The following is a 60,948-nucleotide window of genomic DNA, read 5'->3' as shown; positions in this document are numbered from 1 at the left end:
AGTGAATTTTAACACTTGGTAAAGCAAATCTCACTTCAATATTTTTCACTTTCATAATCTTCTTGGTTATTCTCCAACATATGAACTTAAAAGAAAATAATCTTGTCCAGTACTACTCACCCACCCAAGGCAGGGGGGAGGGTAAAACCAACTACACTGGGATTCTAATTATAATTGCCATATTCATTTTGGATGAAGTGATATTTTTCTGATATTCTTTCTATCCACAAACATGGACTCTTTTTTATATAGGTTTTGATTTATGTCCTTTAATAAAAATTTATAATTTTGTTCTCTAGATCCTGTGTCTTTCTCCCTAGGATTTAAAAAATACTTTTGTTTATTGCTGTGAAGAGAATATTTTTTTCCATCTCCATTCTAACTAGACATTTCCTAGACAGAGAAAAGTTATAGATTAAGTTCTGTACTGTTATTCAGCCACTAAATTCTCTAGTTAATTTTAGTAGCTGCTCCTTTCTGTATTTTTCTAGAAATACCACCTATCTCCAAAAAAAATGAAGGTAAGTTTTTCCTGTTTATACTGGGAAGCTCTTTTTAGCTATTTGACTGTGTTACGCTGCTATCCTCTGTAGCTATTCTCCCGCAGCACTCAACTGTTGCTACTGCTTGCTACCCATGGCTGCTCTAATGTGGCCTACATTGAATGAGACAGAAGCTTTTTATGAAAATATGCTGATTGCTTTGTTCAGGTATGGAGGGTAACAACACAATACAGTGTGGTTCTTGGTTTCTTCAATTCAAAGTCATCTATACTCATTTCTTGAGCTCACTGCTTTAATCATACCAGTCAAGTTCCCATTTGGTCTCTTGCAACAGGAGACAGGCCCAGCAGGGAATCCTGTCTGGGCATACTTATTCTGATATTACCCTTGTACTTTGAAAGATATACTCAGAGAGGACTTCCCTGACCACCCTAATGGGTTTGTCTCAGATGTTATCACACTATCAGTTTTATTTTCTTTGTAACACCAACCATATTGGCAGGTGAATTATTAATTTATTTGTCTGCCCCAACATAAACTAGACTATAAGCCCAAAAAGATCAGAGAATTTCCATGTCTTATTCTTATCTCTTTAGTATCTAGAATTGAAAACACCTAGTAGGCCTTCAGTGTTTGTTGAATAAATGAATGTTGAGTTTTGGGGAGAAATATACCATATTTAAGTAATCCCTCCATTTCCATTGTTCTTAATGTTATTAGGAATGTTTGAGAGTGATCTGGACTTTTCATTTTAAGGGACATATCATTTAAAGTAAATCCGTTTCTGAAACAACATAAAAAATCAGAAAGAGTTGAGGGACTATAACATTAAGGGAAAAACTCTCCAGGTAGGAAAAGAAATCGATCCATCTACCTCAATGCTCAAAACCTACATTTGCTACAGATGAACTACGGCATATTTTTGTCTATTTTTCATTTCTTATAAAGTTTTATCTGAGTTTCATTTCAAATGCTGTAGAGATACGTTTGCCACTTTTTATCTTACCGGGACTATGTGGGAAATGAAGAAAAAAAGTTGCAGATCACCCAAAAATAGGGCATTCAAGGCAGGTTTCACCTTACCTACTATCTGTTATTTTGTTTTGGAGGGCCCACCAGTCAAAAACGGTTTGATCTTAGTGCTGTGATTTCGCCATGTGGTTCTTTTTTTTTTTTTTTTTTTAATTCCACTGTCCTATTTTACAGCCTTCAATTTATTAAATCAGACACGTGTCTGGTGCAACTCTCAAAGTTGGCGTCAAAATCTCTGAGGCATTTGTTAATGGTTACCTTGAAAGGCACATTCAGTGGTTCAAGGTAAGATGGTAGATAGGTTCACATAGAGTCAGCGGAGGCAGTTTGTTTCGATAGCTGTCAAACCTCTCATACCTCGCCGTTTAACTTCTATCCCCATAGTTTCAAAGAGCGCTAAGCCAATTCTGTCGTTCCTCCCACCGCTCCAGGACCAAGAGGGCACAGAAAGACAAGAAGAAACTGCCCCCGCATCCTTGCTTCCTGCTGCACTTCATCGCATTCCCACAGTAACGCGCTTGTCCGGTGCATTGTGGGAACTGTAGTCTGGCCGGAATCTGTCCGTGACTACAAGTCCCATGACGGGGTACTCCTCCGCCATGTAGGCCCTCCTCCTCTGCGGACTCAGCTGGCCCTCCCAGACTCTGAGCACAGCGTTCTGGCGAGTCAGCTGTCTCTTCCCTGGGCACGCAAGACGGAAGCCGGAGGGGTAGAGGGCGGAGTCGCGTACTGGGTGAACGCCCTCCCTACGTGCTCGCTCGCTCAGCGACCGCTGCGCGCGAGCCTGGTGTCCCCAGGGCGGCCAGCAGCAGCGGCGGGGTTGGTGGAACGCGGCGGGGGCCGAGGTAGCCCACGGCGGCGGCTGCAACTGAGAAATGGCGGAGACAGTGGCGGACACCCGGCGGCTGATCACCAAACCGCAGAACCTGAACGACGCCTACGGGCCGCCCAGCAACTTCCTTGAGATTGATGTGAGCAACCCTCAGACGGTGGGAGTCGGCCGGGGCCGCTTCACCACCTATGAAATCAGAGTCAAGGTGAGGCTCTCTTCCCCCCATAGCAGTGAGACCCCGTCCTGCTGTCCTAGGTCGCCCCTAGCTGACCCAGAAGCGGACTCAGGTAGCGAAAGCAGCCCAGGCCAGGATCCCCCGGTTGACTCGGTCGGGCAGCGGCATGGGCCAGGGTCCCCTTTTGGGTAGGACTTGGATGGGGGCTGCAGAGTGAGCTGAGCGCAGCGCTGGCGCGGGGAGAAGGTGCTCGAAGACCAGGGCGTGGGTTGGGCACCACTTGTCCCTCCAGCAGCGGATCTGAGAATGACATTTGAGTTGGAAAGGGGTAGATCCTTCGAGAACACAGAACACAGCCCTTCAGGAAGGGAGGTAAATGTGACTGAGATGGGAAGTTTGCGCAGAGTTGGAGCCTTCCCAGTTTTCTTTTCCTGGACACTTATCCAGAGGTGGCCGAGCCAAGCTGGTGGCTTCTGGCTCTTCTCAAGCCACCAGACTAACCTCAGTTGTACACTTACTTTTCTGAGCAGGACCTAATGGAAGTTCACAGAAGTCTGACACCTTTGGTAGGGCTGAGCCAGCCGAAACGGGGGTTGGAAGTGATGGACCTCAGCGTTCTGGGCCACCATCTGAGGTGTGGGGAGTGTCGCCTACCTCACAATCCGAACCTACAGCGCTTTCACAAAAGCCTATTCAGCTAGGGATCCTGGTCGATTAATTTCGAGATTTGCACTTCACTGAATGAATGAATCAACTGAAGTAGAAACACACTTATAATTTTATAACCAGTGTTTGTTGGCAATAAGTAATTGAGATGATTTGAAAGATGCTAATTGAAAATAGTGCTTCACTTTCAGTCTGTAGTTCATGCTCATGTGTGGAAGTATCTTTAAAAATTGATTACATAAAATGAATCCAGCTGTTAAAGATGACAACAATAAATTATTTTATTAAAAATTAAGCATAATAAGAATTTAGCTTTAGGGTAATCAAAATTTACATAACAAGTTACTATTAACATTTCAGTGGAGTAATTTCTCATTAACTTATGTACTTTGTGTGTTAAAAATCCATGAAATTTACCATCTTAACCATTTTTAAGTACAGTTCAGTAGTGTTAAGTATATTCATATTGTTTTGAAACTTATGTACTTTTTAAAAATGATTTACTTGTGTAGTGTTGCTAAAAAATTAACTGGCAAACTTTAGTTTAAGGTATGAAACTTAACAGTTGAATGATACAGTTGTCTAAAATGTGACCCATAAGCAGTCTAGTTAAAGCAGGACTGCAAGTCCACACTCCAGTGTATCTAGGGAAGTACATTACCACCTAAGCCTAGTGAAAAACTGAGCCTTTTTAAAAACTTTTGCAATGACTTTGGATTGTCTTAATTATATGGCATATTGTTCACTAAAAAGAACTTCCTCTTTTACCCTTATTCACCTTCCTGTCTTTCTTTTGCTGAAGCAGTACTTGGTATTCCTGTTTCTAAACTTCCATAGCTAGTACTTCCTGTCACACAACTGAAGTGGAATCTCCTGCCTACACTTCCTCCATTTAATAATTTTGTGTTTATCTTGCTGAGTGCATTATATTAAAAAGACTCTAATCTGATAATTATTTAAAAATATATCTGACACTCAATTACCAAAGAGCTGACACTTAAAAATAAGTTGGGTTTATGGTGTGATTATTTGCATTTTAAAAGAAATAATCCCATTTAAGTTACAGAAATAACGAAGTGTACACATACACTGGTTTGTATTATAGAAAAGTTTGTTGTGTTAATGACTGTTACAGTCATAAATGCAGGTGCCCTGTAAGAAAATGTAATTGCATTTCTAATGCTTATAAAATGCCATTGTGGTTTCTCTTAATATGTAATGTGTTAACTTAAAACCCAGGACACTATTTAGTAAGATATTAGGTCTTTCTTAAAGCAGCATATGATTTTTGAGAATAATTAGTCTCGTATTAAGGCAAAATGACCAGTGAAATGAATAGATAAATCATTTTGTAATGGTTTTTATTATTATTCATATAAACTGTTGCTGCTCTGCCTAGCCCCTACTGCCTGCCTTCTGCTATTGAATTTGCCATGTGGCAGACCATTTTACTTTCCGGAGTTTGGACCCTTAAACTGTCTTACAGTTACTCTTTAATTCTGGTCTTGAGAAGAATGTTCAATTTTATAGGATCTGATTGAAATTACTCTAATTCACAGAGTAATTTTATCTGGATGGTAGCACTTTAGAATGCAAGTTTCCCAATCTCCATTTATCTTTCAGTGTGAGGATAGTGTTTAAGACTATTAGGATCGCTTGATTAGTATCTTTGGGCTTTTGAAAATAATTGGTAGTGCTAATGTTTTTAAAAATTGTTCTAATAGGTAGGTACAGCAGAGAGCACCATAAATGATCAAAGCTTTAGGAAAATTCAGGGTCTAGAATTATTTTGGCATATAAAAGAGAAGTCTAAAGGGGAAATTCAGTTACCATTTATGAAGTTTGTGCTATAACATAACTTTAATTTTTTGGATATTTTAATTAAGATCTATTGTACCTAGAGGCAACTGTTTCAAACAGGAGTGACGTTAAGGATCTTTATTGAGCTCTGACTTGAAAGACTAGGTTTATTATTTATTAGCAGAGTTAAGTACAATATCTAAACCCTACTTTCCCTTGGTAGAATACGTATGCTAATAATAGTGCCTACCTCATAGGACTAGGTGAGATAATGCACATAAATCTCTTTAGTACAGTGACTGGTAAATAATAAGCAGTCAGAAATCACCTTTCTCTTTTTTTCTTTAAAATTTCATTGAATTTATTGGGGTAACATTGGTTAATAAAATTATACAGGTTTCAAGTGTGCAATTTTATAATACATCATCTGTATATTGCATTGTGTGTTCACCTTCCTAAAGTCAAGTCTCCTAAAGGTTACTTCTCTAAATACTTTTACTTCTCTAAATTAAAAGTCAGTGATCAGCTACATTTGCTGTGTTAATATGCAGGTGAGTTACTAAAATTGTTAGATTATCCTATCAAGAAACCTACTTGGCGTGAAAGTATACTTTCATTAAGGCATATGAGGAGGACTAAAAAAAACCTGGAATTACCTTCTTGGACAGCAAGCAGGACCCTTATAGTAGACGCTTCCCCCACTAGGTGAGTGCTCTGGGAACCCATCTGTATCAGTGTACCAGCTGGCATTGTGAGAGGCTGCATTTGGTGTTAGTGAATTTTTTTTTGACGACTCTTGTCTGTGCGGTTTCCCTGTTTCATGATGGGTGATTTATGAGTGTACCTGCCCACACCACACTGAGTGTTGAGCAGTGTTCGACCAAAATTGACATGACTCCAGTGACCCACCCTCCCTATTCACCGTCTCACCCCAAGCAACTTTTTGTTTGTTTGTTTCCCCGATGAAAAAAATCCTCCAACGGAAACGTTTTGCCAATGTGGAAGAGGTGAAACAAAAAACAGCAGAGGCACTCAAAAGTCATCAGAATCAATGACTTCAAAAACTGTTTTGAGCCCTGGCTGGTGGGGCTCATTGGATTGAGTTCCATCCTATGAACCAAAGGGTCGCTGGTTCAATTCCTGGTCAGGGCACATGCCTGGGTTGCAGGGCAGGTCCCCAGTTGTGGGTGCGCGAGAGGCAACCACACATTGATGTGTCTTTCCCGCTCTTTCTCCCTTCCCCTCTCTCCAAAAATAAATTTTAAAAGAACTTTTGAGAAGCGGAAAAAATATGTCAGTAGTTGTATTGCATCAAATGGAGAATACTTTGCAGGTGACTGAAGTTTAAACATGTAAGAATAAATACACAACTTTTTATAAAGAAATTCTGGGGTTTTTTAGGTGCCCCCTCACTTGTGGTATTTTTTAAAAAGCCATCTTAGTACTTAATCAAGTAGGCTTTTTTCTTTAATGTTTTACATTTTTATTATATTTTGCGTCATTCCATGTGGAAAGTTGTAATGCCATTCAGAATGTGGTATATTTCACATTTAAGATAGAAAATATTGAATAGAATGTCCATATTTTAAGGTAGTATGGTTCCTATGATTGTACTCTACTGGTATTTTTTCTAGTTTTACTAGGGTATAATTGACATATAACATTGTATTTGTTCAGGGTATACAATATAATGATTTGCTATATGATACATTGTGAAATGATCATCACAATAAGTTAATATTTATCACCTCACATAGTTACACAAGTAGCCTTTTGAAGTTAAGGCATATTTACAAATAAAGCTGAGTAAAGTTTGCTAATAAAATTATGACAGGAAAGATGGTTAGTAAAAGTAACATCTTGACAGTGTTTGCCTTTCTAAACCTGTGTTGGTAATTTTTCTCTGAGTGAATCCTCTAATTTTTTATTGGAAGCCATTAATATCCAGATTGCGAGCTGAAGAATAAATTAATTTTTATACTTGTTTTTAGGATTTATAAGCATGTATTTATTAGAGAGCCAAAATAATATTTTGAAGAATTGGGGTATTTGATGCCGAAGAATGTGTGCACAGTAAATGCGGCTTTATCAATTGACCATGAGATATCTGATATACATCTTTGCTGCCAGCTCTGGCTGACTTACTGGATCTCTGTCAAGGAGAGGCATGTTGCTAACTTTGAAGATTCTTGCCTAACCCATCCCTTAAGATGAGGGAGGGGGAGGCAGTGGCAGTTAAAAGGTGGCCCTATTATATTTGAGTTATTAGCGACTCTGTTCTGTATTGTTCATTTTAACAGATTAGGGAACGAAGGCACAGAGGTTGTCTCTCACCTAACGTGAGTTTGTTTAATTGTCTACAGCTTCCTTTGGTTCCTCTATCTTCCACTATAAGCTCCTAGAGGATAGGGACTGTCATAACTACCCTTACTTAACACCTGGCACTGTGTTTGGCACATAGTGATACTTACGGGTACTTGAAGTTTAGGAAGGTTAAGTAACTTGCCCAAAGTCTCATCTATTAAATGGGCAAAACTGGGTTTTGAATCTAGGTTTCCTGACCTTCAGAGCCCACACTTTTATTTTCATTCTCACTGAACACTCAGAACACCTGGGGAGCTTTAGAAGTCATGGAGATTCTCTCTCTCTCTCTCTCTCTCTCTCTCTTTATTTTTTCTTGAAGATTTCTCTTTTAATTGGGATGGGGTGAGATTTGGGAAATGGTAGTTTACAAACAACCAGCAAGGGCCCTTTACTGATACATGCAGCAAGTATTCCTGGTTGCACCATTCTCTCTGTCCTTGAGAAATGATAGGCAACAGAGAAGTGTGAGGAAAATACTATGGAGTCACAGTAATTGGTGGCCTTAATGGGGTTGATAAAAGGCAAATTTTATAACTAAAACAACAAAAGTAACAGATTCCGACAGAAGAGAGGAAAGGTTTTCTACCAAAGGTAGAAAACTGTTGCCCTGGCCAGGGGTGGCTCAGTTGGTTGGAGCATCCTCCCTTACACCAAAATGTTGTGGGTTCAATCCTGATCCCTGGTTGAGTCGCATAGGAGAGGCAACCGATTGATGTTTCTCCCTGTCCCTCTCCTCCTCCCTCTTTCTCCCCCTCCCTGTCTGTCCCTCCTCCCTCCCTCTCCCCCTCTCTAGCTGTCCCTCCATCCCTTCCTCTCTAAAATCAGTAAAAACATATCCTTGATGAGAAATTTAAAAAGAAAAGATAGAAAACAGTTTTTTGGAGTGAAGGCAATTTAGATACTATCTGAAAGCTTGCTAACCTATACAGCTTAGTTTTGGGGCAAGAAGGGGAGGCATTGACTATAATCAGCCACACCAAATCTTTTTGCCTGTCTTGCACCATCCAAGTCCATATTCCTGTGTAATAATCATGGAAGTAAGTCAGAAGTCCAGAAAAGACAAAATATATCCATTTAAGAAAGAAATCTTTCTATTTTATTAATATCACCACTCTATAGCTTTAAAGTGGAAAGTATAAAAAGGACTTAACTTTAGCTATCACAGTGATTCCATGTAATAGAGGTTTTCCTCTCCTCATCTTCATACTACTACTTACCAAAAAAAAAAAAAAAAAAAAAAAAAAGGCAAGAAAAAGGCACTGAACTGTTATTTTTGGACACTTTGATGTTTGTACCATATTCTTCTTCCATGTAAGCAGAGCCAGCAATTTTTTGAACATCAAATAAGAAAGATGGTGTCCAAGCAAAAGCAATACTGTAATCTTGAAACTGCTATAGTTCTGCTTCTTTAAAGAAATATTTAACTTAGGAATTTGGACATGATAGTAAAGTGTGACATTGGCTGTAGCTTGCCAGAAAAGTTGTATCAATTAGAATGTAGTTTAGTCTTTTCTCCCAGAGACTTCGAATATACAAGTAGAATTCATTTTGTTCACATGAAGAGGTCTTGGACAATGCTTGGCTGGTATTGTGGCTTGACTAAGGGCTCCCAAATTCACATCCACATTCTAGCCTAGGGAAAGGTATATTCCTGCCCATTGCCATATGTAGCCACAAAGGAAACTAGAAAATTTAGTCTAGTTGGGGAGTCATGTGAAGAAAGGAAGAACAGACACTGTTCTTTGCTTTGCCACAGTGGCAAATAAGTGATTGAGATTGGCTTTTTTAGAGTGTGGCTTTAATGACATTCTGATATCTCTCCTAATCCTTTCTCTTTTTTACTGATGTCTGAAATTTGAAAATTTTGAGGAAGTTTATTGGATTTGGAAGAGATAAAACTGAGCTCTCATTAGTTTTGTTAATCTTAAATGTCAATGAATTTTAATCTTCCTAAAAATTAATTTTGATGAGTAGAAAAAGGAGGCAAGAATGAAGACATGCTAAATCTGATGAGGATATATTATGGGATTGAGTTGGGTTAGAGGTACTGAAAGGAGATAATTAACTTTTTTTTTTTTTTGCTGCCTTCATTGCCGATTAAAACTATGTAGTCTTGTTTACTTAGGACCAGCATTTTAGTTGATGACATTAAATGAAGGGGTGTGTAATTTGAGCCACCAAAATAAGTGAGATCAGTGTCTCTTACCAGAGACTCTTAAGAACATTTCAAATAATTTTTATAAAATTTCTTTGTGTCTCACAATATTGGAAAGATCACTTTCTAATTCTTTGGCTCTAGACTTTGACTTTGTCACTGATGTCTTTATGTGCTTGACTTTTCTAGAATCTGCCCCCTTTAGCTTGTTAGCTTTCTATTTTTTCCATTACTGCCTTTGTGGGATGAGCTTCTCTGTTCTGTAGTAAGTTTGGGAATGCTAATCCATATAGAGGAACAGAAGAGTCAAATTTCCCGTCCTTGTATCTAGTTTTTAGTATCTCAGTCTTGTCTTGCTTGCCATTATTGGTCATCTCCAGGTGGAAACTGACGTACATAAAAAGCTTGTTGGCTAGGCATACATTTATGTATCACCAGGTCTTTGTTTAAATTTACACCCAAAGATTTCTCCCATACTGAATCACTGAGAATATTCTGAAGACAGAATGCACCTAGAACAGGTGTCAGCAAGGTGAGTGAGGGCTTGCTGTAAAATTTTATTGGAACACAGCACACTGGTTTGTTTCAATGTTATTCACGACCACTTTTGCACTAAAAGGGTAGACTTGAGCAGTTGTGACAGCCTAAAATATTTACTGTTGTGCCCTTGGTGAACGTTTACTAATTGCTGGTCTAAAGTTTTCTGTAGTATAATGGAAATCAGAAACACTTGAATCTTAAGTTCAAATGACTGAGGAAATGGTAGGTTAAACATAGTACTGCTAGTTAGGTTTTTTCCCTACACATTCATCAAATACCAATAGAATTTTAAAGCATAGCCGTATTGCTGGGTGCTGAATGAAATAATTAGACACCATTCTTTTCTTCTATGGAGACAATATCTACCTTTGTGAGTTATTAGATTACATCTACTATTCATATTAAGGCCAATCACAAGGATTTTCAGTTTATAAAGCTTATGTTCTCACCTGAAGTCTTATGTAAACTTCTTTGAATAACTATTTAAAGAGAGAAAATTCCTGCTGATAAAACTAACAGGCAACTGGATTATGGTGCTTTTAGGGTCGTTATAAATCTGGCAAAATGAAGATAATGCCTGACAGAACTGACTGTAGTTAGTTCTAGCCAGCATCATGGTTTACATATTTTCTAGCCCAGAAATAATTTCTTATACTGTATCACCAACTTAACATTTTGTGTTCTTCAGTGTTAACCTTCTACATAATATGGCAGTATGCCATTATTAAATGATCTTTAAATTGGTTGAACTACTGACAAGAGTAAGTTTAATGTCTGGGTTATAGAAAGGGGTTAAGTTGAAAATTGAGAAACTGTGATATTAACTCTTCATTATCTTCTTTAAAAAAAAATCTCACCTCAGGATATGTTTATTGATTTTAGAGAGAGGAAGGGGGAGAAAGAGAGAAACATCTATCGATACGAACCTGACCAGGGATTGAACCTGCAACCTAGGTATGCTCCCTGACCGGGGATCAATCCCGCAACCTAGGTATGTGCCCTGATCAGGAATTGAACCCACAAACTTTTTGGTGTACGGGATGACGCTTCAACCAACAGAGCCACCCGGCCAGGGCTGTGATACTACCCCTGAAAAAAGGACAATATAGTAAATCGATAGAATTTTTATCTTAGTTTAAAGGACAGATGATGTTGATAGGAAGGGGGACTCAAAAAAACGGAATTTATTTATTAAAAATTGTGCATTTATTCTTACATGTTTAAACTTCAGTAACCTTCAGATTACTCAATTTGCTGCAGTACAACTATCGAGATGTTTTTCCCACTGCTCAAACAGTTTTTGAACTCGTCGATTTTGATGCCTGTTAGTGCTTCACCTCTTCCATATCAACAAACTGTTTCCCTTTGAGGACTTTTTTCATCAGAGAAACAAAAAAAAAAGTTGCTGGGAGTGAGATAGGGTAAATAGGGAGGGTGGTCACTGGGGTCATGCCAATTTTGGTCAAACTGCTCAACATTCAGCATGGTGTGGGCAGGTGTGCTTATTTGTAAATCACTCATCATTAAATGGGCAAACTCATTTAAAGAGTGAAAAAAAAAATTCACTGAAATCGAATACAGCCTCTCACAACAATGCCAGCTGGCACACTGATACAGATGGGTCTCTAGAACACTCACCTAGTAGGGAAGTCTGTACTACAAGGGACCTGCCTTCCAGAAGATAATTCCTTTTTTGTGTGGGGGGGGGTCCCTCCACTGTATACTTAAGTTGAAATAAATTGTAATTATAGAGCTTTTCACTTAGACATTAGGATATGATTCTTATCTGTAATCTATATATTTGCCCAGTTGTATACTCTCAAGACTTCTAATCAGTATTTTTCCTAACTAAATTTCTTCTTAGTTTGTTAACATTTGAGCAGCTCCTGTGGTCCAGTTGCTTCATTAAACACTTGGTATGCTAAGTTTAATAAGACATAGTTGCTGCATTTAGCAAGTTCACACCAGCCTGAAACAGGACTAAACATTTCCCTGGATTAGTTTTCTCTAATAAAACTGTCCAAAAAGTGAACATTTATGCACTGCCTACCATATGCCAAACACTGTGCTAGACGCTTAGCTAAGAGATGAGTAACATATTTCTTGACCTTAGAAACTTAGAGACTTAGAGGTAAGGGAGAGGTAAATTCAATTTAACATATTGATTGCCACACTAGGAAAAAAGTTTTCCCTGGAGCCACGATGTTTTATTATAGAAATAGAATAAAAACACTGAAAGCAAAATATTTCTTTGTGATTTGATGAAAAAGCAATGGGAAAACTTGGAAACAGATCATAAAGGAAGTGTCTTTGTTTACATGTCAGATATAGTGAAATTCAAAGGTTAAAATAAATAGAAAATAAATTAACTTCTATTCATTTGATCCACATTTTTAAATTGCCAGTATTAATTTAACAATAACACCATCAGTAAGTAAGATTTTCACAAACCGTCTGCAGGGTTTTATCCATGAGACTCGTCGTCGGCAGCCGTCCGTCTCGAGAGACGATGGTGTAGCTTCTTAAGAGTCTATCTGCACCGCCGAGAATGGCTGTGCAGTCCGACTCGGGAGTGACACGGTATCTGTCTCCTCCCGTGTTGAATCAACATCTTGCGATGACGCTGGAGTGTCCTCTCCAGTGAAGCTGAAGCTACAGAGCCTGGGCAGGGTGATATGGAGGGTCTGCTGTTGCCCATGCAGCAGACCCCCCCCTCTCTTCGCAGCTGAAGGGTCCAAGGGAAAGACGGAGTCAATACAGCTTGGCTTCAGGTGCGCCGCAGGAGTTGCCGGTGTTGACTACAACGTCGAACCGCCTTAGGGACTCCGGCTCCGGATTTTCTGTCGGGGTTTACTCCCTTAGCCTTTCCCCTGAAGAGGTATGCCGCAAGGCAGCGGAGGTTTTTTGGAGTCAGAGTTTTCCTTCTCTGATGTGCCCTGACTGGAAGATCGAACCAGCGACACTTAGCTCGCAGGCCGACGCTCAATCCACTGAGCCAAACCAGCCAGGGTATCCATGAGACTACTCTTCACATAATATATATGTTATAGCATGGTAGCGTGAGTTGCCTGTGCACCATGAGGCATCCAAGGTAAAGTGACATGTGAGTTGTGTACACTTCCCAAGTCTCTGGGCTTAAAACTAGAGTGAGTTAAATGTAACTCACATGGCAGTTAATGTGTTAACTTGGCAGTACTGGGTAAAAGTATTTATAATGTGCAGTGGGAATCCATGCCTGCCATGAGTGACCAAGAGTGTAAGGGCAGAGTGAGATAATGTTCTAGCAGAGAGAGCAATTGTCTTTTCTGTCCTTCACTGCCAACATGTAATGTTGTCAGTGACCTGCTACTAAGTATGCCCTTGGACCCCTTATTACTGTCTGGCTCAAACATCTTCCTCTACCTCTTTATTTATAGTTTGTTTTTGTTTATTTTATTTATTATGCTATTGTCCAATTTTTGCCCTTTTGACCCCCCTCCACCCAGCAACCCCTTCACTCCCTCAGGGAATCCTCACACCATTGTTCATGTCCATGGATCTCATATATAGATTCTTTGGCCACTCTATTCCCTGTCCTCTACTTTACATCCCCATGGCTATTCTGTAACTACTTATTTGTACTTCTTAATACCTTCACCTCTTCACCCATTCCCCTACACCCCAACTCCTACCTGGCAAGCATCAAAACGCTCTCTGTATCCATAATTCTGTCTCTGTTCTTCTTGTTTGCTTAATTTGGTTTTTAGACTCAGTTGTTGAAAAATGTATTTATTGTTCATAGTTTTGACCCTTACATAGTTTAATCATTTTTTTCTTAAATAAGTCCCTTTAACATTTCATATAATAATGGTTTGGTGATGATGAACTCTAGTTTTTTCTTGTCTGGGAAGCTCTTTATCTGCCCTTCGATTCTAAATGATAGCTTTGCTGGGTAGAGCAATCTTGGCTGTAGGTCCTTGCTTTTCATGACTTTGAATATTTCTTACCATTCCCTTTTGGCCTGCAAAGTTTCTTTTGAGAAACCAGCTGAGAGTCTTATGGTAATTCCCCTGAGGGTAATTTTTAAAATTCTCTCTTTATTTCTAACTTTGGCATTTTAATTATGATATGTCTTGGAATGGACCTCTTAGCATCCCTCTTGTGTGAGACTCTCTGTGCTTCCTGGACTTGCATGTCTATTTCCCTTACCAAATTAGAGAAGTTTTCTTTCAATATTTTTATCAAATAGTTTTCCCATTTCTTGTTCTTTCTCTTCTGGCACCTGTATGATGCAGATGTTGAAACATTTGAAGTAGTCCCAGAGGCTGCTTACACCATCCTCTTTTTTTGTTTTTTTAATTCTTTTTTCTTGTTCTGATTGGTTGTTTTTTTGCTTCCTTATGTTCCAAATCATTGATTCGATTCTTGGCTTCATCTGCTCTACTGTTGTTTCCTTGTAAAGTATCTTTATTTCGATTAGTGTATCCTTTGTTTCGATTAGTGTATCCTTTGTTTCTGACTGGATCTTTTTATTTTGTTGAGATTCTCACTAAGCTCCTTATAACCAGTGTTTTGGACTGTGCATCTGATAGATTGCTTATCTCCTTTTTGTTTAGTTCTTTTTCTGGAGTTTTGATCTGTCTTTCATTTGGCCCATGTTTCTTTGTCTCCTCATTTTGGCAGCCTCCCTTTGTTTCTATGAGATAGAGCTGCTATGACTCCATGTCTTGGTAGTGTGGCCCAATGTAGTAGGTGTCCTGTAGGGTCCAGTGGCACAGCCTCCCTGATCACCCCCTAGCTGGGTACTCCAGGTGTGCCCTTCATGTGGGCTGACTACACCCTCCTCTTGTAATTGAGCCTGGATTGCTGTTGGCAGGTCAGTGGGAGGATTTACCCCGACCAGTCATCTGCAAGGACTGGCTGTGATCACTGACCACCAACCTCTGTCCTCTGTGGAGGATCAGCTGTGTAGGGGCAAGGTGGTGGTGCTTCCATGTGGTCTGTGGTGCTTCCATGTGGTCTGTAGCTGTCCACTGGGTGCACTTTCCCTGGGGTCCCCTGCGTGGTGCTGGCTAAAATTAGCACCAACCTGTGTTTTGCCTGGGGCCTCCCTGGCTGAGCTATAAAGCAATCTGAGGTGGCTGCTTCCTTTGCTGGGCTTGGAGATTCCCAGGTGAAGCCAAGCTGTCAATCTAGACTGGCTGCTGCTAGTGCTGTGCCTGAGGGCATTTAGCAAGAGGTGCTGGGGCCTCACTGATGCCAATCCAAGCTGGTTTGAGAGGACTTAGGAAATTGTGAAGCATTAGCTATGGCCAGCCATTCATATGGAAAAGTCACAGTTAACAGCTTGGGTGGGCCTATAAATTGAATGGGATGGAATTTCAGGGCCAGGCAAGCAGTGTTAGGTAGGTTGATGGAGCCTAAGATATGGTACCTACCTGCCAGCTCTGTGGCTCTAAGTGGGGAGGACTCAGAAAAGGGACAATGCCTCTGCCTGCCTTTCTGTCTGGGAAAAAGCTGTCCCCCAGCTCCCGCCTTGATGCCAGGCGCTTAGTTCCTCCCCATATGCCACTGGTGTCTTTCAAGCTGCTTCCCCAGTGCTGGAGCTCTTTGGGAGTTCATCTGAGTAAAGTCTGTGTGGGAGGCTTTTAAGGGGAACTGCTTGGGACTCAAGAAGTTTCTTCCACTGACTCAGTCCCCACCGGTGTTTGCAGCCAGAAGTTATGGGGACTCATCTCCTGGTACTGGAACCCTGGGCTGGGGATCCTGGTGTGGGGCTGGGACTCCTTGCTCCCGAGATATCCCTCCCGAATTTTTATGCACCGCACATGGATGCGAGACCAGCCTGTTCCACATCTCCGCCCCTCCTACCTGTCTGGATGGATGTGGTTTCTTTAATTCTGTAGTTGTCAGACTTCTGTTCAACTAGATTTCTGACAGTTCTGAGTGATGGTTGTTCTATAGTTTAGTTTTAATCTTGATGTGGTTATGCAAGGATGCGAGCCGTGTCTGCTTATGCCGCCATCTTGACCAGATATCTGTTCGTTTTGTTTTAAGTATCTCTTGGGCAGTTGCTGTCTCTCAGGCAGTATGGTGTGCACTTTCTCTTGTGTTTTCTTGTATAGTTTTACTTAATCATACTGCCTCTTCTTAGAAATTATAATGGTTCTTATTTCCCATTAGAACAGTTCATAGATATAGACCAGTTGATCATTCTTGTTTAACAATAGTCACTTCCTGTTTCAACATTATCATGCTTTGTGATGTACCCAAGAAAGTCTACCTGCTGTTCTCCCAAACTTAAGCCAAATGACCTTACTTTATTCTAGTTCCTAAAAGGTCATCCAAGTATATGTACTTAATACAGGCTAGACTTGACACTAACTGATATTGTATCAATTAGCTGTAACAAACCACCCCAAAACTTAATGACTTAAACAGTGATTTATTTTGCACTATTTTGTGGGTTGGCTGGGCATCTTCTCTGCTTGTTCTTGCCTCTGCTATGTAGCTGTTTTTATTTTACTTTTCATGTTTTAATCATTTTTAATTTTTCAATTACAGTTGACATATACAGGTGTACATCCCAGTGATTAGACATTATGTAACTTAGTGATCATTCTGATAAATCTCATACCTATCTGGAAGCAGAGGTCAGAGTGACATACTTGCTGACTTTGAAAATGGAGTAGAGGGCCATAAGCCAATGAACACAGCCAGCTTGGGGAGCTAGAAAAGACAAGGAAATGCATTCTCCAGATCCTCCAGAAGGAAAGCAGCACTGATGACACATTGTTATAGCCTAATGAAACCCATTTTGGACTTTTGACCTCCAAAACTGTAAGATAAATTTGTTGTTTTAAGCTACTAAGTTTGTGGGTAATTTGCTACATTAGCAATAGGAAACTAATAAAAATGACCATGCTTCTGTCTTAAAGGTCTTTTCCAACAGAAGACACTCTAGTCTCCAAGAAAATGGGTCAGTAGAAATGGGGTCTCAGTCTGAGTCTCGAGCCTTGATCATAGGCCACAGCTTATCCTTTTTCTTCCCCATCAGAATCTAGCAGAATTGGTTTTCATTACCCTTCCTTTTAGTCTGCCAAGATGTTTTACCAAGGGTGTAGAAAAAGTTTTTCTCATGGAAAAAGTTGGGTGCCTTACTTAAATTAATAGTCTGTAGAGGATTATTTTTCCAAACTAAAGAGAAAATTACTAAAATACTGAATATAAGAGAAAGAACCACATAACCTTTGATGAACTTCTTTATGTTTGCTGTTGTGATCTAGTGCCCTTATATGAGAGAGGGCTAACTTCTGAGACTAGACAGGTATAAAATTATGTGTAGTAGGTGATGAATATTTCAGGTTATTGGCTCTTGATTAAAATTTAACTTAGAAAATGTTTTGTACTTTGTCAGGCCTTTTACCTTTCATAATTCCGAGTAAGGTCTTAGAAACATAGTATTGTCCATTCAGTGCACACATTAGGAGAAAAGTACTTTGACTTTTGCAACTTAAAATTTTAGGTCTCTAAGTCTAAACTATATTCAAGTATTTCTGGTAATAAATGTATATACACAATTTCTTCTAATGTCACATTACATTGTTCTGTTTTGAGAAGAAACTTCAACCTTAACTTCAGGCAGTCATTTAAAATGAGCAAGAACCATTTTTTTTTTTTAAAAAAACACCCACATCCATCCAACTTAAGAAAGATTATGAAGTGTATAAAAATACGTATCAAACATGTAAGGCACCCAGAGCTTTTCTATTAAGAAAGTTCAAAAATGTCAAAGCTAAGGGAACATAATAGAAAAAATTATATAGAACCTGATAAAACATTCATAAAATTAAGAAGCACAGAGCCAGCCTCAACCCTGAGTTTGGAGCCCAGCGTGCTGACACCACCCCCTTCACACACACCCACCTCCCGCCTTCCAGGCTGAGAGGGCCAAGGCAATGCGTGAGACAGAGGAGCAGAGGCTAGACAACTTCTTCACCAAAGAGAAGAAGGAGCAAAACAAATGGGCTGGCCAGGAGATAGTGGGACTTGGGTAGCCAAAGGCTTTAGAGCCACCAACCAGGCCGTGATGAAGAAGGAAGATGAGTGGAAAGAATTTGAGCAGAAAGATATTGATTACAGGAGCCTCAGAGTTCAGGTAATACAAATAAGTGAAAAAGAAGATGATAGTGAAAAAAAGAGAAGATCTAAGTGATAATTCGGAAGGAGATGGTGTTGGTGTTGTAGAAAAATCTTCAGGTCCCTGGAATAAAACAACTCCAGTACAAGTACCTTCTGCTCCAGTAATTTGTCGCAGAAACCCCACACTCAACAATTATTAGTGATGTGTGTAGGCCTCCTAGAGCCAGATTAACCACAACAAGGAAAACACCCCAGGGACCACCATAAATATTCACTGATGCACAGTTCTCATTCCTGCAGTTCACTGCCAAGCAGATAGAAAGCCCAAAAGATAAAGAAATGGAGAAGAGCCTTGAAGTAGTAAGACAGTAGAGGTAGCGATGAGGTTTCAAAAAAACAGGCCCTTAAACTTCAATTAGACAATCAGTATGCTATGCTTGAAAATCAGAAAAGCTGCCCCACACAACACAATTAAGGAATGGTCTTTGCTAACCTTTCTGAGGTAACTAGACCACAGCTAACCACCATGAACAGCCATTCATCATCTGATCTCTGCTGGATATATGGCAACCTATGCAGACCCCTCAGTATAAATGACCAGCCCTATTGCACTATGGAAGTTTCAAGTGTCACAACTGCTCTTTATGTCTATTGAATTTAGGGGGATTTTCCTTTTTTTAAGTATGTTTTATAGATTATGCTGTTACAGTTGCTCCAGTTTTGCCCCCATGCCCCCTTCCATCCAGTACCTTCTTTCCCTCCAGCAATCACACCCCCCTCCCCCTTAGTTCATATCCATGTGTTGTGCGGGTTAAGTTCTTTGGCTTCTCCCTTTCCAATACTATTCTTAACATTGCCTTATTTTGTTCCTGCCAATTATGCTTCTTAATCCCTGAACCTTTTTCCCGTTCTCTCCCTTCCCCCTCCCAGCTAGTAACCCTCAAAATGATCTCATACCTATGATTCTGTTCCTGTTCTGGTTGTTTGCATAGTTTGTTTTTTAGATTCAGTTGATAGTTGTGAGTTTATTGTCATTTTAGTGTTCCTAGTTTTGATCTTCTTTTCCTTAAATGTGTCCATTTAACATTTCATATAATAAGGACTTGGTGATAATGAACTCATTTAGCTTTACCTTGTTTGGGAAGCATTTTATCTGCCCTTCCATTCTGAATGATAGCTTTGCTGGATAGAGTAATCTTGGTTGTAGGTCCTTGCTTTTCATGACTTGGAATACCTCTTGCCAGTCCCTTCTTGACTGCAAAGTTTCTTTTCAGAAGTCAGCTAACAGTCTTATGGAAATTACTTTGTAGGTAACTCGTGCTCTTCTCTTGCTGCTTTTAAGATTCTCTCTTTATCTTGAACCTTTGGCATTTTAATTATGATGTGTCTTGTTGTAGTCCTCTTTGGGTCCAACTTATTTGGGATGGTCTGTGCTTCTTGGACTTATGTCTTATTTCCTCTTTCAAATTAAGGAAGATTTTTTTATTATTTTTTCAAATAAGTTTTCAATTTCTTGCTCTTCCTCTTCTTCTGGCATCCCTATGTGAGAAATACTAAAAATAAAAACCGGGACACAGGACTTGAGCAGCAAAGCGAGGCATTTACTCACGAGTCTGCAGAGTCAGGCGCATCCTCAGCCAGAAGAATGTGCGCGCAAAGTAGACAAAGAAAACTGGTTTTATAGTAACGCTATTAGCTCCTCGCTAAGGTGATTAGCTTCCCCTCCCCTCTCCTTCTTCCCCATTTCTCCATTACTGGTTACTCTGGAGTTACAATCTAATGCGATTTTCTAAATGCCCCTTTTGTGATTTGTAAATATGCTAATGCTGTCAACTTCCTACTCAGAGATCCTCTAATTACATTTGCCCTTGAGACCCTCTAATTATATTTGCCCTTTGTTACTAATGATTTTCTACTGGTTTGGGAGTCACTATTTCCTTGTTTCTTACACCTATGATTTGGATGTTGGTATGTTTATAGTTGCCCCAGAGGTTCCTAAGCCTCTTGTTTTTTGTGTTTTTTTTTTGTTTTTTTTTGTTTGTTTGTTTGTTTTGCACTCTTGTTTCTTTTTGTTCTGGTTGAATGTTTGTTTCTTTTGTTCCAAATCGTTGATTTGAATCTTGGTTACCTTCCCTTCACTGTTGGTTCCCTGAATATTTTTCTTCATTTCACTTTGTGCAACTTTCATTTCTTTTTTTATTTTTTTGCTGTAGTCTGTGCATTCCCTGAGCATCTTTATCACCAGTGTTTTGAGCTCTGTGTCTGTTAGGTTGGCTATCTCCATTTTGTTTCCTTCTTTTTCTGATGTTTCCATCTGTTCTTTCATTTGGGTCATATTTATTTGCCTCCTCAATTTGGCAGCCACCCACTGTTTGTTTCTGTGTATTGATTATAACTGCTTTTACTCCCTGTCTTAGTAGTGAGACCTATGTAGTAAAGGTACCTGTAAATGGTATGGGGTGGAGTCTTATGCAATTGCCAGGGGAGGGCCACCTGCTTCACTGCTTTGTGGCTCTGTGTGCGGTGGGGGGCTTGGAGAGGGGACTATGCCACTTCCTGGCTTCTGGCGATTTGCCTGACTCCTGCTTGCCCTGTTTTCCAGTCACTTCAGTCACTTCCCATATGTGATTGGCTACCCGGGGGTTTATGTATGTTGTAAGACCATACAGACCCTTTAAGTGGTGAAAATCCTGCAGTTTCTTCTGCTGCCCCAACCTCCACTGGTTTTTACAGCCAGAGATTATGGGAGTTTATCTTTGCTTTGCTAGAACTCTGTGCTGTGTTGTCTGTCCTGGGGCTGGGATCACTTGCTACCAGGTTGTCCATCCCGATTTTTATCCACCATACGTGACTATGGGACCAACTGTTCTGCCACCAGGGCCACTTGTTTGAGCCCCTCCTGCCTGTCTGGATGAATGCGGCTTCTTTAAATCCTTGGTTGTCGGACTTCCATACAGTTTGATTTTCTGACTGTTCTGGTTGTTACTTGTTTTTGAGATCTGGTTGTAATTCTTTGGTTGCATGAGGAGGCGAAGTGTGTCTGCCTATGACTCCCTCTTGATGGGAAGTCCTGAATTTAGGGGGATTTTTATTGTTATAATGTGTGAACTAGATTCAGCAGTATTCTTTATAATAATTACTCTGCAAATACAAAAAAATTAAGAAAGTTTTGTAGGTCATCAGTTATGAATATAATTTAGTGGATTATTTAGAAGGAATATGTTCTTTTATCTACCTTTCTCTAGAGCTTCTGGTCTGCCTTTGTCTAAAATTGCTCTTTTACAAGGCCTTTAGCCATATAGAGCTATTTGAATTGAAGTGTTAGACTCAGACTACCAGACATCTGTTTGTCCAGTTTCCCTGGAATTGAAATTGACTGTTGGACTTTCTCTAGTTGATTGTGATATTGGCCTCAAATATATAGGATGGGTCATATATAAAGAGATCAGTGTACACAGGGGTTTTTCTACTGAGTTTTTTGGACCTTTTTACCCCATCTCACTGTGGTTTTGGTCAGTAGTCACTTACAGTCTGGTCACTGTGACCCCTGTGACAAACTCCAGGGTGTATACCAACTTTACACACACACACCATTCTCTACTAATTAAGATAGAGAAATAATTTTAATCCAACCAAAAGTTAGAGACTTATGTTTTTGATAGGAACATTTATTACATTAGGGAATGGCTTAACTGAAAGTAAACTGGCATAAGAATAAATAGTGCCTTTCAGAGTGTATAGTATTGTACTCTAGTCCTGTCCAGGTTAGATGTAAAAATCTGTGTAGTCCCCAAAAGAGTTCATTTATATCTGCTTTCAGGTCTGTTGAGAGTACCAGGCCTTCCCAAGCTATAGCTCAGGGCAATGAATTTGGATCTCTTGGAGGTCTTGCTGTAACCAGTGGAAGAGGAAGCGCTTTCCAGCTTTCTTTCCTGCCCTCCTACTTCCTCAAGGCCTGCTTCTTTTTAAAGGTCTCAGAAAATGTCTATTATATTGAAATAATGAAGTCTTATGACATAAGTTCCCCTGTAGACAAACTAAAGGCTACTCACCAGTAGATACTAAATTTAGATTTTAAAGCACTTTCATAAATTAGTTTTGTCCCTGAGTATGCACGTTAGTATATTTTTTCCATAAACACCATACTTTGGTAAGGAACTGGCTGCAAAGTAAAAACAGCTTTAGCATTGAAATGCCCTAAAGAACTTCCTTTTTATAACCTAATTTGGATTCTTGGTTATTGAGCTAGCCACCTTGTTATAAAGATTATTTGAATTGTTGCAATACTCTTTGTGGCCATTTTTTATGGCTTGTGGTTTCATTAGTGTTTGCCTTAGTTTCACCTGGCATTACTGAAAGAGCACAATTTCTTATCAGTATCATGTAGTTTCAGACACATAGTGGCAGTTTTTTTATATCAATACTGCTAGAAATTCTGTATTCTATTTCAGCATCTGCAGGAAAATTCTGTTCTTTTAATCCATAGTTGCTATTGTTTATTACTGTTAATTCCTACACTTGTCCTGGCATTATGTTCTGTTCCTCTTATTCTCCATCAGTCCCTGAAAATGGCTCCCTACTCCTACCACACCAACAGGACTGACCTATTGCATTTTCTTGTTGGATTTTGACTGATATGTTTATCATATTGTTCAAGTTTTCCTCTCAAGGAAGCTAGACTTATTTCCCAATTGAGCTAAGCATCTGGGGATGTCTTTTCCTACCCACTAATGGTAGAAAAGAACTGGAATCAAACTTGAGTATTATGGGGGGGGGGGGGTGAGGTTGTGGAAAAGGAGCAAAACTGTTATATCAATAACGTGGACTTCTTTTAGAACCTCCATTATTTGTTCTTTGGAAGATAATATTCAACATAGCTAAGAACACTAAAATTATGGACATGAATTCATATCCCAGTTTTGCCCTACCTATTAATGGAGTGCCCTTGGGCAATTAACCCCTATGAACCTATTCATTCTAACGAACTCACTTTTAACCTAATTTTTTTAAACTTTTAAATTATTTTTTTTCAATTATAGTTCACATATATTAATTATTAGTTTCAGGTGTACGCCCCAGTGATTAGACATTACATAACTTACTAAATGATCATCCCAATAAATCTCACACCCATCTGACACCATATGTAGTTATTATTTGACTGTTATACTATGTTCCCTGTGCTGCACATCCCCATGACTGTTCTGTAACAACCAGTTTGCACTTCTTAATCCCTTCACCTTTCTCACCCATCTCCTCAACCACCCTCCCATCTGACAACTCTCAAAATGTTCTCTGTAGCTTTGATTCTGTTTCTGTTCTGCTTGTTTGTTTGTTTTTTAGATTAAATTATTTATAAATATGTATTTATTGCCATTTTATTGTTCATAGTTTTGCTCTTCTTATAAAAGACCCTTTAACATTTCATATAATACTGGCTTGGTGAAGATGAACTCGTTTTGCTTTACCTTGTCTGGAAACCACTTTGTATGTCCTTTGATTCTAAATGGTAGCCCTGCTAGATAGAGTGATCTTGGTTGTAGGTCCTTGCCAATTCACTTTGAATACTTCTTGCCAATCCCTTTTAGCCTGCAAAGTTTCACAGAGAAATCAGCTGACACGGGAGCTCCCTTGTAGGTAACCAACTGCTTTTTTCTTGCTGCTTTTAAGATTCCCTCTTTGTCTTTAATCTTTGGCTTTAATTATGAAGTGTCTAGGTGTGGACTGGGACTCTCTGAGCTTCCTGTACTTATATGTCTATTTCCTTCACCAAGTTAGGGAAGTTTTTGGTCAATATTTTTTCAAATAGGTTTTTAATTTCCTGCTTTTTCTCTTTTCCTTCCAGCACCCCATGATGCAAATGTTGGTACACTTGAAGTTGTTGCAGCACTATTCTCATTTTTTAGGATTCTTTTTTTCTTTTTGGTGTTCTAATTAGGTGTGTTTTGCTGATTTGAGTCTCGGTTTCATCCACTCTACGGTTGATCCCCTGTAAATTATTCTTTATTTCAGTTAGTGTACCCTTTATTTCTGACTTTTTTTTTTTATAATGCTATTGAGGTTGTTGCTAAGTTCACTGAGCATCCTTATAACCAGTGTTTTGAATTCTGCATCAAGTAGGTGGCTTATCTCCATTTTGTTTAGTTCCTTTTCTGGAGTTTTGATCTATTCTTTCTTTTTGGCCATGTTTCTTTGTCCCCTCATTTTGGCAGCCTTCCTTTGTTTGTTTCTATGTATTAGGTAGAAATGTTACATCTCCCAGGCTTGGTAATGTGACCTGATGTAGTAGGTGTCCTGTAGGGTCCAATGGCACAGCCTACCCAATCACCGAAGCTGTGTACTTGAAGTGCATTCTCTGTATGGGCTGAGTATACCCTCTTCTTGTAGGTGAGCCTTGATTGCTATCAGCAGATCAGTGGGAGGGATTTACCCAGGCCGATCAGCTGCAAGGACTGGCTTTAACCACTGACCACTGATCTCTGACCACTGTGAAGGAACAGCTGTGCAGGGTCCCACTCCACAGAGCAGGACTTACTTCAGCAGGGCCCTGGGGCCCTCTGAGTTCTTTGTTTGAGTGTGTTGCTTATGGAGGTGGTTGGGTAGTGGTGCTTTGATGTGACCTGAAGCTGTTCACTGGGTGCGTTGGCCCTGGGGCATTCCAGGAGTTGCAGGCCAAGGTCATCTACTGCCTATGTTCTGCCTGCAGGCCACTTGGCATAAACTACAAAGTGATCTGCAGATGGATGCTACTTGTGCTGAGCTTGGAGGTGCCCAGGTGAGGTCAAGCTGTGAACCAAGACCAGCTGCTGCTAGTGCCTGGCTTGGGGCCACTTACTGAGAGATACAGAGCATGCTGTTGCCAGATGCTTCTTGTTTGAGAGAATTTAGGAAAATCTTAAGCATGAACCAGGACAAAACATTTGTATGGAAAAGCCACTGTAAATACCTTGGATGAGCCTGAAAGTTTGGTAGGATGAGGCCTCATTGAATCAGCAGGGTGGGGCAAACAGTATGAGTCAGGTTGATGGAATCTCAGATATGGTGCCCACCTGCCGACTGTGTTGGGGGAGGGCTCAGCAAAGGTACAGTTGGTGTCTGCCAGTATTTCTGTCTGGGAGAAAGCTGCCCCTCTCTGGCCCTGATCCCAAACAATTCAGTTCCTCCCTGTATGTCTCTGGTGCCTTTCAAGCTGCTGACCCCATGCTGGAGCTCAGAGGGTCTGAGTCTGAGTAAGTCTGTGTGCAGCATCTCTAAGAGAAACTGCCTGGGACTCCAGAAGTTTCCAGCTTCCTCAGCCTAAATCCCCACTGGTTTTTACAGCCAGAAGTTATGGGGGTTTCTCTTTCTGGCACTGAACCCTGGATGGGGGGCAGGGAGGGCAGTGCTCCTGTAGGGCTAGGACCTCTCGCTCCTCAGGGGTACTTCTGCAGCCAAGATATCCCACCCGAGTTTTATCTGCCACATCTGGCTGTGGGATCATCCTGTTCCCCATCTCTGCCCTCCTGCCATTCTTCATGTGGTTTTTCTTAAATTTCATAGTTCTAGGAATTACATTCAGCTCTATTTCTTGTGGTTTTGAATAATGGTTGTTCTGTAGTTTAGTCGTAATTCTGATGTGGTTATGGGAGAAAGCAAGTATTAAGTTTACCTACTTCATCATCTTGACCAGAAGTCACTTTCCAACCTATTTTTCATTTTTAGTATTATTGTGTCTCTTGTAAATTATTTACAAGGAATTTTCTTTTTTATTTTGTCTGACAGCTCTGTCTTTTGATTGGAGTGTTTAATCCACATACATTTAATGAAATTATTGGTGAGATAGGTTTATTTTTGCCATTTTGATACTTATTTTCTGTATCCCGTGTTTCTGTTGCTCCATTTCTTCTTTACTTTTGTATTACATAGATATTTTCTAAGTGTTCCATCTTAATTCTTGAGACTTTTTAACTTTTTAAAAATTATTATTAGTGTTTGATCTAGGAATTATAGTATACTTTCAACTTTTCACAGTGTACTTCAGATTAATACTAACTTAATTCCTCTAAAATATTGAAACTATTCTCCAGTATACGTCCACCCCCTCTTCCTTTATGTTATTGTCATGTGTATTGCACCTTTATTTAAAAAAGGTAACCCTGTAGTTTTACAGTTGTTTTATGCAATTGTCTTTAATCAGCTAAGAGAAAAACAGAAAAATGAATTTATTATGTCTTATATATTTACTGCTGCTCTTTATTTCTTCATATGGATCCCAGTTACCATCTGGTGTCATTTCAGCATGAAGAGCTTTTTTGTAGTATTTCTTGTAAGGCAGATCTGCTTACTATGAATTCTCGCAGTCTTATTAATCAATTTTGAAGGATAGTTTTGCTGGACGTATTTGTTTTCTATTGCTGCATTAAAAATTATCAGAAATGCCATGGCTGGTGTGGCTCAGTGGATTGAGTGCTAGCCGGCAAACCAAAGGGTCACTGATTCAATTCCCAGTCAGGGCACAAGCCTGGGTTGCGGGCCAGGTCCCCAGCTGGGGGCGTTGCAAGAGGCAACTGGTTGATGTATCTCTCACACATCATATCTCTCACACAGCGATGTTTCTCTCCCTCCCTTCCATCTCTAAAAATAAACAACTAAAATATTTTTGAAAAAAAAATTATCAGAAATGTAGCACCCTAAAATATTGCCTGATCAGTTTCTGTAACTCAGTAGACTAGGCATGTCTGAATTGAGCCCTTTTCTGAGCTCTCACAAAACCTTTAATCAAGGGTTATGGTCTCATCTGAGGCTCGGGATTCTTTCTTGGCTCTGTGGTTATTGGCAGGATTCATTTTCTTGCAGCTAAAGAACTTGTAATAGCCTTCCTCTTTAAGGCCAGTGGAAAAGTCTCTTTGATCTCATGGACACTAAAGCCCTCTTTTAATCCTGTGGAGGTCACCGTCAAAAAAATTACTCCATAGGTACATGTATCCGAGAGATACATTCATTACTAATATGTGCTGAAATGAGAAAAAAATTAAAAACACTGCAAATTTGCATTTATTATTTGATACAGTAAAATATATTATTTTAATTTATTTTTAGTTATAGTCTAGAAATTATTAAGAAATTATTAAAGAAAAGTAAAAACATAAAGAATAAAAATTTTTCTTTTCAAGTAATAGAAACGTGGGTATTGCTAAAAAATTCAACCAAAAAAATGTCTTTAACAGTTAAATCAGAATGTTGAGTAGTTGGCTTTGCAAAACGTTTGTAACAGTCATCGCAAACAATATTGCTATGCTCAAGGCATAAATACTTTTCGCAACAATTTCAAAAATATTTTGATAAGCGACTTGTTTTGGATACATAGCACCTAACACATCTTTTTCTACTTGTCACGGGAGCTGTATCTGTGCCATCATTAGAATTTCCTTCAATTTGTGTTTGAAATTGATGGAGTTTCAGGGGTAAAGGCTTATGCACACCTGCAGAGATTTCTGAATGCCTTTTTATTTGTTCTGACACTAACTGTTACAAGATTTCTAATAAATACCCTGCACCTTATTTCCACACACAGCTTATGAAGAGTCTGAGCATTTATTCCTGCAATCCTGAAAATCATGTAGGATATGATGTAGGCCATCTTCTGGTGTTCCTGGCCACATTGTATGTACATATCATTTGGCCCACAGTGTCTACTCCTGACTTCATTTGGTTTTAATAATCTATTATATCAGGCTTTTGAAAATCTGTTTTTATGGCATCATCAAAATGCAAACTTGAAACTAAAATTACGTTTTTTCCCTTTTGGGATATATGAGTTACAAGTGTGTAATTGCACCAAAAGCAAATAAGTTGGATTTTTGGGGACTGTTTTTAGAAGACACAAATTCAGGGGGCAGTTGGGGTTTATTATGAACAGTACCTGAGTATGAAAGCCATTTCTTTTTCAAGTTGGAGATAAGGTTTATATCAGTGAACCAGTTATCTGCTGTCATATTATGTCCTGATGAGTAAGTGGGTTCTGCAAGTCTCTTGATTACGTCTGCTGGTTTACTGTATTAGTAATCAGGTAAGGACCTTTGGGCTGCTTACCGCCATATATTTCAAGATTTCCTGTGTAAAATACTGTTAAATCAACCTTAGCAAAAAATGTTATATCGTATTTACTGGGTTTGGATGGAATATATTGTCTAAACACATATTTGCTTCTAAATCCAGGTAATATTTCATCTATTGTTACATTCTGTCCCACAGATAACATAATTTACAGTTTTCTACAAATGCTGAGAAAGGTCTCTCATAGCCAGTAATTTCTCCATTTTCAGGCATTCTAAGCAGGTTAGTTTGTCATCAAACCTGATAAAATTATTACTAAATCTAAATCTCTATAGAGAGATTTTAAGTCTAAAAGGTTCAATCCCACTACCATCTGTAGCCCATAAATCCTGCAAGTTTAGCTAATTGCTGCCATGTAAACCAGCTAGATATGAAGCCTAAAAATCCTTTCGATTTGGTTTTGTCTGTTTGTTTTGCATCTCTTTCTCGTGAAAACCCACTCAAGATAGAATCAGTGTAGTCACGTGTATATAATAATAGATCTAAAATACCATTTATGATAAAGCAGTGCCAAGTTTCAAGTTCTGTCTTGGTATTTTTTGTGTTTGGCCAAACTAATGAAAGTTGACACAAAATTTCTTGTGGATGTTTTCTAATTGACTTTTTCTTCCATTTTGATTTTTTATCTTTTCCCAAAATAATACTCTTCATTCACGTCTAATTCATCTTCACTTTCCTCACTAGAAATATCTTGCTTGGTATCCGAATCTTCTGAATGAACTTCCTCATAATCTTCATCTTCTAAAATCACTTTTATTTTCATATTTGACTACTATCATTCTCATGATTGGACTTGAGAAGCATTTGGTGAAGTTCTTTAGCATGTCTTGGGTAACCAGATGGATATATTTTCCTGCCATTTTCAATGGTAAATAGATAAAAAAAACTCAACACTGACTTCCAAGTTCGCAAAAAAGAAAAAATACTACACCAACACTTACTTTGGAGTTTGCAGTATCTCTTATTTATAATTTCTATCGAATATCACACTTATGACCAAATTGATGGCTTAAACATTATGACTTAACATTAGTCATGGACAAACACTCAACTAGTAATGACCTTGAACCTCTCTGCATGCGACATATGTAACAATAAGAAAAGAGTTTATATCTTTCAGATTAGCTGCAACTGCTGCAGGGTGGAGGGAATCACCTGATGTAGGTCAGTTCCACCTCAGAAAAATCTCCCATTTAATAAACTCAAAGTCAAACTGATTAAGGACATTAATTCCATCTGCAATATAATGTAACCTAATCATGGAAGCAAAATCCATCATATTCATTGGCCTCACTCATACTCAAGGGGAAGCATGTCACCAGGGGTTGGAAATTTGGGGGGCTGTGTCAGAATTCTGTTTACCACACTCTTTCAGCACTGTGAATATTCCACTGCTTTGTGGTCTCAGTTGTTTCAGGTGGGAAGTCAGATGTTAGTCTTACTGTGGGCACCAGTATATGTGATGAATCATTTTTCTCTTGGTACTTTCAAGATTTTCTGCTTATCTTTAGCTTTCAGCAGTTTGACCAAGATGTGTGTAGGTGCAGATCTTTTTATGTTTCTCCGACTTGGAATGTATTGAGCTTCTTGGATATGTAGATTAAAGATTTTAGTAAAATTTGGAAGACCTTCATCTATTAGTTATTCTTTTTTCCTCTCATTATGAGACTCCCATTACATGTGCATGTGTACTCTTGATGGAGGCTCACCGGTCTCTGAGGCTCTGTTCATTCTCTTTTCTTTCTGTTCTTCACAATGGAAAATTTCTAATGATCTGTCTTCAAGTTTGCTGATCTTTTTGTCTGCCAGCTCCAATCTTCTCTGAGCACCTACAGTGAATTTTTTTCAATTCAGTTATTGTACTTCTCAACTCCAGAATTCCAGTTTGGTTCTTTATAATCTTTTTGTTGAGATTCTCTATTCTCTGAGTCTTATATTCATACCTTCTTTGATTTCTTTAAGCATGTTTTTTGTTAGTTCTTTGAACATATTTCAGCTGCTTTGAAATCCTTGTCAGCTAAGTCCAATAACCAAACCCCATCAGAGAGTTTCTACTATTTTTCCCCCATATATAGGTTACATTTTCTTATTTCTTTGCATGTTTCATACCTTTTTGTTAAATTGGACATGTAGATAGTATATTTTAAAGACTATTTAGATCACCTTTCACCCCTCCCCCCAGGGAAATGTTGCTATATCTTCTTTTAAGGATTTGCTTGCACTTAGTCTATAGTGTGTAGTTACTGATATCTCTATTTTTTTTTTTCCTTTTTTTTTTTTTTTCCTTGAGCCTGGCTTCCTAGGTGTTATCCTGGATCAGTGTAGCTTAGTGGTAAGCCAGTGACTGGTCAAAGATTGTGCATTAGCATTTTGAGCCAGTAAGACTTCTGCACTTTGCCATGGATTTGTATGCTGGGAAATGACGAAGTATAGGCAGTTTACAAGTTTCTCCCAGCTTTTACTTTATGAAATCTTTCACAGATGTTGGACAGCCACAGACATGGGAAGAGTTGGCACATTCATCCAGCAATATATAGATAACATGGCTCCTCAACAATCTGTTCTGGAGCTTACATGCAGCCTTGTGCAAGCACACAGCCTCTCAGATCACCAGGGCTAACTGGGAGCATATCAAAGCTTAACATGTTTGTGCCATTCTCGAGATATACCTGATAAACTTTCCGCAAGTCTGCTGGTTTGTTTCTTGCCCCAGTTAGTATTGCAGCCTTAGCCTGCTGCAATATTGGCCTTCTCTAATCGTTTGCCACTAAGGTTGCTATTGTCCTCAACAATACCCTTGCGTATAGTACTCTTCTGCATTCAACTCTTTTTATTTTATTTTTTTAATTTATTGGGGTGACGTTGGTTGATAAAATTATAAACGTTTCAAGTGTATAGTTCTGTAATACATCATCTGTCTAGTATTATGTGTTCACCATTCAAAGTCAAGTCTCTTTCTGCCACCATTTACTCCTCCTTGACTCTTCTGCCTCTCCCCACTCTCCTTTTCCTCTTGTAATCACCGTACTATTTTCTGTGTCTGGGTGTTTTTTGTTTGTTTGTTTGTTTGTTTTCCTTAACCCCTTTACCTTAATGAGTGATTCCTCCCACCCAGCAGTGATGGTGCTAGGTTTCACAGCTTGCCCCACATTGGTAAAATTGCCATTGGTGGAGCTGATGGAAGATTGCTAAAACCCCACAGATTTCCACTATTCTGACCTGAGGTTCAGTAGCTTTTCTTAAATAAGTGCTTTTCAATTTGTTATATGTCTTTGGCCAATTTCCAGAGTCCTGATATGGTTGTTTCGACATGTTTGTGTAGTTTTATCATTGATTTTTTTTTAAGAGGTTTTGCCAAGCTCCTCACTCCATCATTTCAACATCTCCATCCTCATATTTTTACATTATACTTTTCTTTTAGGTTCTATATTTTGAGGAGAAAAGGTCTTACTCATATTGTCATGCTTTTAATGTTAATTTATAGGCACTGAAAAGCCGTTTTATATATGGAATTATTACTTTTTGTTTAATGTTTAAATGTTTTTAAAAGCCTCTTCACCAGATATTACTTAGCTTCTTGTATGTTGTAGGAGTTGAGATATTTATAAATGCTTAGTAGGATTTTTAATCTTTATTTACTTAACGTCTGCTCTGGGTCTGGTACTGTAACTATAGTATACTTCAAGAGCATGAACATTGAACTTGAACATGGGCTTTCTGTCTCTGCCTGTTAGTAAACATTTGACCCTGAGCAAATTACCTAACTCCTCTTTTTGAGTTTCTTTAGCCATAAAATAAAAGTTCAGAGGATTAAGCGTGACATGTGGCATATAGTATTTTTCCTATAGTAAATCCAATAAGTTGATAATATGTGTGAAGTAATGATAATTCCTATTTAATTATTGAAGTAAGTAGCAGTGTTCATTTTAAAGATGATGCAACTCAGATTCAGAGAAGGGAAGAGATTTCAGACTGTCAATGAGATTCAGGAAAATATGGGGGGCAGCTGATGGTGATTGGGAGAACTGTGTGAGGTCCCAAAGTGCCTACTTTTAAGGGGACTGAGGCATTATTGTCCTATTACAATGTTTCTTGTATCTTCTTCAATAAATGTCTCTTATGTTTCATGTTACAAGGCTGGATACCTTCTGGACAGACCTCGTATATACTCTTTCAAAGGTGATTTTAGTTTTGGGAAAAGCCAGAAGTCGCAGCACACCAAATCTGGGCTGTAGGGGGTCTGAGTCATCTGGGTGATTTGATGTTTCACCAAAAAACTGCACAAGATGTGATACATGAGCAAGTATGTTGTCATGATGTAGCTGCCAGTCACCAGTTGCCCATAGCTGTGGCCTTCTGAATCATCTGAGTAGTTTCTGTGGAGGAATGTTCAAGCTTAATGCAAAATCTGATGCAGATTTGTTGCTATGCTCACTCAGTCATTTTTAATGCAACAGCCACCCAATACACATGCTCACTCAATGACATGTACCACCCCCACTGACTAGTACAAGGAAGTCGTCATTGTTCATGTATGCGCATTCCAGTCCACTCTCCTTGGCTTCCAGGTTACATCAGTGTCTCACAAACCATTCTCGTTATATTAACAATGGTTGGACTTTTTCCAGACAGACCTCAAATATTTGCTTGCATTTTCCCCCTAACAATGGTACATGTCAGGAACTTCCACCACTAAAAATGATACAGCAATTGTTTGAACCTTAAGTGTCTCTAAGATATAGCCTTAATGTCTATAACCTTGAATATCTTAGGTGAATGGAAAAAAACAGGTACTTGAAACCCTTCATGTATATAGTTGAACATCTAAACTTGAAAACTTGTGATAAATAATGGTGTAAGCAGCCATAAAAGTATACTTGAAAACATTTTCTCTTAGCTTTTAAAGCCTTTAAGCCTAAAAGGTTGTGCATACATGTCTTTATCATAATAATGATAAGCTATCATCAGGATAAATTATATACTATCTTTAAAAAAATCTTCCCCCATGGTATTCTAGTATCCTTAATGTACCTCCTTCCCCTGACCTGTCCTTGTCAGTATAGAAAGTCTGTTAAGTCAAGGGCCATATCCATATACTTGGTCAATGTTCATGGTAGAGTCTCAGTTAATGCCTTTTATACTGTTTACTTATTGACATTCCAAGTAACATCAATTTAATGACTTATGAGACTTCATAATTAATATTTATAAATATTTTACTTACTTACAAGTATTGTTTGGGGGCTATAGGTGAAGGATCTGAAATGATTTCCTTTTCTTAAAAACTTCACTACTCAGAGGAGAGGGCAAGGACTGGGAATTATGAGGAGAAATGAACTTAAATTATGAGAAAAAGATCCAGAGTACCCTCCTCTCCAGCCCCACATCAAACACTAATTATACTCAACAGTTAAAAGAGTATATGCTGGCCAGAAAATTTTAAAAGTTATACTGACCTAATTACTAATGTATTGGAACATTTGATGATGAGTTGCAACTACTTGTGAACTGTACTCTTAGCCACAGTTTATTATGAGGGTTCTTACTATTTCTAGTAAAAAGATTTTGCATTAGTGATTTGAGTACTTTCAGATTATTAGAACAATAATCATTCTTTGTGGATTTACAAAAGGAATAAAGTATTGTAATGGCACTGCTAGTCAATCTGTAAAGAGAAAATGTAATATGTTTAATATCATTGTCTAGTTGCTCTTATAGCTAATTACTCTGACTAAAAGAGAAAGGAGTCGTTCCGTTGTTTATTCCTCACCTGAGGACATTTCTCCATTGCTTGTTAAAGAGAGGGGAAGGGAGAGACAGAAACATTGATGCAAGAAAGAGGCATCAATTAGTTGCCTCCCATGTGTGCCCAGATCACAGATTGAACCTGCAGTATAGTTACGTGCCCTGACCGGGAAATGCTCCAACCAAGTGAGCCACATCAGCTGGGGGTGGGGGTGGGGGTTGTCTTTTAATATAGGTATCACTCATATCTTAGAGAATTAAGACTCATGAAACAACACCCTTTTTCATATTTTTTGTAGTTTCCAGGTAATATTTCATTCTTTGAAGAAACACCTCATCTTCATTTTTTATAATATTGATGGCAAACTATTTCATGCTATCTGTTCTTAGAGGTTTATCAAGTTATTGTAGAGAAAGCAATTCAGTCAAATTACATCTTTTATTTTTAAACTTTTGTTTAGAGTAGAAAAGCTTCAGTTCATCTCATTTCATGAGCTTCTTAAATCATGGATGAATACTTTGTTGAGTAATCCAGAATCAGTGATTTTCTAAGAACGTCTGCTACTCAGAACATAGTTAAGAGCTAAAAAGGAAGCAAAAACTAAACAGCATAGAGTTTACAATTTTAAGGTCTCTGTATTTTTTAAGTATATTTTATTGCATATACTATTACAGTTGTCCCAATTTTTCCCCCTTTGTCCCACCTGGTACCCCCCTTCCCACCAGCAATCCTCCCCTTAGTTCATGTCCATGGGTTGTGCATATAAACTCTTTGGCTTCTCCATTTCCTATACTGCTCTTATCATTGCCCTGTCTATTCTGTACCTACCAGTTGTGCTTCTTAATCCCTGTATCTTTTCCCCCATTCTCCTCCTTCCCCCTCCCTGCTGCTAACCCTTCAAATGATCTCCATATCTATGATTCTGTTCCTGTTCTGATTGTTTGCTTATGTTTTAGATTCAGTTGTTGATAGTTGTGAGTTTGTTGTCATTTTAATTTTCATAGTTTAGATCTTTTTCTTCTTTAACATTTCATGTAATAATGGCTTGGTGATGATGAACTCCTTTAGCTTTACCTTGTCTGGGAAGTACTTCATCTACCCTTCCATTCTAAATGATAGCTTTGCTGGATAGAGTAATCTTGGTTGTAGGTCCTTGCTTTTCATGACTTTGAATACTTCTTGCCACAACTTCTTGCCTGCAAAGTTTCTTTTGAGAAATCAAGCTGATAGTCTTATGGGAATTCCTTTGTACGTAACTAACTGCTTTTTTCTTGCTGCTTTTAAATTCTCCTCTTTATCTTGAACCTTTGGCATTTTAATTATGACATGTATTGGTATGGTCTTTTTTGAGTCCAACTTGTTTGGGACTCTCTGTGCTTCCTGGACTTGTATGTCTATTTCCTTTGCCAAATTAGGGAAGTTTTCTTTCATTATATTTTCAAGTAAGTTTTCAATTTCTTGCTCTTCCTCTTCTCCTTCTGGCATCCCTATGATTCAAATATTGGCACTTTTGGAGATGTCCCAGAGTCCTCTTATACTTTCCTTATTTTTTTTGAATTCTTGTTTCTTATTTCTGTTCTGGTTGAATGTCTATTTCTTCCTTATGTTCCAAATCATTGATTTGAATCCTGACTTCCCTGTGGATTTTTCTCTATTTCACTTCTTCATTTCTTCCTTTATTTTTTTGCTGTACTCAGTGAGTTCTCTGAGCATCTAATTACCAATATTTTGAACTCTGCATCTAATAGGTTGGCTATTTTCATTTTATTTAGTTCTTTTTCTGGGGTTTTGTTCTGTTCTTTCACTTGGGCCATACTTCTTTGTCTCCTTAATTTGGCAGCCTCCCTGTGTTTGTTTCTGTGTATTAGGTGGAGCTGCTTTGACTCCGTGTCTTAGCATACCTGTTAAGTTGTATGGGGCAGAACCTTAGGTATTTGGGGTTGGGGGGCTTGGAGAGGGGACAGTGCTACTACTTGGCTTCTGGGGGTTTGCTTGGTATTCGCCCTGTTTCCATCAAGTGATGGAAACACTTCCTGTATGCGACTGGTGCCCTTCCAGATGTTGCCCTGTTGATGAATGCCAGAGTGGGTGGGTTTGCATATGTTCTAAGTCTGTGTGGGCCCTTTAAGTGGGCTCTCCTTAGAAATCTGAAGTTTCTTCCGCCATCCCGACCCCCACTTATTTTTACAGCTGGAGGTTATGGGATTTTTATCTTCCCTGTGCTGGAACCCTGGGCTCTGCAATCTGGCCTAGAGCTGGGACCACTTACTCCCAAGGTATCCCTCCTGATTTTTATTCATCACACGTGAATGTGGGACTGGCTGATCTGCTGCTCCCATGGCCTCTCTGCATCACACTGCATTTCCGTGCCTTTCTGCCCTTCCTACCCTCCTATATGAATGTGGCATCTTAAATGCTTGGTTGTTGGACTTCCATACACTTCAATTTTTAGGCAGTTGTGGGTGTTATTTGTTTTGAGGTTAGTTGTAATTCTTGTGGTTGCATGAGGAGGCGAAGCATGTCTGTCTACGTCTCCATCTTTACCAGAAGTCAGTCCTTGTGCTTTTTAAAATAAAAGTTTTTGTCTCTGTGCTTTCTATTTAAAAAGTTGTCTATATATATAGTATACATATAGTATAAAATGTGTATATATACATATATATGTATGATATACTATCCTTAATCTGCTTGTTTAACATAATTCTCCCTAAGTCATGTTACTGATTCAGGTATCTATTGCTGTGTAACCAAGAACTCTAAAAGTTGATGGCTTAAAATAACAATTAACATTCACTTTATCACAGTTGTGCTGTTTGGTCAGGTCTTAGGAGGAACAGCTATCTCTGTTCTCCTTGATATTTGCTGTAGCAGCTTGACTGAAGCTGAAAGATTTATATCTAAGGTTACACAATTGTATGGCTTGCTAGCTAGTTTTTTGTTTTGTTTTGTTTTTAAATATATTTTATTGATTATATTGTTACAATAGTTCCAATTTTTTTCCCTTTGCTCCCCTCTGCCCAGCACCCCCCCTCCCCCAACAATCCCCTCCCCCAAGTCCATGCCCATGGGTCGTACATACAAGCTCTCCTGCCTCACCCTTTCGTATATTTTTTTAAATAAACAAATTAATTAATTAATTAATTAACAATTAAAAATAACAATCCCTCCCTCAGACTTAAGACCTTTTATAAAATCTTATAAAGAACAATGGGCAAAGGTCTCGAGCTCTTCTAGCTGCTTCAAGCTGGACATGGTCGTCGTCCTACCTACCCTTGGGTCCAGAAATCCATAATAAGAGTGGGAGTGTGGAGGGGAGGGTGGTCTTCCCACATGGGGAAGGATCGTACAGACTCCAGGTCAGTTGGCTGTCCCTGGACAACAGCATGCTTGATTTAACAGGCTGGCATCCTTGTTGTATTCTGGAGGCAACAGATTTGGCAACAGGGTTAAAAGACATCATTCAATCTGTAACCACTAGATGATAAAAGACAGGTATTAATTTTTCAATGTCCCACATTAGGGAAAAGAAGGGCTTCTTTGGAGGAAGATGTGCCAGGTACATTTCACCTGTCCAAAACCCTTTTGCCCATTATACTTAGTTTGGGCTGAGGGACATATTTTAGGTTTCCCCCTTTTAAGACCTCTGGGCTCTTTCTGACCAAGCCATTAGGACAGAGAAGAGAAACCAGTTTTAAAGTGAAGCCCACAGACCACCTCATTCTTCACCAACCCAGCCACTTAATTCAGCCAAACCATTGAGTCTCAGGAGGCAGCGCTGCAGACAGGATTAAGTGAGGCCTATACGTACAGACATTCACTCAGGTAATGACATCATAGGTTTATGCCCTTTGAAAACAGAAAACACATGTTAATTTATGTAACATAACCCACATACAAGTCTCTAAATCTGTTGGACTGTCTTATCGGAAAGACATCCAGTTGCAAGGCACTTGACATTCTTCTTGCCTGTAAATTAAACATTTTTGATAATACCACTGACCTAGTTTAATGGTCACGTTGTGATGTAGCAGCCCTTTCTGTCTCTCAGTGGTTATAAGACGTCTCTCCAGCTGGTATTTGGTTGGTTATTCCAGATGATTTCTCCAAAATTAAGTTGTAAATCCAGACTAGTTCTGGGAGGAGGTTAGTGTAGCTCCCACTTACTCTTCCGCCATCTTGTTTCCTAGTTAGTTTTGACTAACATCTGGGAGCTCAGCTAGGGCCATTGATTGGGTCCTGATTTTTCCTCCATTTGGATACCTAAACTTCAAACAGAATAATGATGACTGGGTTCCAAAAACAAAAAATTTTTAACAAATGTTCCAATTCACAAGTATTATATACCATTGATCAAAGGCAGTAACATGGCCAAGCCAATACAGGAAAAGATACAGAAAGATACAGAACGATACCAGGAGGCATGGTATATTGTAGGCCACCAGAGTAATAGCCTACTATGCCTATGCACCTCTTCAATCTACAGCAAAGTAGCCTCTCTGAAAGACATTTGAAGCCTTAACATTCATACCCATTGGCCCAGTAATTTCACCTTTAGGAGTGTCCTAAGGAAAGTATATAAATTCCCTGGATCTGTATCAAGCTTTCTTCTAGCTCTCATCCATAGCATTTTGCCCAGGGTCAGGAGTTGGGATTAAAATCAGATTGTCAGATTGCTTTACCATTGTACTATACACATCTCGTGTATGCAGTCTGTGCAGTCGTGTTAAGTATATCAAATGAGAAGCTAATAATATAGGTATATATAAGCAGAATAAAATTTGTATATGTCTGAAAGGATATTATCAAAATGAAATCTCTACAATACAAATGAACATGTTCTGTTCTAATTATTTTTAAATTATTTGTTTGTTTATTTTTAGAGAGGGGGAAAGAAGAAGGAGAGGGAGAGACACATCACTGTGTGGTTGCCTCTCACTCACGCCCCCAACTGGGGACCTGACGTGCAACCTAGTTATGTGCCGTGACTGGGAATCGAACCAGTGACACTTGGTTCACAGGCCGACGCTCAATCCACTGAGCCACACCAGCCAGGTCTAATTTTTTTTAATTTTAAGGATACCTTTTAGGATCCTACCATGCAAACTTAACCTAATGTATTCATATGTATTTGTTTTATATCTATTTTATTTCTATCCTGATTAGTATAGGTTTCTAAACAGTAAAACTCTGTGATGAATTATGGTTGTAACTGCCCCCCTTATTTCATGCTATACATATCTCTTGAGGATGTTTGTTTTAGATCCCTGTAGTCATATGTCCCTAATACTGTACGTATAGACATTTAGAATACACTTACTGAGTAGAGCTTATTAACTACTATTCTTTTGTTGGTTTCCACATCAGAGTTTTACTTATAATGACTTTGCATCCCATTTCCAGTTCAGTACTCTTCATAGTGGTACTTTCAAATCATTTTCCTTGAAGAGGTAAAATATTATGCCCAGATCTGTCCGCACTAAACTGGAATCACTTGGTGATTATACAGATTCCTGAGCTTCTCCACACCACCCCCCAGCCCTGCCCCAGTTCACATTTGGAGGTCAAAGGCAGTTCTTCTCGCACCTTAGAATCACCTAAAACTATTGATGTTTAGATTCCAACCCATACTGATTTGAATGAGATTCTTTAGGAGTTGGTGCTGGGGATGTGTGGGGGTTTGTTAGGTGCTGAAAACTCTAAATGCGATTCTTATGATTAGGCAAGTTGGGAAGATAAAGGGAATAGTTTGGCGCTTTTCAGGTTGTTCAGAAAAGGTCTTGGGCTGTTAGTAGGCAGTTTTCTTTCTGCAGAAGTCTATTGGATTGTGTAAATGTTCATGAACTAATATAAGTGAATTTTTCCTTACAGTAGAACTATTATTGCATAAGTCCATTAAAGGCTGTTCATTGAAAACCTTGCATGAGCTCGTAAATGAGTCTTGTTGCCAATTCACAAATGAAGAATATGGACAAAGAAGGAAAAGTATATGGTATTACTTGGTTTATGCATTCTTTTAGATAATTTCTTCTCTACTGTTTTGGAAATTATACCATAAAGAATACTTCTTTTAAAATAACAGGAAATTGTATCACTGGATGGCTATATCCTTATTTAAAAGAAAAAAAAAAACTAGAAGGAAAGAAAAAGAGACTAAACTAAATTCCTTAGCTTACTAACAATCTACATTTCAAAGGTTCACCAGACTAAAAGCTTATTCTTCACTTAAATGACTTCTCCCCAGACATATTTAGAGTTCATCTAGGTTATAAACCATATCTCCAGTTATTCATGCTGTTCCAGATTGGGTAAAACAAGTATCAAAAGTACTGAAGGGAGAAGTAATAGCTTAAGCACTTCTGAGCTTATCCTTTATCTCTAGATGTAGATATTTGCAGAAATGCAGCCGTTTAATGAGAACTGTAGTGAGGCATCCATTTACATCTCTTAGGATTGATTGAATAGAGTATGGTCTATTGAGTATACTTTTGATGTCGTTGCCAGTCTCTTTTTTTCAAATGTACACGTGACACTATCTGAAGAAATACTAGAAACACCTAGTAAACATTTTTTTAGTATCTATTGTTAAACTATATTCAGGTGATCACATTTTGAGGCTTGGCTTTCTGCTTGGCTATCAGTGATAATCAGGTTACGTATAGGGTATCTGTGAGCTGCTGACTTTAATAGGTCAGCCTGTGCAAGTGTGTAAGACCCAGCTTTTTGGAGACTACTAGCATGGCAGTTTCCTCGGCTTAGATGTGAAGGAAGCACTTGTTTTAGAACTCTATAACATGGTTTCAAAAATCTGTTCTTTTGTCTATAATGTGTTTTGATTCCTAATTATTTTAACTCATGTGGTCAGTAATACTTTGTGGGAAACAGCTGGTTCTCTTTTATATAAAGAGCAGTTTAAGAATATCAGGCATATAGCCCTCTCATAACATTTCATCTCTTTGGAGTGTTTCTGGTATATTAGAACAAGTGAACAGCAACAAAATAGTATTGAACAGTTTTCTTCAGGATTTTAGTCATGCTTTCTTCTAGTTTTCTGTACATCCCAGGTATCTTATGTAAACAGTCCATCTCTTTTTCATGAGCTACGCACATAAGCTTGAGAATTCCATGAATTCCTCATAGGGTAAGTACAAATATCCATGGCTCCATTATATAGCCAGGTAGACTATAAATCCTCTTCTGATTCTCCGTGTTCACGATATATTTGGCAAAGAGTGGGGATTTCCTGCAATAAGCCAGCTTTTCTCCTAATGGTTAAATCAGGCAACTAACTTCACCTAAGAATGTGATTCTTTTTTCCCCAAGAAGCAGAATTTTTTCTTTGTTTCGATATTCTGTAGGTTTTAAATTTAGCTGGGTAAATTCCAAATGGCTCTAAATTTTATTATGAAGGGCAAATGCTAGAATAAGAAAAACTTACAATAGAGAAAAGGGTGACTTAGGAAAAACCTGGCTTACCTAATCTTAACCAAGTGACCCAATAATAGGAGAAACTGACATCATGTGCCTTCTGATGTGATGCACTGAGAAGGCTTCAACCTTCCTGCTGTTAGGAACATTTCTGCCAAAAACGCAGGACATGAAACTGGTCATGAGGAAACAGACAAACTCAAATGTATAATGTATTTCAGATATCTGGCCTGCACATTTTGAAATTGTCAGTGACTCGAATAGCTAAAAGGCAGGATGACTGTTCTAGGTTAAAAGAGACTAAAGGGCTAATGAGGGAGGGAAGTGCTTGATTCTTAATGGGATTCTGGGTTTTAAGAAGTTATAAAGGATATTGTTGGGACAGCTGGTAAAATTTTAATATGGGCTGTATGTCAGCATTAAATGTGCTCTATTTAGTCCTTGTTCTGTGGTTATATAAGAGAATGTTCTTAAGGAAACACATACTGAAGTATTTAGTGGTAAAGGGTTATGATGTCTGCAGTTTACTCTCAAGTGGTTTAGCAAAAATAACTGCAGAAGATTTACAAAGCAAATATTATAATAACACTTGGTTAAAGGTATAAGGATAGTATTATCATATTAGAACTTTTTGCTGAATTTTAAAAAGATACAATATGGGTAATGTAAGAAAAACAACTTAGACTTACGGTACAATTATTGGGTGACAGGTACAGTTCTATGTGTTTTATATGTATTTCCTCATCAGTGAGATAGGATTATAAGAATATGATGATATTACAGATCTTACTTATTTCAAGATAGTTATCTTTTGTATGATTTCCCAAGTAGTAGAAATCATCTAGGTTAGTTTTAACTTATAAATCATCTGTTTTAATATACTTTCACACTATTATTTTCAGGTTATAGGTGAGCAAATTGAAAAACAGATTAGCTTGCCCAAGTTACATAGCTAAGTGGCATTGCTGGTATTTGACCCTACCCAGAGACTGAGTTCTTAACCACTATAGTATAGAATATTAGAAAGTGTATACTTTTATACTGAATGAATCTCTGTAAGATTTGAAAGTAAGAATGGGAAAGAGTTATTAAGGTCACGAACTTTGATTTTCTTCTCGTACAGCAGCAATAGTATGACTGTGTCAAAAGTTTTGTAAAACAATATATTAAAAATAATCTCAAATTTGATTAAAGTCTCCCATTTCTTTATTGAAGCATTCAGTGTTTTTCTTGATGTTTTTTCTGTTTTCTTTATTTCATTTAGATCTGCTTCAGTCTTTATTATTTTCTTTCTTCTACTTGTTTTGTGTTTAGCGTCTTCTTTTTCTAGTTTCCTAAGGTGGAAGGTTAGGCTATTCATTTGAGATATACCTTTTACTATATATGTTTTTAATGTGGACACTTAACAGCTATACATTTTCTTTTAAGCATTGCTTTAGCTGCTTGTCGTATGAGCTTTCGAACCAGTCAGAAATGGTATGGTAATAGTTTCTATACTTGTTTTATATAAATCACCTGGGGAATTCTTTTTAAAGGGCCTATTCCCCTAAAAGCTGGTTTAGTTGATCTGAGGTAGGCCTCAGGACTTTTTGTTTTTTGACTAGCTGGATTATTACCATTTGCAGACTTACTGAGCTGTACCTCAGTGTATTTGTACATTTTTCTGTATTTATGTTACACTTCCACTGAGGATAATTGTTTTAAATACTAAGTAATTCTGAAGATTACCAGCTTGAAGAACCACTGATGTCTTTGATTTCGGTAGTTGGGGTAGGATATGGAGTAGAGATTTTTTTATTTGACTTTTTAATCTTGTGTCCCATATTTAGATGTTATTTTAAAAGCTCCTTCTAGTGCCAGGTGCAAATATTCGTGTATTCTCAGCTTCTGCCTTCCTTGATAATATAGATTATCTGTTTTATATTTTTCCAAAGAAATGTTAAGTAGTGGTAACAGATAATAGTTTAAAAATAGCAATTATTTGGCTTATAATAATGAACAAAAGCATATTTTGAATTGGAATAAAATAGTTTTTATTGACTATGGATTCCAAGTAACCAGCTTAACTTTTTGAGGGACAGGTAATTACAATTCTCTGCTTTTTCAAGTGTTAGTTTTGGCCATAGCCCTGATATAGCTTTAAATTATTGTTAATACTGGATTTCTTATGCAGATCCTATAAGAGTGGTTGATATAACTGTTTATAGGAGCCTTTGTCTTTGCTTTGGATATATAATGAAATATTATTTGCAGAACTTTCATAACTACATGAACAAAATCAAAGACTAAAATAAAAAACTCATGGACATGGACAACAGTGTGGTGATTGCCAAGGGAAGGGGTGGAGGGAGATGGAGGAGGGTATGGGGGGATAAATGGTGATGGGCGGAGACTTGACTTGGGGTAGTGAACACACAATACAGTGGACAGATAATGTAGAATTGTGTACCTGAAATCAGTATAATTTTGTTAATTAATGTCACCCCAATAATTCAATAAAAATAAAATAATAAATAGACAAATAAATAAATAATAAAAAAGTAAAAATAAATAGACAAGGGTTACTCAAATTCACCTTTAGCATTTAGTAATGATTCATATCTATGCAAATAGATGAAACCTTAGTTCATGGTTCTTGCCTGATGATGGATTTAGTTTTGGTTGTCTCTGATCATGCATCTCTCTGGTCACTGTTTCTGCAAATAAAATATTTCCTACAAGTATTGTTATTTTATACAAATGGCTGAGTTTGACACTTTTACCTGTTAGGTAAAATGAACAGTAGCTAGGAGGAAAATAATGACTTCTAGTCTATGCTCAACCTGATCAACTAAAGTAACTTTTTTTAAATTAGGGGGTAAATCTGAATGTTGGGATGAGAGAGTACAAAATCTTGTGTTTTAAATTTCAAAACTTTTAGTCATCTTAAAATAAGGTAACAATTTTTCCCTGACTGATGTGGCTCTGTTTGTTGGGCATAGCTCCACAAGGCAAAGAAAGGTCACTAGTTCAGTTGCCACTCAAAGCATGTGCCAGGGTTGCAGATTCAGTCCCTCTACCAGGTGTGAGCAAGAGGCAACTGATGATGTTTCTCTCCCTTTTCCCCTCCCTTCCCCACTCTGTAAATAAGTAAAATTTTTTTAAAAAAAATAAGGTAACTGTTCAAGTCTGATTTATATTTAATTTAAGAATTCAGCACTTTATTTCTCTCTGGATAAGCCTAAACATTTTAAGTGATGTCCAAAGTAAGGGATTTCTGCTATAATTTGCCTCAGTAGTCTGACTCTTGTCCATTTTCTTCAAACAGATAACCCTTAGAAGAAGCTAGAACCCACCTGTTCTTTTGGGGGAGAATAAGGGGAAAGGGTATCATTCACATATATCATCTTAGTTTCAGGTGTGCAACATAATGATTTGATGTTTGTATACATTATGAAACAAACACAGTAAATCTCATTAACATCTTACCATGCATAGTTACAAAAAAATTTTTTTGTGGTGAACATAGAACCAACTGTTCTTAATGCTCATCAATACACATAGCTAATCTGTCAAATTTTGTGGATTCTACTTCTGTGGTAATTTCTTTGTTCTGTTTTTCAGTTTCAAAGATATTTTCCTATTTAGAGATATGTATTAACTCCTGGTGCTTACAGGTAGTTACCTTAGCCAGACAGGGCACAGTATAACCTTTTCAGTTTATTTCCCATCATCTTCTCTGTTTTGAATATATAAGAATTACTTCCTAAGTATTCTTGTTTCTTATCTGCATGTAGCTCACACTATTTTCACCATTCTCAACTGTCTCCTTAGGTTGTGACTGACTCCACACATTAAACAATGCAAGCCAAATCAATTGTCAATTAATTGTTTATGCTTTTTTTAATTGTACATATGGTATCATACAATATATATTGTTCTGAAACTTCTTATACTTAACACATCTCAGGCAGGCTTCCTGATCAGTTTATGGCTAAATTATATTTTGTTTAAAGCCTTATAAAATTTCATTTTATATTTGTAAAGATTTAATTAGGTGTTTCATTTTCTGTTTTGTTTTGCTATTACATAAACAATGCTAATATAAACCTCTGTGCACCATGATCTTTTTGTGTGTGGAAATATTTGTAGGATTAATTCCTAGTGGACTTGTTGATTCAAAAGATACACATTTAAAGGAGTGATATGGGGATGTAAATTACAACATAGAGAATATATCTATAATGTTGTAAATGTATATGGCATTAGGTGGGTACTAGACTTATTGGAGTTATAACTTCATGAGGTATGTCAGTGTCTAATCACTATGTTGTACACCTGAAACTAATACTGTATGTCAATTATAATTAAAAAATAAAATTCTTTTTAAAAGGGACTGGAAGATGTCACCAAAATGGCCTCCTTACAAGTTGTATTAAGTTAGCAGGTTTTTTAGAGGTCTGTCTCTCTACCCTTACTGTCATTGGGTATTAAAGTTTAATGCCTACCTGTTTGATAAATGAAAATGGGATCTTACTGTTTTAACTAGCACTTCTTGTGTGAGTGAAGTTGGATGTTACTGGCCATTAGTTTCTCTGTGTTCTGCATATTTTGTCAGGTTATTCATCTTATCTCCCAGTTGAATCTTCCCAAAACTGTAGGAAAAAATTATTATCCCTACTCTTTATTTTTTCAGAACCAAAGTAGAACATTTTATGTGTTAAATAAGTTGAAAGTTACCAATCATAAGGGTTTGTAATCAGTGGTGATAGTTCAGTGACTTAAAAAAACCTCCACATTTTTCATTTGTACAGTAGTCCCTCTCTATATCACGGTTCACTTATTGCGGTCTCATTGTATCGTGGGATTTTTAAAAATATTTAATTTATCGCGGGTTTTTTGCTGTATCACGGGATTTTGCAGTACTATATATGTATGTTAAAGTTACATAGGTTTAAGAGTGTAGAATATGTTTAAGAACATAAGTAGTATTTATAAAAGTGGAACAGGTTAATAAAGGACTGGGAATGGTTTATAAAGCCTTAAATATACATAAATATTAAAATAAGTGTAAGGTTCCTACTTCGTGGATTTTCACCTATCGCGGGGGTGTCTAGAATGTAATACCAGCAATAAATGAGGAATACTGTATTTTGATCAAGTTGAATAGAAATTCCTTTTGATGGTCAGGAAGACAATAACAGGCAAACTTACCACTCTAAATGTAATGAGCAAATAATATTAAGAATTACTTGATGTAACTTTATCAGAAATACAGCAGTCTTCATATAAAGAGAAATCTTAGCCAGCTGAGAAAACTAAATAAAATAATTTTCTTAAACTACCCATGATCCTTTTTTAATGTATGATCTGTCAAACTATTAGCTAATCATAGAAAGGATTGGATTGTTTTCTCCCTCCCACTCCACCCCCCATTAAAGTGAATGAGATATAATCATGATTGTGTCAAAAGTTCAAAAGGGAAAATGGAAGGTAAAATGAGCTGGATTGGCACTCTTCCCCCAACATTGTACCTGTAAGCTTGATATGTTGTTTCAGAGATTAACTTTATAGACTTCCGTACCCAGAAGTATGAAAATTCTTAGGGAACACTTTTCACAAGCTTGATCTTAACATATTGAATAAAGAGAGCAGCTAATCCCCTTTGTAAAGTAATTTGAGAGGAGGGAATTCAAAATGTAAAATCTCACCTGCAGAAAACGCTCAATTCTGTAAAGGCCTTTCTATCTTTAGACACTTACAAAGACTTAATATTTTAATGCGGAAGGGTGAGCTTGGTTAAAAAGCCAATGGATGAAATTAGAGAAAAATAATCCAGTGCTTTCATTCTGGGAATTATCATCCTGCTCTCCAGGGGACCTAATTTTATTCCCTGTGGGGAATGAGAATACCTCTCTGTACAGCAAGCCAGCATCTCTAAATATAAGCTTGACTTTTAGTATAATAAGAGTCTTGTTAGGTACAATTTGCTCTTGGTCATTAATACAATGAACAAATGTTGTGGTTACCTGGGAAAGAAAATTCAAGTGCTTTTAAACCTCTTGTGAGATTTGGTTTCATGCTTGAAACCTATACAGTGTTATGCGCAATAGCATCTGTAGAAGATTCCAAGCTATAAGGTATACAACACAGAGAAGTTAATACACTTTGGAAAAAAATTAGACCACTACAAAGTGGGTTTAAGATACTAAGTAAAAAGCTTTTCTTTAACTGAATGACAGTTACCAGTGGCATTAAGTTTAATAAGTGATTGGAATTTTCTTACGAGTGAATTTTATATAATGATGTCCCTGGATACAAAATAGGAAGCCAGTTTTTCCTTCTAGTGGCACTTAACTTTTTTTCTTTTCAGCTGTAAGAGAGTTTATAGTTCTACAAGTACAAAGATTGAATTAAATACAAAATATAATATCAAGGTATATACAGTTGACTCTTGAACAACGTGAGGAGTCAGGGTACCAATCCTCCATACAGTTTAAAATTCACCTATTACTTGACTCCCTCAGAACTTACCTACTAATAGCTTAGCTTACTGTTGACTAGAAGCCTTAATGATAACAAACAGTCTATTAATACATGTATCTGAATTATATAATATATTCTTACAATTAAGTAAGCTAGAGAAAAGAGAAAATCATAAGGACAATAAGCTACATTTACAGCACTGTATTTATTGATACCATTGTTTGTCATCTGTTTCTAAGTGAATTATCTGCCACTACCTACATCAATATTATATGATATAAAACACTGTAGATGTTACATGTGTTATTCACACTAGACATCAGAAATGAAAAGATAGTGTGAAAAAGAAACCCATATTTATTACAGGTATAAAGATTCATGCATTGATAACAAGCATATGTGGTTCTTTTATAGTAGCCTAGTGTAACTGATACAACAGGAAGTAACTATGAAATTATTACAGTAGCACAGTATGTACTACAGTTAATTTTATGCAGTTATGATTTAATCTTTACATTTGTTTACATTTCTCTCAACAGCCAATAGTGCCATTATGGTCTGTAAGTGTGTGTGTATTAACTTTTTACAATAGATTTGTGTATGTTTTATGGTAGTAAATGGTAAAATAGACTAGTATTTATATATTTTATACATTCATAATGTGCTTAACTCTTGAATAGTTTTGATATTTCTAGGCTTTTTCAAATTGTTGCAAATCTCCAAAAATATTCCAATATATATACTGAAAAAAAGCCATGCCTAAGTGGACCTGTGCAATTCAACCTCATCATTCAAGGGTTAACTGTAGTATTAAATAGCATTTTCAGTATGATATGGCATTAATTGTGTTAGGTCATTTCTGTCCCCTACAAACTTTGTGATATTATATGCATTTTAAACTCAGTTCCTTTTTTTAATTAAATTTACTGGGGTGACATTGGTTAACAAAATTATAAGTTTCAAGGGTACGATTCTATAATACATCATATGTATATTGTCTTGTGTGTTTACCACCCAAAGTCAAATCTCCTTCATCATTTTGTATTCGACCACCTTCACCCTTTACTACCTCTCCCCCACCCCCTTTCCCTCTGAATCACCATACTGTTGTCTGTGTCTATGAGTATTCGGGGGTTTTTTGGTTTGTCTTGTTTGTTGTTTTCAGTTTTATACCTTGACTGACTTATTTTGCTTAGCATGATATTCTCAAGTCCTATCCATGTTGTTGCAAATGGCAGTGTTTCATCTTTTCTTATGGCTGAGTGGTATTCCATTGTATATATGTAGCACATCTTTATCCAGTCATGTATTGAAGGACACTTCGGTTGTTTCCATGTCTTGGCCACTGTGAATAATGCTGCAATGAACATAGGGGTACATATATTTTTACAAACAAATGTTTTCAAATTTTTCAGGTAGATGCCCAGAAGAGGGGCTGCTGGGTCATGTGGTAACTCTATTCTTAATTTTTTGAGGAACCTCCATATTGTTTTTATAGTGACTGTATCAGTTTACATTCCCACTAGCAGTGAATGAGGGTTCATAAAATCTATTTTTGATGGTAAAACCATGATGCTATACAGCTTCTGCTGATTGTCCTTAATCATAAACCACTTTTCATTGAATTTGGTAGATGTTTTCTCTTTTTTTAAAGATCAGTAGAAGGTAATAGAAATCTTTCTTGTTACTTTAAGTTTAGAAGTTGACAGAAGTGATCTTTGCAATCTTGTAAAGAACAATCTCTAAAAGAAGAAATTCCATTCCGATGTAACCTCAAGGTTGTACTGGGCATTATGTTTCCCATGCTTAAATTTCCCTCAGTCTGTAAAGCTCTGAAGGTATGAATCTGATGTAAAGTATATGGCTCCCAATTTCCTATTTCCATCGAGTGATTTTTCTGGCATTCTTAAAACCATTAAGAATAATTATTTCTTTCATTATGCAACATTAATTTAATCATAATAACAAAATACTTTGTATTTTATTTCAAAGTAGTTAAGTTCTGTTTCTCCAGTGATCATTATATACTGAGTTGCTATCTAAATTGGGTCACAATCAGCCAGCTTTATCTTCACCACTGTTCACTTGACATTTTCACAAATCAGTGGAATAGAAAAAATGACCTTTGTTTATGAAACTAAACTCAGGTGGAACAACATCCAGTAGCATATGTGCAAATGTGCATATTGAAAGTTGTACTCTAGGGTAAATAACATTTTTTAACAGCTAAGTCTTATTTTGTTAAAGGTAAAATGACATCTTAATAACTTTATGATTTTCTTAAGGTAGCCAGGCTTGCCATATCATTAATTTGACAAACAGATCTCACTGCTCTTGGTTTTGGAGTCCCTGTAATATGCTTCAACTTAGGAGTGACTTTTTTTGTTTCAGACAAATCTGCCTATTTTCAAGCTGAAGGAATCTACTGTTAGAAGAAGATACAGTGACTTTGAATGGCTGCGAAGTGAATTAGAAAGAGAGAGCAAGGTAAGAATTATTTGTAATGCAATTTTGAAGCAAAACATTCCAAATTTCAATATTAAGATTTCTCAGGAAAATTATCATGAATAAAGTGGGTTAAAGTAAATATGATTTCTTCTTTTCAAATAGTTCAGTTTTACCTTATTTCATGGGAGACAGAAGAAGTCTGTAATTTTTCCTCTTCCTTCTTTTGTCTGCTTTAATGTCCCAGTTGAGGCGTTCGCTGACTTACACTTGGATGACACTTCTTAGAATTTTCTGTTAACTTTCTTTCCCTCATCTTCCTATTCTACCTTCCCCCTTCACACCTCTAGCCAAGTTTCTTTTCCTCAGTGCATCTCATATGTCAGTATATTTCCAGTATTTTCTACTGACTCATAACAAATACATTTTTCATTTTCATACATTTACATACAACAGAAGTTTATAAACTAGTACTTAGCTTACTCTGTGTGATACATGCCGATATTCTTCAGATAACATTTTTAAATGATGGCCATGACCTACCTGCAATTTGAAAAGAGTTATATACCTCAGTAAGAACTGTTTTCTCTCATAAGCTTTGGTTGCAAAACAAGTTAGAGCAAGATCTCACTCTAATATCCCATATTTCAGCCCTATACCAGAGTAGCATAGGGCATGGTGTGCTCAGAATGATGAAAAGTTATTTTGTGACTAGAGTATAGTAGGAATAGGAGCTCGGATGTAATCTCAAGGTGGCTTGTGCTTATTTCTGAAGCATAATAAACTAGAAATGGAAAGAAAATTTCCTTAACCAGGTAAATGTGGCTGGTGGATACAAGAGCATATATGCAAATCATTGCATTCTATCAAAATGTAAAGGAAAACAATTTTATTCATAAAATACTTAAGAATAAAATGAGAAATATAAGACCCATATAAAGAAAACTTCCCTGAAAGACAAAGGAAGACCTTAATAAATAGAAGTACTACATGCTTGTTTTGGAATATTCACTTTTGAAGATTTATTTATTTTATAAACATTTGAGAGCTCATTCTATGTGTTCTTTGAGTAACAGAGCTGTGAAACAAATTAATGTCCCCACCTTTATGGTGTTTCCATTCTGTTGGGTGAGTTGGAGTGCTGGTGACGGGAAGGCGTTTGGTTTTATGTTTCTTTTTTGCTGTTATTATCATTATTATTATTTTGCTAATCTGTAAGAAGTTGTGTTGCTCTTTCCCTTTTTTACCCTGTTGAATTATTGTTTTAGGATAACTCCTAGTTATAGAAACTGCACATGGATTTGGAGTTTTACTTCTTAGAATAGGTATAATTTGTATTACTGGTGTTTATTAATACTTACCAGTATATTTCCCCTTGCTTGAATTGTTTACTTATATCTTTATTCTCTCTTGGTGTAAGATAAGATTCCAGCTAAGTGGTTGGTCATTTAACAGATATGTATGCCCAGCTTTTATTAAAATAACCATAAATAGCCTAAAAGAGGGTCCTTGATTTGAAGGCATCAATAGGCTAAATTAGTGATTCTCCACAGGGACAGTTTTGTCAACCCCATTAATTGAGTATAAATTACTTTCCCCATTGGTCAACAATGTTATTTTTGTTATGAAATGAATTTCCAATAAACACATGAGACAGCTTCTAAATTCTCTTGCACTCCAATAATCTATTTGCCCTTTAGAACAGCCTCAAGATATGTTCTGATGTCTACAGGTGCTTAATATATGTTGAAAAGAATTTGACTATTCCTGAGTTTTTTCAGAGTCTAAAATTCATATATAAATCTGTAATTTTATAAAGATCTCACTAATATTTTCATTAGAATTTTATTGATTTATAAATAAGTTAGGAGATACTGCCTTACTTCTGTCAATCTACTGCTAAAATGCCATCTCTCTGAGTGAGGCCTTCCCTTGACCATCCAATGTGAGAGTAGCTCTCTTCTAGTTTAAATTCTTGGTTTAATTTTTCTAAGAGCACATCTGACATATTATATATTGATGTATTTTACTATTTTATTGTCATATTAGAAGTGCTACTGGTGGTATCTAGTGGCCAGAGACCTGGAATGCTGTTAATTATTCTAAGTGCACAAGAAAGCCTTCCTCCAGTACAAAGAATTATGTAGTAGTGCCATGGTTGAGAAATCCTAGGATAGAGAAACCAAACTAACCTGTGAAATAAATAGCTAGCTGGTTTAAAAATTGAAACAAATATTTGAGCGCCAAATAATTCCCAGAAGACAGATATCGGTATAAGTTGACCCAAGAGGATAGTTAGACTTTGAAGGTGACAATTTGGGATGTTTCTATAGTGTGGGAAGGAAGCAATGACTGGTCTTTGGGGAAAGATAGGATAGCTGATTTAGGAGAAAGTTAACGTGTTTCTTAGCCTCGGAAATGGAAGAGTGGTGACAAGTAGTTGATGATTTTGGCATCACCTCAGACACGAGCAGGAAAGTCTGTATGCAGACGGAATGAGGTGGAAGAACTAATCACAGAAGTTTTATCTGCCCATGTCAGAATATGGTTAATATTTTATTTCTTTATTGAGTTGATTTTTATCTCTACGGTTTCCATTGTAATAAAGCATTGTCTGCCTCAGGTGACATCAAAACTGAGGCGCATGGTAGCTTTTATTTCAATATTTCTTGAATGTTCTTTTTGTATATTTGTGCTTTGCTAATAAGTCCGGGGAAAAGGTGATAATTAAGCTAGGGGCCCAGCTGTTGAGAAGCGTTGTTCTGATCAGCTATTTTGCATTTGGTTATCTTGCCTCTAAAACATCAAATATTTTTTTCATGTTTTTTTTTACTGATTCCCTTTTATATTTAAACAACTTTGACAATGGGATGGCTCTCATAGTGAGGATATATTTTATCTTCATATTGTACTCTATAATAATGTTCACAACTCAGTCAGCATGTTTGAGAACTTTCTTTCCTTGCGTTGTTTTAGGTTGTAGTTCCCCCACTCCCTGGGAAAGCATTTTTGCGTCAGCTTCCTTTTAGAGGCGATGATGGAATATTTGATGACAGTTTTATTGAAGAAAGGAAGCAAGGGCTGGAGCAGTTTATAAACAAGTAAGTGCTTTCTGTTTCTCAGGTTGTATGTTCTAAGATTATCTTATGTGACCACTAGTGATTTTGATATTAAGCTAAACTGTAATAATACTGACTTTCCTTTGGGCCATTTCCTAACTTTTTGTATCATTTAAACAAAGTGAAAGTATATAACAAGTTGAATACCATGTGATAAATATTAACGCGCTTGAGTGATTGAAATGAGTATCTTTGTTTTGACCTAAGTTTGTACGTATTTGTTTTTCTTGGTTAATTTATGCAAATTACATTTAAAATTACAGCATTTAAAAATACAGTTTTACTTATGATTCTTTCTGATTTAAAATATGTTCTAGTATGAACAATAAAACTTAAAATACCCTTGAAATAATTTTGTTTGATTGCAGATGGAGAAGGTATTATCAGCATGTCTTGTAAATGTGCACATTTAAAGTTTCCATAGCAAACGTATTCTTTTGGAAATGTAAGAAGACTCAGGGTTATCTTTTACTTTAGAAACTCTTTAAGCTCAAAGCAAAATTTCTAACTTTACATTTTATTTACATTTAAAATACAGCCGTTTTTAAAAAGCCAGATAGAGAGAGTTAATGCCAGGAAAGGGTTCACTGTAATTATGTATTGGCCTTAAAGTCTACCAAATAAGGTCACATCGTAGAGAATATGGTTGTGTGAGCTATTGATTAGAAGCACTTTAATTGTTATCTAGGGTCTGAGGATCTGTGAGTGGTGGGTAAACAGAAGAAAAAGACAAATAGCCTCTAACTTTTAGTTAGCTACTGTAGCACATGACCTTCATTGTCTTTCTGTGAACATACTCTCCCTTTAGAGAAGGTGGTGCTAAGAGCAGATGTTCTTAAATTCTGAAATAGAAGTCTACTTGCCCAGTCTGATCTTGTGTTTACTCTAATGGAAACTTTAAAAATTTTTCAAAGCAGGCAACACCCCCCCTACCCCCCAAAAAGAACCCTCTTATGTTTGTGCCTATTATTATTTGGAGTTCTTCTTAAACTCCAGTGCATTTCTAACTCTAATCCTGTATCTTTTTCTTCTTTAAAACGGATTCTTAGAATCAGAACATATTTCACTTTTAATTTTAAAATTAGTTTAAGTTTCTTACGAATATACCATCTAATAAGTAAAGAAGCTAATGGAGTGCATATGCCAGAAGCAGTGCAAAGCTAGTGATCAAGTGTTTTCTAAATTACCCTTGTGACCCAAAGGAAAGAGAATTTACTATAATACATTGATGGAGCATAGCTTTATGGACAGTTCAGACTAACACTTACTAAATTGTATGTGCTTCCTAAACTTAAAATAAATGCCCCTCCCCCTTTTTATAAAATATTGGACTAAATTTGTCTTTTTTTATTCCTAGGGTTGCTGGTCATCCTCTGGCACAGAATGAACGTTGTCTTCACATGTTTTTACAGGATGAAATAATAGATAAAAGCTATACACCATCTAAAATAAGACATGCCTGAAATTTGGCAAGAATGGGCAAAAAAAAACTTTCTGTGACTATTAATGATTTGTATGCACCAGTGAAGAAGTTCTAACTTTTAGCATGCTGCACAGAATCTGGTATATCATGCCTTTAGTATACTAACCTCATATGCTCTGCTTTGTTTTGTTTTGTTCTGGCAGTTGACAAGAAATTAATTTGCTTTAGTGAAAATCCCTCATTTCAGCCTTTCTGTATAATAACCCTTTCTTGCTATTTTCATGTGGTACACACTGAGGCCCCACACACTTGTTATTCCAGCATAATTTCCAGTGCCCTCACTAAAGTTACTGACCTGGTCTTATCTGCACAGTTTTTGTGTCATGTTTGCTTCTTGAATCTGATTAACTAGAATATTTCTCTTTTCCCCCTTTTAATATGTGATGTCACTTAACCTAATTTATGTGTAGGAGCACTATGTCATTGGTTGCCAGCACCCTACATGTAAGATACACACTTGTATGCAGAAAGTATCTTCCTGCAGGCTTGTAATACCCTTCACATGGAAGATCAGTGAGGGAAATCTTTATATTCTGTATAAAAACAAAATCAAATTTATATACTAAAATCATTTGTCTAAAAATTTAAGTTGTTTTCAGATAAAAATAAAAAATGCATTTCTGATATGCACTGATTGTGTTGCCTCCAGCTTTTCTTCTTTTATGGCTTTCCTACTTAACTCACTTGTTGAGAGGGATTATTTACTAATTATATACTTCTCATTCCTGTAACTTCAATCCTCTTCAAATAGTGGTGATATCAAATATGCCACCACCCTTTGAATGGGGTATTTTCTTTTAAACAACTAAAAAAATGATGTACTAAAAAAAGCATTCCTTAAGGCTTATTGAGTCATTGTGAAGCACTTTGTGTATTTGAAAAATGCTTTATAATCTCAAGTCATTCTTTTTAAAAGCCCTTTTAAGATAAATCAGTGCTATGCCTCCTGTTATTTAGAAGAATTTTTTGTAGCTCATCTGTGTGACTTGCTTAAACAAACTTAGCAAGGGTGCATCAACTCCCTTTTTTTGTCAGCAGATTCATGCTTCCTCTCTATTTTGGCTTGGGATAGTGGCAGTCTTGATCCTCTTTAACCAAGGAAGAGGGACACAGTGTTCTAGCCTGACCTGTATGAACAATAAAAAACAAGGAAATACATGACTCTTTGCTGGCTAACCTGTTATGGCCAGAAGTTTGCAACAAGAATGTGGTCTCATGTTGGAATCCACACAACATCTAGTGCTTTAGGGACCCACTGTGACCGAGCGTTAATCCCCTAGGGAAGGAAAGATTGTCCTCCCACACCAGAGTGTTACCTAGAGGAAACCAGCTTAGATCGTGGCCAAACTAGGATGTCCACCAAGAAGATTGGAAATCATAGGAAGAAGTCAGACCTGTCCTATAAGGCCTTATTATGTCACAATTCCATTATATTGGACCTTTCAGTTAGTACAAATTAACTCACAAAGCTAAACAACATGAATTTTATTTCATTGAGCTAGGGGAATAAAATCAAAGTCTGCCAGTTTTTGGTGTTCAGAAAAAGTAATCATACCTCTGCTAAATGGAATAAAACCTCTAAAAGCAGTGCTTCTCAGCCAGGGATGATTTTTCTCCCTGAGGATGTTTGGCAACACCTTGAGACATTTTTGTGTGTCATAACTAGAAAAATGACACTGAAAACCAATGGGCAGAAGTTAGAGATGCTGCTAAATCTACAATGCACAGGATAGCTTCCCACACCAGAAAAATGCCAGTAGTGCTGCGCTGTTTCCACTCACGTCATGGAATTCTTTGATTTTGGTCACTTACACATGAAGGAATAATGGGGTTTCCAATGAGTTGTACTGGCCCTGCTTCTAACCTCTACAGCTCCCCACGGGCAGGCATACTCTAAGGAAGCTGAAGGTTTTAAGTTAGGTGAAAAGTTGTTTTATTCCAGATAACATGTTTTTGCCAGGGAATGTACTTTTCAGTGTTGTCTCTTAGGGAACCAAAACCATGGTCAGTGTTAAAACTACACTTTGAACCCTGTAGAGTAAAACTGCAGGGGCTGTTAACTCGAACCACATAGGAAGATGTTCTGGAAGCCCTTAAGAGCCTTCTTAAGAGGCTAGAAGTGAATTTGGCAGTGGGTCATGCAGCACAAGTTGCAGGCTCTGTGTCCTCTCAGGAAGTAAGTGCCTTGTCTCCTGCCAGTTATAAAAGGTAAACATTTAGTAATTTAGAGTTGCTGAGGACTAAATGTAAAATCCAGAGAAGAGCAATGTCTGGGACATATAAAGCCTTAATCATAGTTCTCTGATGGTAGTGGTAATCATACATACGTTAGTAGTAACAGCAAATGTTACCACTAGACCCATGGCAGTTTCGGGGTGTGTTTATCTGGTATTTGGTTTCTTCCTTGGAGGTTCTGCCATCATGACCCTCACTAGTGATGATGACCTCTGGTGGGGGGTGCTGGGGAGCATCTCCTCTTGATTACATCCTGTGGCTTTTCAGCTTGGCCCTCTTGTTATGTATGACCCACCCTACATTAAAAGTCCTTGTCCTGTTGCCTCAGTGCTTGCTTTGCCTGTTTTGGTTACAGGAGTGAGGATACATACAGCAAATGAAAGGAGGAGATCTCTTTGAAGTACAGATGGACAGAGCTTAGCACACTGTCCAGCATGTAGATAACCGCTCAGTGGGTGCTGAGATTATTACAAAATGCAACTTTTTGGACTGGGAAATGAGTTAGAAGGTGTTTTAGGAGGAAAAAGTAAAAGTCTTCCTCAATAGTTTCTTTGTAATCTTTGGCACGACTTTCCTATGAAGTAAATAATATTCTTTATAGAAGAGAAGACGGAGGCTCTGTAAGCTTAAATAACATGCTCAAGGTTAGCCTGGATGTGACGGCTCTGGAATGAGCCTTTCTGACTCCTTTTGTGGACAGTGCTTGTAACTTGGTACCCTGGCCTTATTTGATGCTCAACACATTTATTGAATGAATGAAAGGGTGAATTTTCAGTAACATTTCCTACATCCTTTAGGCTGAACATGAGTGATTAAATGGGTGGGTTTTGTTTTGCTTTTAAGTTTGATTTTAAATGTGGGTATAGAAGCACATTTAGACATGAACAATTTGCTGATCAAAGTATTTTATTTTCCTAAACTTAGTTGTGCACCACAATTACTATCTAAGATTGAGTCCAAGATTTTTTTTAAAAAAAGCTTCCCAGATAGTTTTGAAACAGCCAGGTTTGGGCACTTAGCTAGGAGGCCCTTTTATTTTCAGGAATTTGGCCAGGTTTTATCTTGGCTACTTTAACCTGGCTATTTAGCTCATTACAAAAAGAAATCAGGAAATCGAGAAAAAGTCAGGACTTATCAGATCTTGAGGAATTACTTTGTAAATTTTGATTTACAGTAGGTGAATTTTGCCTTATTCCAACTTAGCTAAGAAAATAAGACCTTCATTTGGAAGCCAGAAAAATTCATTCAAAAGGACGTTCAGAGGATGCTTTTTACTGTTAGGTGGGTATCATAAATGAAGTGACCCAACAAAATCAAACAGCATTAAGCATTGTGTATGTGCAAAGTGGTAACATAGGCAAGAGGTTAAACACGAGCCTTTTTCTCAAGGAGCTCAGTCTCATTAGGACTCTGTCATGAAAAGCTTTACTGCTAGTACAGCCAGACAGGAGACATGGCAAATGTGAGGACGAAGGCACAGGAGTTCAGATGGAGGGAAGGGAAAGAAAGGGGACTTCTGCTTTCAGGTCTGACACCTAAAGAGCTTGAAACATGTAAAGATCTTGTCCTTAGAGCAAGGAACAGCTAAACAGACTAAAACGGACTTTTGCATGCAACCATCAGAACTGAGGTTCCAGGGCAAACTACCACCCCCAAACCTGAAGGAGACAGATCTTCTAGAGAGACAGTTACAACCTGTTTTCTTGGAGCAGAAACTGCTGGAGTGATAAACTTACATGGTAACATGAAGGAGTTGCTGGAGATTGAGTGGAGACCACTGTCTTAGGGGGGCCTCCACAAATTCCTGAGCTTCACAAACCCCACCCAATTTCTACAGTGAAAAACAAGAAAAATCCCCTTATGGTTGTGGCAGGGAGGAGATGAACAATCATTGTAAAATATGCCTAGAATTTTCTTAATTACAAAGGCCTACTGTGAAGGATAAAAGACTGGCGGAACCTTACTCCTTTTGCGGGAAGGGCATTCTTGCACCAGCCTATCTAGCTTTCCTTTCTCACCTAAGGGGGAAGAAACAAAGGGTCAAGGCTTCAAGGAAATATACTGGGAATGCTTCAGGCAGGGAAGGGAGGAAGTGGCTGAGGGGGAAAGCTATACCACCAGGGCAACCCTTGTGAGGTCACAGGTCACTAAAACACTGAGATTTGATCTGGAGAGTAAAATCCCCATCCCCCAACATTACTACCACTCCAACAGGGCTCCAGTATAATCATAGTGGATTACAGCTAAAAGCTGCAAGACAGACTCTTGAGGAAGAATAATTAGGGAAAACGAAAGTTAAGATAGAGACAAAAGCAAAGACCAGAAGAATTTGAAGCCTCTGGTACCATAACTACAGCCAACATTAAACAGTCCACTCCCTAGCCAGATAAATCCTCACACACAAGGCCTGTTTACCTCGGTTTCTGTTATTCAGTGAAACATGTCTGGCTTTCAACAAAAAATTAAAAGTCATGCCAGAAGGCAAGAAGAAAGTCTGAAGAGATAACAGCAATCATCAGAACCAGAGTCAGATATGACATGGGTGTTGGAATTATCAAACAGAATTTTAACTGGTGAATGTTCCCAAGATTTTAACAGAAAAAGACAACATGCAAAAACAGAAGGGTAATGTAATAAGTAATGTAAACTAAGACTCAAAAGGAAATGCTGGAAATCAAAATTACCCTAATAGACATGAAGAATGCTTTCCATGGGCTCAGACTCGTCAGAAGATTCAAAATAGTTTAGGAAAGACTTGATGAACTGAAGGTAGGTCAATAGAAATTTCCCAAACTGAAATGTAAAGAAAAAAACAACATCCAAAAAGTGGGATTATTTTCAAAAAGTGTAACATAGGTGTAAATTGGACCAGAAGGAAAAGAGAACAGAATGAAAGAAATATTTGAAGTAATAATGGCTGAAAATGTTTCAAAATTAAAGATACCAAATGACAGATCCAGGAAGCTGAGAAAATAGCTTCAAAAAACAACACAGGCATCTTATATTCTAACTGCAAAAAATAAAAGAACCAATAGAAAATCTTTTATTTTTAATCTTTAGAAAGCCAGAAGAGTGAAATAAAGCAGTGCAGATTTGACAGATTTTCTTTAAATTTTGTTTTGTTATTGATTCGAGAAAGAGAGAAACTGATTTGTTGTTATATTTCTGTATGCATTCATAGGTTGATTCCTGTATGTTTCCTGACCAGGGATCGAACCTGCAACCTTGGTACTCTTAACTGAGCTACCTGGCCAGGGCCAGGCTTGAAGGTTGTTTTTTTTAAAAATGTATTGGGTGACACTGGTTTGCAAAACCATGTAGGTTTCAGATGTACAACTCAATAAAACATCATCTGCACACTGCACACCGCCCCAAGCAAAATCTCTCTGCATGTTTGGCAATTTTGAGACACCTTTTATGAGTAGTTTTGAGGCCAGAGGTGGTGATATTTTATAACACCTGAGTTATTAACCTGGAGTCTGAATTTGAATGGGAAAAATGTTGCACTTTATACTTAGTACTCTCTAACTGAAATTTTAGCATTTCTCCCATTATGAATGTAGGAACAAACCATAATAGTAGTATAAGCAAAACTTGTGACTGTTCCCAATTAAAAGTTGTGACTATATTATATCACATTTGGTGTTGCAGACCTTGAAATACATGCACTCACTACTTGAAAATTATTGTAATTATTAGACCAGCCCCAAGATCTTGTGTAATGTATTAAACACATTTTATCACCAG

The 60,948-nt window shown here is 37.5% G+C and overlaps 1 protein-coding gene and 1 pseudogene across 1 annotated transcript; both read left to right on the top strand.

The window, feature by feature from the left end:
• Positions 1-2,247: 2,247 nt before the first annotated feature.
• SNX3 (sorting nexin 3) lies at positions 2,248-55,592 on the top strand. The gene is made up of 4 exons (XM_090279729.1): positions 2,248-2,572; positions 50,311-50,406; positions 53,341-53,465; positions 54,841-55,592. Exons 1-4 carry the CDS (start codon positions 2,411-2,413, stop codon positions 54,944-54,946), a joined length of 489 nt encoding a protein of 162 aa, XP_090135855.1. The 5' UTR covers positions 2,248-2,410; the 3' UTR covers positions 54,947-55,592.
• Positions 18,070-18,663, top strand: LOC150007581 (protein CDV3 homolog pseudogene; annotated as a pseudogene).
• Positions 55,593-60,948: the final 5,356 nt, after the last annotated feature.

This window comes from Furipterus horrens, unplaced genomic scaffold (genome assembly GCF_987537825.1).
Source record: "Furipterus horrens unplaced genomic scaffold, mFurHor1.1.pri manual_scaffold_6, whole genome shotgun sequence".
Classification (NCBI taxonomy): domain Eukaryota; kingdom Metazoa; phylum Chordata; class Mammalia; order Chiroptera; family Furipteridae; genus Furipterus; species Furipterus horrens.
This window is presented reverse-complemented; position numbering and strand designations above follow the sequence as displayed.

Bases quoted from the DNA above. Each gene is read 5' to 3' on its own strand.
- SNX3 (XM_090279729.1), top strand. From the start codon at position 2,411: ATGGCGGAGACAGTGGCGGACACCCGGCGGCTGATCACCAAACCGCAG. The intron at 2,573-50,310 runs GTGAGGCTCTCT...TTTTTGTTTCAG, and splicing joins CCTATGAAATCAGAGTCAAG to ACAAATCTGCCTATTTTCAA. The intron at 53,466-54,840 runs GTAAGTGCTTTC...TTTTATTCCTAG, and splicing joins CTGGAGCAGTTTATAAACAA to GGTTGCTGGTCATCCTCTGG.